This window comes from Gastrolobium bilobum, unplaced genomic scaffold, assembly GCF_033153095.1.
Source record: "Gastrolobium bilobum isolate Gb01-03AN ecotype WA unplaced genomic scaffold, APGP_CSIRO_Gbil_v1 utg5755, whole genome shotgun sequence".
In the NCBI taxonomy this organism is placed as follows: Eukaryota; Viridiplantae; Streptophyta; class Magnoliopsida; order Fabales; family Fabaceae; genus Gastrolobium; species Gastrolobium bilobum.
This window is the reverse complement of record NW_026900003.1, coordinates 73,988-129,279: the sequence shown is the minus strand read 5'-3', so window position 1 is coordinate 129,279 and position 55,292 is coordinate 73,988. Positions and strand designations below refer to the sequence as shown.

The following is a 55,292-nucleotide window of genomic DNA, read 5'->3' as shown; positions in this document are numbered from 1 at the left end:
TCTTAAAACCTTAGTATTTCATGCATGTATTAAGAAAGAAATCACCAAGGGATTGGGGTTTCTGATTAATGTTTCTATCAGGGTAGTAAGGAATTACATCTTGATGATAAGTAAAAGGTTGATTAACACCACATGGAAAGGAATTCATCATATGATCAATTCTTATATGGTTTATCATGGAGGAAAGTTGTTTTCTGACTACTTGTTGTTTTTATTAATTCTTAATCCATATTTACTTGTGTCAACTTACTCAAAATCAATTTTCTGGTGACAAATTATTCATGATTTTTACAAACTCTTATTTGATTCAAATTAGTTTTCTATGGTATATTGGTGTTTGAACACAATTCCTCGTGGGAACGATCTTTACTCATCATTTTATTACTTGTACGACTAGTGCACTTGCTAAACGTCCAACAGACAGATATTTAGCGTTGGTTGAATTTTCTTATAATAACAGCTTTCATTCCAGTCTGGGCATGGCTCCGTATGAGGCATTGTATAGGCGGAGATGTCGTACTCCTACTTGTTGGACAGAGGTAGGTGATAAAGAGAGGTTTGGGACGGATTTTGTGCAAGAAACTACAGAGCAGATTGAAATGATCAGAGAAAAACTTAAACAGGCACAGAATCGGCAGAAAAGTTATTATGATAATAGACACAGACCGTTGGAATTTGAAGAAGGTGATCATGTGTTTGTGCGGTTATCTCCAGTTATCGGTGTTGGACGTGCATTGGGAGTGAGGAAGCTGAGTCCTCGTTTTATTGGGCCGTATCAGATAATGAAAAGAGTAGGACCAGTGGCCTATCAGCTTGCCTTGCCCCCACAGTTGTCAAATCTGCACGATGTTTTCCATGTATCGCAGCTGCGGCGTTATATTCCGGATGAATCATATGTGGTGATACCGGACGATATTGAAATTAGAGAGAATCTAAAGGTTCCTATAGGTCCTAGTGAGGTCCTTGACCGCAGTGAAAAGAAGCTTAGAAGCAAAGTGATTCCAATGCTAAAAGTTCATTGGGAAGGACGTACGTCTGAGGAGGCTACTTGGGAGCGGGAGGATGAGATTCTCCGGCTATATCCTGAGTTAGCGGACATGTATGATTTAATTTTGCGGACAAAATTCTAAAAGTTGGGGTGAGTATAACACCTCACAATTTTAACTTAAGTGTTTAAACTATTAAGTGTGTAATTAAGTGGAGATTCAGTGAAAATCCTAAAGATTAGGCCAAAATACAAAGAAAGGGCAAAACGGTAATTAGCCAACACGCAACCCTAGGAAGATAAAAAATTGAGTAAAAGGTCTCAGATGTTAAAAACAACCCTAGAAATGGATTCAGAACGAAAAATTGAGTGGATAGGCAAGTTTCAGAAAAATCAGTGAATAGTGTTTTTCGCGGGTAAAAATACCGCATTACGATTGCACCGTAAAATGTGCTAGTTGAATTTTGAGCTCTAGGTTTCAAATATGAGTTATAAATGGTCTATTAAGTTAGAAAATATGATTGTTGATAAAATATGATGAAAGTAAGTCATTTTGGGGAAGCGTGCCAACGGCGCGCGCAATAGCTTAAAACAGTGTTTTCTCCGAAAGACCGGAAAACCCCAGATTAATCTGATCAAGTATAATTAAAGGTGAATGGTTAATGTTAAAAATTAGAGTTTTTAAATAGGTCTTGAATTTACGGACGTTTAGTGAAAGTTTAGACGCATTTTAAATCGCGTGAGGTGGCGTAGGACCCACCCCACCTAAAATTCACTTATCCACCTCATCACCACTATTCATCATCACTCTCTTCCTTCTCCTTCAGCTGAAACCCGCGCCCTCCCCCTCTTCTTCACCAAGTTTTCTTCAAAACTTTCTTCCTCCATTAAACACTCATCCAAGCACCAAATGCAACAAAGTTGAACTTGAAATCCATTGAAAATTGCCTCCTAAAGCCATTGGTGGCCTTGTTAAATCGTGAAAGTGAGTGGATTTTGAGATCCTTCCCTCACAAGGCCGCAGCTCACATTGGAGATAGGGTGTTCTTGGAGCTTCCAGGTGCTCCAATGGTGGAGTATGTGTAGGAGGAGTCTATTGCCTAGCATTTGGGTAAGTTTCTTCACCATTTTGATGGTTGATTCATGAGATTGATGTTATGAACCCTAAAGCTTGATTTGATGAATTGTGATGTTAGAGAGCTCAATTGGAAAATGTGTATTAGATGATAATATGTTAGAATGATGTATTAAAGCTAGAATTGCAATGAAAATTTTAAGTGAAAATTGATGATTTAAACTTAGAATAATTTGATGGTCATGACATGGAATTTTGGAAAAATGTGTTGTGATGTTAACAATGAGTTGATGTATGATAGAATGACGATATAATGCAATTGGTTGAGTTGAGGAATGGTGGAAAATGGAAAGAAATCCGTTGGGATTCCCTAAGGCATAAATTCGGCCATTGTGGGAAAAATGGGGAATTGATGTTGAAAAATAATTTGAATGACGTGTTGTGGGATTATATGGTGACTAGATGGGTTGTGTGGTGGTTGGAGAGTGTTTGAATCAATGGAAAAAAATGAGTTGTGTTTAGGGACCTAAATGAACCTAGAACGAACTATTTAGCGAAACGATGCTTAAAAGACGTAAAACGGCGAAACGACACTTGAAGTGGCCTTATGACAACCCAAGGATGGGTACTAAAATGAGAAAGAAAATTTAGAAAAATAAATCTCCAATTAGCACATGTATGGCCGAACCACCAAGGGGGTGGGGAGGAATTTTGCGGTTTTCGCATTCTGATGTAATTCGACGCGAAAATGGCGGAACGACACTTGAACTGGCCTCTTGGCAACCTATTGAGGCGTAATAAAATGAGAAAGAAAATTTAGAAAAGTAAAATTGGAATTAATCCTAGGATGGCCGAACCTACCATGTGTGGGTGAGGTGATTTCGTGATTTTGCGTTTTGATGTTATTTGACGCGTACTGTGACTTGAATCTACCATTGTATAGGTTGTCGTACGTTGACTTGAATCCCGAACCTTGAATCAGGGAGTTTCCCTTGGTCCTGGACCAAGTGGATTGAGGTAAGTAATTGGTTCAATGCATGTATAATTGTAAATTAGCATGTATTGTTTGAATTATGAGTGATTGGGAATGTCCTCTGTGTAGGCATTCTGTTGTGTACCAAGTTGACGGATAAGCTGTTGCGGAGCTTGTGAGAAAAATATTTAAGGTAACCTCTTGGTACTGGGGCTTGTTCCCCTTTTCTGTTCCATCTTGCCAGTTGATTGCAACGGTAGGAAATGTATATGAGTAGTGTAGAGCACATGAGCATGCATGCATTATTACAGTGGGTACTTATGTACCGAGTCTCTGGCCAGTAGACAGTTTTTAGCCTTCGGGCAATTTCGGACTTCCACTGGATAGGTCTCCGAGAGGGAGTTCCAGTTGACCGAGGGTCATGGTGTGTGATCCGGGTAGGAGCACACTAGGAATGTCTCAAGTGTTTTGGATGGTTGGGGCATCATGGTTGTGGTTTTTGGAACGCACCTTGGATGATACCCATAGGCTTATATATGCCCAGTGCGTGCGTGGTATTGATAGCTACCATCCCGTATCGTCGTAGTTTGTATCTTTATATTCCTCATTTCTCTAAAACCCTTGCTATATCCCGTTTTAAAAAGTGGTTGTTGTATTCTATTCATATGCATCGAAGTGAACCATTGGGCAGAGTTTTCTCCAGAACCTCTGGGTTACTGAGATATATTCGTATATCTCACCCCGTCTCGGGGCATTTATTTCAGGAGGTAGCAGTGGAGCTGAAGCAGCGGGCAAGAGGCCTGCAGAGTGATTCAGTTGAGTTTTAGCATTTTGCATTTTTGTTGGCCATGTGGCCTAGGCTAGACTTAGGGCATGAACATCTCATTTGTATTTAGTAAGAGCTTCATTAGCATCTTGTTCATGTCATTTTGTCTAAGTCTAGTGGTCTTGCCATGTAGTTTATTTTACCATTTGTATTTATGTTGTAATATTGGAAGATTGTAATTAAGTTTCATTGGGAGTTGTAAGTTGTAAAACAATATTGTAATCGTATCTTGATGCATGTCTATTTATGATGGAAGGGCCTTAGGCCTATTGTAGGTTATGATTAAATGTATGATGAAAATGTGCATGAAAATGGTGTTAGTGATTGCAACTAATTAAGAATGATAAATATGAGCTACATGCCTAATAACTATAAACTGGATTGGGTTGTAAGTGCCTCAAGGCGTTGTTGGTCTTTGTGTGTGCCACCCATTGAATTATTATTGTATTATTATGTGATTATTAGGTACATTTGAGGCTTAAATGATCTTGTACCAATTTGGGATTATTGGAAAAACAAAGGAAACTCTGGCGAATTTTCTGTAGAATTGGCAGATTTTAGGCGAACTTCGGGAGAGCATATCTCCCTCCATAGAAATCCAATAGGGACGTGCCATACGCCATTTTGAAGGTTGAGATGTTCTCTACATTGTGTCAAAATTTGGAGAAAATCTGGGTTGGTATTCGACCTGGAAAAATTGGAGGAACGCAGACTGCTCATGTGCCCACTGCACATGTGGCAGTTCTGGTCCAGTTTTGGGAAATTAATTTCTACTTCGTTTCTCAGTCAAATTAAGCGTATGATATATCAAATCGAATATTGAGGTTCCTAGTTTATGGTGTAAAAATTTGAGAGCAATTGGAATAGTGGATTAAGTGAAGTAATTCGTGGAGTGAGAGAGGTTTATAGCTGTTTTGGGGTTCGTTTGCTATTTTGCTTATTCAACTTCAAACGGCGATAACCGGAGCAAATGAGCTCCGAATTGAGCGTGTGATAGCTTGTTGAAAAGGGAATTAAGTAAGACAAAGATATAATCTGAGAGGAAGGTCTATTTGTGACCGGTGTGTTCGCAGAAAATTAATGAGTGAACCATGTGCGAAAAGGTAAAAACGTACAGTTTTGTAATTGGCTAAGTGGGTTTATGGGAACCCCCCTTAGTAACTTATAATAAGTATATTGTGATGTAAAAATAGATAAAATAAATATTCCGCAAGAGTTAACAGTTATAGTCACAGCTTTTAATTATTACGTGTTTTATTGTTTTTAATCCTCGCGTAATAATCGGAAAAAGTTTATTCGTATTTTTATAAATGAATTGCTGTGATTGTAACTGCGCTTAATATCATAATTAATGTTAACAATACCGGTACGTAACGGGCTGTTACAGTGGGTAAACACATCCTCAGGTTAAACCCCTCGAGCTCTGGCTGTCCTAAGGGTCCCAGATGTAAATGACCCACCGATCAGAGAATATATCCTTATGATTCATGCAGCAATGGTAACCTACCACCAGCTGTCCTTGTTCTAGGAGCTTCCCCAACGTTTCTTATTTGTGCATTTATATAAAACATCTCAACAATACTAGCGGTCACATCAATGCGGGATACTTCCTCGTCTCATATTACTCATACAATATAATAATAGTCTCCGGGAACGTAATCCGCACGGAGATGGCCATACACTCCGGGCACATAAGCCGCACAGACTATTAAGTCGTATAACATGCACCCAGTGCACAGAGAAATTTATATTTATAACATATCTGTATATAACAGCCAACGTGTACCCAGTACACACCAGATCACACATGGACCCAGTCCCTTTAGTGTCTGTATCATACCCGTATATAACGGGAAAAGTGTTTTGTATATCCACATGGGGCTGCCCCCATAATCATAGTAGTAGTAGTATTATAACCATATCACATAGACATATATTTCCTTAATTCTTCCTTGATCATTCTTCTCACAGACCGTTTACTCTTTTATTTTGACTAGTCATCTGATATGGTTCATATCATAATCTCTATTCCATGAATTCGGAATTTTTCTCAAGGTTCGGTACACCTCTCACATCTCTTAGTATAATGTATCATATTTCCACATATAATTCCCATCACACAGGGGTTTTATAAACCCCACTGTCCTTGCACTAACAATTGTTCATCAGCCCTTACACTGATAATTATACATCAGTTCTTGCATAGAATTTACACGTCAGCCCTTGCACTGACACTTACACGTCAGTCCTTGCACTGACTATTACCTCAGCTCATTAGCTAATCTTATCATTTTCATTTTTACATATTAGTTCTTTCGCTAACTATGTAATTCCATGCTCTATGCACCTTAGTTCATACACAAATCACATGATTTCACATTAAGTTATACATTAGCTCATTCACTAATCATACCATCTCACCTTGTTGTCGTACAACAATAACTCACAAAAACCTGTCACCGTTCTAATCCATTGCCTGCTACGGCTCACATAAACCTATACTCAATATTGTAGCGCAACCTATCAGTTTTCCTGCTCACTTCCACCCTTGGTGGTTGTAGAATATTCCTTACATTGAAAATACCTCCGCTCCGTCAGTCAATCCATATCAAATACCAAATGATTTCACAAGCACACTACTATTAGTAGTATATGTATACAGATCACTAGATCATAATTTCTTTACAATTTTCATTACCATCTTACATATGATTATACGATTCAACCATCCTATCCATTTTATCATTGCCAAGTCTTTCAATTTGAATCGACGTTCATTAACTACAATAGTGTCTTTACTGTACATTTACCTTATGCCATCCATGGCTATTCTCTTAACTTCTCTCCTATATACATAATACATAGTCAGTTCATCTCCCTATAATTAATCATTAATATATCCTTATGGATTGCAATTCCCTCTTTCAAAATCTCTCAAATTAACACTTCACTAACATAATAATTTCAAGTTTTCAATCCCTTAGGATTAGACATCAAATATTCCATTTGTTTCTCTACATTAACCATCCCAATTCATTCAAGTGTACACCACCTATCAGGGACTTATAACTTCTAATCAAACATAACATATTCTAACTCGTACCTAAGCATACATGTTCATATTCTCCAATAATTCGTCAGGTTCTAAGTCACTCACCTTAATGAAGTTAATTCACTAGGTCCACCTGTACGTCATTGTTTTACTACACTACACATATACTTAGAATTTTTACCAATCCCATCTTCATACTATAAACCCATCTCAAATTTTTTATATTTATTATCCACAGTACTACAAAATTTGCCTATGCTAATACTGTACATACCATAGGTTTGTTTATAATTTTTACTTATAATACAACTTTATAAATTTCTTCTACAAGGTCAGACAAAACATTTAAGTCTGTTTCCCTTTAGTTCTATAATATACAGATTTTACTTAACGCCATCTCTTGTCCATGGAGCAGTCAACACTGCAGCCTCAACATCAGGCTAAACACTTACATTCGGTGCTTCAGGTTTGCCACACAGGCTTCTTACGATGAACACACATGTAACACAAAGGAATGGGTTGATCAGACCCACACTAAGGAATCACATAAGCAGTAATCGATAAGAATCTACATACAACTATGCAGCACATAACACATCTATACCTTATCAGAGTTTCCTAACAAAACTGCTCTGATACCATAAAATGTAATAGCCCGTTGTACACCGGTATTGTTAACATTAATTATGATATTAAGCGCAATTACAATCACAGCAATTCATTTATTAAATATGCGAGTAAACTTTTTCCATTTATTACGCGAGCATTTAAAACCGTAAAAAGCGTAATAATTAAAAGCTGTGACCATAACTGTAAACTCTTGCAGAATACGTGTTTAAACTATTTTTTATATCTTATTTTACTTAATACAAGTCACTAAGGGGTTCCCATAAACCCACTTAGCTAATTTCTCAATTTTACGTTTTCTACCTATCCGAACACGGTTCGGTCTTTAATTTTATGCGGACAAACCACATTCTACAAGCCTCCCATCTTTTGATATGTTATTCTACACTCAATTACCTTTCTAGAAAGCTATCACACGAGTTATTTCGATCTCGTTTTCTCCGGATATCGCCGTTTAAAGTTGGACAAGCAAAGCTGCCAGCCAACCCCAAAACAGCTCCAAACATCCCTCACTCCACGAATTACTGCAGATCATCCACTCAACCAATTTCTCTCAAATTTTTATACAACAAACTAGACACCACAATCTTCAATTTTACATATCATACACTTAATTTGACTAAGAAAAGAAGCGGGAATAAATTTTCCAAAACCGGTCCAGAACTACCACAAGTGCAGTGAGCAAATGGTCAGTCTGCACTCTTTGCCTTCTCCAGGCCGACGTTCAACCCAGAATTATATCAAATTTTACCACAAGATAGATGACATCTCAAGATTCAAAATGGCAACGTCCCTATCGGACCTCTGTGGAGGGAGATATGCTCTCCCGAAGTTCGCCTAAATTCTGCCAATTCTACAAAAAATTCGCCAGAGTTTCCTTTGTTTTTCCAAAATCCCCAAATTGCAAATGTGTTCTAAGACCTCTGATGTACCTAATAATCAATGGGTGGCACACACAAGGACCAACAATGCCTTGGAGCACTTACAACCTAACTCAATTTATAGTTATTACACAATTCATATCATACTGCTCACTTGATTAATACTTAATACGTTTCAATCATCAAAGTCCATTTACATGCATTTTCTAAGCATTCACATAATCATAATCCTAAAATAGGCCTAAAGTCCTTCCATCATATTACATCAAGTATCCATGTACAATTATAACATATTACAACTTACAATTTTATAACTTTAAATTACAACTTGAAACATGAACTTTAAATGACATATACAACTAGACTTAGGCAAAATGACATGAACAAATATGACTACAAATCTCCTCCTACATACATATTGAATGTTCATGCCCAAAGTCTAGCCTAGGCCCAATGGCCATCAAAATGCAAAATATAAAAATGTCCTCCAACACTCATCCTACGGGCTTCTTGCCCGCCGCTCCTGTGCCACTGCTACCTCCTGAAATAAAGCCCCCAAGACGGGGTGAGATATACGAATATATCTCAGTAACCCAGAGGTTCTGGAGAGAACTCCGCCCAATGGCTCACTTCGATGCATATAAATAATAAACAATCACATCTTGAAAAATGGGATATAGCAAGGGATTTAGAGAAACTGGGGAATATAGGGATACAAAATACGACGAAGCTGGAATGGTAGCTACCAATACCACGCAACGTCCTGCCTAACGGCTCGGCATATAAGCCTACGGGTCTCATCCAAGGCGTGTTCCAAGAACATCCAACCAAGGTACCCCTCCCATCCGCATACACCCGAGACTTCCTAGTGTGCTACTATCAGGATCACACACCACGACCCTAGGTCAACTGGAACTCCCTCTCGGAGACCTATCCAGTGGAAGTTCGAAACGCCCGAAGGCAAAACTGTCTACTGGCCAGAGACTCGATACCTATGTACCAACATACATACTATATGCATGATCATGTTATTCTGCATTACTTACATATATTTCCTACCATCACCCTCAACGGGCATGGTGGAACACACAAGGGGATCAAGCCCCAGTACCAAGAGGTTACCTTAATAAGCCTCTTCACTTTGCTCCAAAGCAGTATATTCTCCAAGCTCGTTACTCACAGGAATGCCTACATAGAGGACATTCCCAATTACTTAAAACTCATACGAATACATGCAATTACCAATTATACATCATGATTCGAATCACTTACCTCAATCCCACTTGGTCCAGGACCAAGGGCAATCCACCGACTCACGGTTCGGGGTTCAAATCAATGTATGGCAACCTACAACAACCATGTACGAATCATCAGTACACGGCAGTTCTATCAGAACACGAAAACGGCAAAAACCTCCCCTACACCCTTGTAGGTTCGGCGTTTGAAGGCTTATTTTACAATTTATTTTTCTAAATTTTCTTTCTCATTTTATTAAGTATCCTTAGGTTACCAAAAGGCCATACCAAGTGCCGTTTTTTCTTTTACGTCTTTTAAACGTCGTTTTGCTTAATATCTCACTCTAGGACCCTTTATGACTCTCATCACCATCAGTTATTTTTCATTGATTATCTAACCTTCCAACCACCACACAACCCATCTAAATACCATTTAACACATGATACATCATCCAAGCAATACCAACAACATCAAATCCCTAAAATTCCCTAAATGGCCGAATTGTCACCTATGCAATTCCAAGGGACTTTCACTCAATTGTAACCACTCTACACCTCATACAATCCCATTATATCAACATGCAATCATACAACAACTCACCAATCCAATCCTAACACATTTTCAAAACTCAAAGTCATGACACCCTAAAAATTTCTAAGTTAAAATTTCACAATTTTCATCAATAATTTTCATGGCATTTCTAGCTCTAACACATCATTCTAAGACATTATCATCTAATACACATTTTCCATTTGAGCTCCCTAACATCAGAAATCAACAAAACAAAGTATATGGTTCATAAATATGATCTACCAAATTAACCATAGAAATGATGTAGAAATATACTCATAATCAAAGCCTAAGATTCCTCCAAGACGTATCCAAGCAATGGAAGGCCAAATGACTCCATGAACATCAATTCTCCTCAAATTTTCGTAGCAGAGGGTAGCACTTTTCTCCCAATATATTGGTTTTCAAGGCCTAATACTAGTATGGTTGGATTGGGATGCTGGTTTACATGAAATTTAGCGACAAACTTTGTGGATTTTGGTGAGGTATTCTGTGAGAAATCAAAGCTTGAAGCTTGCTCCTATTCTCCTCCATGGCCGCGGGTTTGTGCTGGAAAAAGGGAAGGGAAGTGGATGATGAATAGTGAATATTAGGTGGCTTAAGTGGGCTTAAGTGGACTTAAGTGGGCTTAAGTGGACTTAAGTGGGCTTAAGTGGACTTAAGTGGGGTGGGGCCCACCGCCTCCTCACGCATTTCAAACCCGTTTGAATTTTCCTCCGATTCCACTAAACGTCCATAAATTTAAAACCTATTTAGAAACTCTAATTTTTAACAGTAACCATTGTCCTTTAATTATACTTGATCAGATGAATCCGGAGTTTTCCGGTCGTTCGGAGAAAATGCTGTTTTAAGATGTTGTGCGCGCCGTTGGCACGCTTCCCCAAACTAACTTACTTCCATCAAATTTTATCAGAAATCGTATTTCCTAGTTCTATAGACCATTTAAACTCATATTAAAACCTAGAGCTCAAAACTCAATCGGCACGTTTTACGGTGCAATCGTACCGCGGTATTTTTACCCAGTAAAAACACTATTCACTGATTTTTCTGAAACTTGCCTAAACACTCAATTTTTCGTTCTGAATCCACTTCCAGGGTTACTTTTACCATCTGAGACCTTCTACTCAAATTTTATCTGCCTAGGGTTGCGTGTTGGCTAATTACCATTTTGCCTTTTATTTGTATTTTGGCCTATTTTTCATCATATTCACTAATCCTTCCCTTTAATTCTCATTTAATATATTAATTTATGATTTAGAAATGTGAGGTGTTATAATAGCCAACAGATGCGGTACCTGAAATATGTCCCCATAACGCGGGGTGAGAATGAATCTCAATAAACTTGGGTATGGAGCAGTCTCCACCCAAGAGTCCACTTCCTGCAAGAAAATATCAAGTACCAAAATATAGATAACATCATATAATCCATATTAACAATTTGGTATCGTCTTTCTTTTCTGATAATTCTTACATATTCCTATAACATAATTTCTTAGTAATCTTAAGTATGTTCGTGTCTTATGTACAAATAAGGCTTTAATCTTATTTTCGTAATATCACCTCATCGTATATCGGATCATATTTACTAACATACTTATAATGATCAAAAAACTAAAGTTTCCTTGGCCATACCTTATGTACATCGTGATCATATCCTTACATGTTTCCACTGTTCAGAAAAACATAACTTATACTTTCAGGGTTGTATCCCATTGAAAGTTACATCATATTAACTTATCATAACTCATCATAACATATCGTAAATAAGATCATATGCATGCACTATATGAATGCAACTATGCAAAGTATCAATATTAACAACAGTTATATCCTTACGGAAACCATATTCACCACTGATAATGGCGGAACAACAAAATACGGAGAAAACTCCTAAACCGAAAGCTTACATGAATGCTTTTCGTTTCTACAACTGGTTTTTTACGAAGTCTATGAATTTAGCCATCCACGTGTAGTCCGTCTCATAGGGTTCGAATCTCTGGGATTCACACATCTTACTTTTCACTGGTACCATAATCAACGTGCCGTTAAGGACAGTTTATTATATTATTGTAAGTAACCAATATTCTTTCGGTTACAAACGTTCATTAATTTAGTGATTCCAACAATCCTTTATTTATTACAACAATACATGCCATACATACCCTACTCTTAAAACACACGTCATAATATACCATTAAACTAGTTAATCAAATCACTAACTTCTTATAAATATTTTTACCTTACGTAAAGCTTGACAGATCCAATTATTTTTCGTAAACATAGACAACCATGTCATATGTTCATAATCTACGTAATTCTTAAACAATCGAACATATAACCAATAAATTCATCAAGAAGATAAAATATCAATTATCACACTCAAGCATACTTGTATCATATTCAATCACACTTAGCATTCGCTATTAATCACTCATTCCAATTTAAAACACATACCATATCTTTTAACCATATATGGCTGAAACTCACCTACACATATTTATCAACTTTTCTAATTTTCTTGCTTTGTTCAATAATCTTAATTCACACATATATATCCTACAAATTTATTTACTTAATTTACTTAATATGTATAGGAAATACCATACCTACTCATAAACATTAATAATACAATTCCAAGATCCATACTTATATCTTTATAAGTCGAATTATATCCTTCCTAATATCATGAGTTTCATACATTTTCTTAATAATTTCAATTCATATTAACTTATAATATATAAAGAAAAATCATAAATAATCATAACAAAATTCTAAAACATTAAGTACATATATAGTATTCTAATAATCCCTTTTTAACTTACACACATATATGTCATACTAACCATCCACAATTTACATACAATTTATAATTTCATTTAAACATATACTTAGCACCAAAACTTCCTTATACAATCAAAATTCCCATACTTTTATTTTTAGCCTTTTCATAAATAGATTCTCTCAAAATTACTAAAATTAGCCTACACATTATCAAACTCTCAATTTCAGCATAAGCATAAAGAGACCTATACAACAACAAAACTTAGATTATAACTTGAAATTTAGCAACCAAGTTAAAGTTCATAACTTTATCTAATCTTTACAACACTAATTTAATTCTTAAAACATAAGTACCATTTACTCCTCTGTACAACCACTTGATCGAATTAAAAGAATAGTGTTGTCTTCAATATAAACACTTCTTGAAAATTTATAAAACTAAGAATGTGATCACAAAATTAAACTATCTTCCAATATATTTTAATCACACATTCACATAAAACAAAATCAAACATGTATTATTTCACTTAGCCTACAAAGGATTTCACAACTACCTTCATAAAGTTTTCACTTACTTCAATTAAAGCAATTATCAAATACTCACTTAAAATTCAAGGTTTCTTTTTGACAATTTAACAAACACATAGGTTGCATCACTTAATCATACAAAATCTGAAATTTCCTTTGTATATATATATTTTCTATATTTTTGTTTCCAACCACACAAACATACATAGACTTCCAACAACTAAATATCAACAATTATTCATAAATTCTTCAACATTTTCATAAATAATCTCATCAAAACAGACCCCTCAAACCATGTAATTTTATTTATAATTTCTAATCCAACACATCAAGTGAATATCAATTACTAAAGCTAACTTACTCATTCACAAAGAACAACTCTTAAAAACTTCAAACCATGAAACATTACATTTTTTTTCTTTTTTCTAGGCAGGGGCGCTGCTGTAGAAAGAGGGAAAGAATGATTTTTAAGCTTCTTTACAAGAAAATAATGATAGAAAGGAGTTAATTACATAAAAATCTACAAGTTTCATGAAGAGCATGAGTTAAAATTATAACTAGAACCTAACCTTTGAGTTTGCCTTTTATCTCTTGAGTTCTTCGAATACTTGGAAGAAGTAGAGTGCAGCGTTTTTTTGTTAAGAGTAAATATTCTTTTTGATCCTCAGCAAATTTCACGATATCCGTTTTAGTCCCTAGCAAATAAAAAGGTCCATTGTGGTCCCTAAAAAATTCAAAATGGACCCATTTAGTTGAAATCGTGGTTCCTCACAAATTCAAAAAAGACCCATATTAGTCCCTAAAAGGACTGAAATGGGTCAATTTTGAATTTTTTAGGGACCACGATAGGCCTTTTTATTTGCTAGGGACTAAAACGAGAATCGTAAAATTTACTGAGGACCAAAAAGGATATTTACTCTTTTCTTAAAAAGAGAGGAAGTGCATCGTGTATTTAAAAGGCACAAACCAAGCTTATTCACTTTTTCAACTTTAACTAATTTTAACTTACTATTTTTCCTATTGGTTCTTGTAAAGTAGCTTGCCTTTATTTATAACTGTTGACCAATTTATCTTCCTTCCTTTTGCTTCTTGCAGCGTACAAACTAAAGTAGGGATGATTCATTCAAAGCTTTAAATTTACTGTACCTTACTTTCTACTCTATTCTCTAGTAAAAGGCGAAAGAATAGTTCGCTCTGTACTCACCACACAGCTCCGTACCTTACTTTCTATTCTATCCCCACCAAAAACATACAAAAGAATGATTCACTAAAAGTTTGAAATATACAATAAGAAAAATCATTTTCTCATGTAATAGGAGATAGTTTTCTCATGTTATGAGACATTAAAAATCATGTTGTCCTTTTTATTTTATTTTCTTTTTTAACAAGTAGTGGGCTCCACCACTTATTGTGTCTATGACATGAGATATGATATTTCATGTGACATGAGAAAAAGAGAAACCCATACAATAATTCTCCTTTACTCCCGTTGGTCCCTTTATCACTTGGACTAAGTCAAAGCTTTTCTTGATGCATTATATTTTTGAGTCTTATTAAACATATTTGACATAAACTATAACATGTTATTAATTATAATCTTAATCTAATAATTTATCTCTCATAATTTAATTAAATAAGTATTTAATCTAATTAAACACCTAGTTAATTTCTTTTTCATATTTTACTAATGAGGGTTGTTATAATCACAGCTTAGAATACCAGTTAGCAATACTTTTATGTGAAAACGATAATCTGGGACTTAAATAATCCTTTTTATTACTTGACGTGTGCACTTGCTCTAAATGGTCTTCACTCTAGGGAATGAATACGTTTCCCCTAACTGATTGTAAAAAGGACCAAACGTCATAATCTTGGGAACAAATGTGTTTTCCTTGATAGGCTGCAAGAGACCCGACAAGTTTTTGGCGTCGTTGCCAGGGATAGCTTTTGTTAAATCCATATTTTAAGTTGTGTTCTTTTATTTATTTAACTTTGTAGTTATTTCATTTATTTCATACCTGTTGATTCGTTTATTCTTTACTCTACTGAACTATTTTTATTATATCATGGTTTATGAATGAATCTCTTAGTTCATCTGTATATTCCTCTGACTCTGAAATACTTTTCTTTAACTTTGATTTCTTTGATCTTGAACCTGAACGTACACTTCACCAAAGAAGAAGAATCCTAAGGCAAGTTGAAACCAAAAGAGAGATGGCTGACCATAACGAGAACAGTGGAAATGGGAATGAAACGGAAGGAACACCACCACCACCCTTTGTGCCTACATTTAGAGCTTTGACTGCTCTATCTCGAAATAGGCAAGAAAAAAGAGGTTTTTTTCCTCCTATTACAGTCACAAACTTCGAGCTTAAACCTATTATGTTTAACATGATTAGGGAAGCTGGAGTTTTTAATGGACTTCCAAATGAAGATCCATATGCTCACCTCAACAATTCCTTATACATTTGTGATAACTTTAGAGCATATGGTGTTACTAAAGATAGCATGAGAATGAGGTTATTCCTTCATTCTCTTGGGTCAAAAGCTTAAACTTGGCTAAAATCCCTTTCACCAGGTTCTATTCATTCGTGAGAGGAACTCTCTAACAGATTCATAGAGAGATTCGTTCCCATGTATCGCTTGGCAGAAGTAAGGGCAGAGTTGTCCAACTTCAGAATGTACTATGGAGAAAATCTCTACGAGACATGAGAACGATACAAGAACATAATGAAGAAATGTCCTAACCATGGATTGGAAAGTTGGGGAGTTCTCCAAACTTTCTACAACGGTATCAACCACACATCTCAATCTCATCTAGACTTTGCCACGGGAGGAAATTTCTTTGAAAGGACGATTGAGTCCCGTTACGAGATCATTGAAAATGTTACAAAAAGATGCCTTCAATGGCCAATCAAGAGGGTTATTCCCCTCAAAAAGCCAGTAATATTGGAGCTGGACAAGCAACTGGCAACTCTGATGAACGAAGTGAAAAACTTGAAGGCTGACCAAAATCAACCCAGATCCAATGTTTCTCAGCTCCCAACCCCTGAGAGTGAACCTTGCCCAACCTGTTGCGATGATCACGACTCATCAGATTGTCCCCAGACAGCACCAATATGCTATGCGAAAAACTATAGTGGCAGGAATTCTAACTACTCCAGGGATAACAACAACAACTTTGCGGGACGAAACAACAATCAATGTTACGGTAATTCAGGGCAGAAAGATCAAAATTATAACCAACCTTGGAGACCACCCAATAACCAGAGATTCAGCAACAATCAACAGCAGTAGCTCAACACCATCGGGAAAAACAGAGCTGATGATAAAATCAGACAAAGACAGTTTAACACTCTGTTTCCTAGGGATGAACAACGCATCAACTTCTTAGAGAATATTATAAAAGAATCTATGACAAGGAATAATGTTGTTGTTAGAAACATTGAAATCCAACTTGGACAAATTACTTCATCTGTGAGCACAAGCCCACCAGAAACACTGCCTGGAGATGCTGAAGTTCCCTGTAAAACCCCAGTTTACCTAGCCAGAATGCCACGCAAAACGGTATAGATGCACACTTAATTTAATAAGAATAGCAGAAGACTTCCTCTAAGTATCAGCATAGTTCTCTTGAAACTACGTGATTAATTAAAACTTTTCATTTGTATCATTTATGTTCACAACATTATAATAAACTGCACAGCCCCATAACTGCATAGAGTTAATACTTAACACCAAATTGTAATAGTTACCAATTCTGTAAAAATGGGCAGCATAACCTTTGTTTATCGGACTATCCAAATTCTTAAACCTCATATCCAGACATAACTTATACATACATATTCATGTAGCATCTTCAGAATCTATCCATATATTCCCACTTACTCACAGCAAACTTGAAACATACAGACATACTTTATTGTATGCAATATATCCAAACCTTTAACGACATGACCTTCTATAACTTATATACAGCGGTACCAATAATATTTTCAACTCAAATACATAATTTATTTGAAACACAACCATACATGAATAATCCCAAACGTTAGTCAATCGCGCTGCTCTTGACGTCTGCTAACCACCTTTTTCACGTTCCTAGTTCTTTGAAAACACGTCGTCCGAGAAAGAACCTGAAATGTGTCCCCAAACGCAGGGTGAGATTTGAAATCCCATTAAACTCTAAGTTTATAGAATAGTCTCCCATTCTTAAGTTCATTTCCTGCATAATTGGTCAGCACACGTAGAATAGCATAAACATATAGATTACACATACAATATTCAGACAAAACATACAGCACATAACATACAAAATTTCATATTATTAAATCTAGTTCATTTGCATCCTATGGTTAATTTTCATGCAATCATTATAGTTTGACAAGCAATTTAACATATTTAAATTAAACAGTTAGCTTATATATAATTTGTAAACATACAATGGTAAATAATAAACATGTAAACGCACAAGCACTTTCAAACAACTTTATTTACATTAGTAAATCATTCACAATTTACCATTAATCTTATAGAATTTATCATGTAATCCAATGCTACAGTTCTTACAAAAGTTTTCATCTTTCTTTCGTTAACCTAATACTCTCGAAGTAATATCTCCCAGTATCATAGCATTCACAGACATACTCACTTTCATTATCATATTCTTCTTTCAAAAACCACTACTAATAATTTCTTTAATTTTTAGAATATCAACAAAACTTACAAATACAATAAAAATCAACAGACAACAAATTAATTAAACAAACAGTAGAGAATAAGAAAAATCAGTAAATATATTTAATTAACAGACAGACACACCAAATAAGTTATTAGACAAAACACATCATAATACAAAGTAATTCATCAATTAAACAAATACATTACATTACAACACACACACACACATTCAATCTACACATTACAATGCATTACAGAAATACAAGATAAACCTGTATTACAATCGCAGATATATTTATCTTCACATCACAAATAGCCGGAACCATCCGAGGACCGGATACGTTCACGGTAATAACTTATCATATTCCATCAAAGTCATCCATTTATCAAATGATCTCAACTTGTACGACCAGTTATTCATTGGCCTCGTACTGGAATTCACTCATATTTCATGTATATTTATATATAATTTACTTTATAGAATTATGTACTTTTAACTCAACACATTTAAAAAGCATCCATTTTTCTAAGGATTACATGTACAAACATCACAGACATTTAGTATTCATTACTTTTCTCTTTACGAGATACAACTGATTCACCGTCAAATTTATCAAAACATTAAAGTATCTGAACATCACTCAAAGTACATTTCCAGACTTATCAGATATACCAGTCATTTCACAAATCATCAGACACATCAATCATTTAACATATCAACAGACACATCAATCATTTCGCATATTAACAGACATAATAATCATTTCACATATTAACAAATACGTCAATTCTTTCTGCATATTCACATACAAGTTATTCATTCTACATATCAACAAATATGTAAATCATTTCACATGTTAACAAATACGTCAATCGTTTCACATATTAACAGATATGTCAACGTTGAACTCATTATTTAACTTAGATATCAACATACCTCATGCATTACATTTTTATTTACCATATACATAATACTATTCCAATGTCCAACCATATTATTAATACAGACAATAACCATTATCCCACCGGATTCTGGTAGAACAATAAGACAGAAGAAAACTCCTTAAACAGAAAGCTTACATGCAAAGCTTTACTTATAGACAACTTGATTCCCCAATAAATTGCTTCTGAATACACACTAGTATCACAAACAAGACACTATCAATTACTGATTAAGTGTCCTTGCAATTCAAACAATTAACATTTATATGTTAATTCACCAATTTACTTAGATTATTTTATCCAACTCTTAAAACTATTGTACTTGAATTGTTCTTATTAAATTCTGAAACTTCACCATCTTAATCTAGGCCATAAGCTTTACAACGGTGTATTATAAGCTTCGTTTCGATAAGCATAACTCAAGATATGTCCGCTGTAAGCAAATTGCTTAAACCCGTCGTCAAAAAATAGGGCAGCAGAAACTTCTGTATTTTTCTGGAAATGCTAACCAACCCATTTTATTCAGAAATTTTTATGACAAATACTAGACATCTGGGGATTTAATTTGACATAAGATTCGTCCTGTTTCGTTAAGAAGCGAAGGAGTTATGAATCTTGAAAAATCCATGTAACATGTTGCCAACACAGGGAAAATTCGAACACTGTCCACACTTTCTTAATCTGGGCATGATCCAGACCTCATAAAAATACACTCTTTTTGACAAGAAACTAGACATCTTAATCTTAAATTTGATGTATCACACACTTCATTTCATTAAGAAATGAGTGGGACATGCCCTTTTTAATTTGGGCTAGAGGAAAACAATATTTCATTACAGCCTGAACAACCTTCACTCTTTCAATAACGAAATCTTCAATTCTGGTTGTATTATTCTGAATCTTTCATATGTTATACTAGACTTACATATGTTTAATTTGGAGCAAACCACACTCCATTTGGAGTTCTTAAACTTCAATTATAAATTTTTCAAAACAGAGGCTAGATTACCTCTATTAGGGTTTGTCACTTTTTCTTTAGACTAGTTTGCGTAGTTTTCTTTTAATTCAGCAAATCAAACTTTAATCCCATCAAAACTTCATCAAATATTCAAGATTTTAAATATTTATCCTTAACATAGGAAGAACAAAGATGAATTCTCCATATTAAACCACTAGAAATCAAGTAGGTTACCTTGTTCCAAAACAACTCTAGGTTAATCTCCACACTTTAAACTCTTGAAACCATCAGCTTTTCACACAAGTTCAGCCACAACTCCATGACTTTGGAGAGTATAAAATCCATTCATCACAACCCCTCTTGAAAAATTAATTACATGGTTGTATTCACAAGCTCCTAAACTACAAGTTTCATGTAGAAACTTTCACCTGAAAGTGTTTAGTTTAAGAGATATGACTTAGCTCCTTTTTAATAAACCATGTTCAGCCATGCAAAACACAAGGAAGAGGAGGAGAAGAGGAAGGCTTCGTGGGACTTGAGAAAGAAAAGGAAACCTATTTGGTCTTCCTGAAATATCTAAGTTATTTTAACTTAGTTTAAGTAACTTGTTAACTTTTCATTTCTCAACTTAACAACCAATTCCAATGATCCACCTCACTCTTCTAGGCTCTTCTATAAGACCACATCTTCGACTGACCCCTTTGGAATAAAAAAGGAATTGCTTTTTGTTGTTAAAATATCACAAATTTACTTAGTTTTTAACTTTAACCACTAGCCTGCTATTTTTTACTTTCAACACCATTTATCTTTAATCCTATTGGCTACTTTTTCTATACTCATTCAGCCTTCAAAACTGAACACACAAGGAAGAATGCAAATATCTAAAATACTATTATGATGCATCACAATATTAATTTCGAGACATATGCACGATTGATGACAATTAAATCAGGATATACGGCTTTCTGAGAGGGATTATCTGAATACATACTGGGTGTATCAGTACAGAAAGAGTCTACAACATGCAATTGTAGGTCTCGATTAAACGCTTCAATTTTATCTTACATGGTATTAGACATTCTAATATAAAAATTTATAAATGCAATCGACAGATACTAATTCTGAGGAAATCTAAATAATTTATATCTATTTTCCGTATGTATATATATAATTAGAGTTCCCCCTTCTTGATTAATTAAATCTCTTAATGTACTTTTAGTTAAAGAATAACACATGTTGTTCTTAACATTTTTTCTCTTATTTTTTTTTTTTGTGGCATTAAAATCATCTTAAATTAATTATGAATATTTGTATATAATTTTAAATATCACTTTTATAGTTTAAAATATTTTTAAATTTAAATTTACCTAAATTTAAAAAAATATCATAAAATGAACGAAATATATTCTAGTGTAATATATATATAGAAATACTCTATCATGGTGAATCTTGAAGATAGGATCTGATGTCATTTTCACTTTGAGGTGGTAGTGATAGCATATGTCCATTAATGTAATTTAAATTAATAATATATAAAAAAGGAAAATATCACTTTTACCTGTGGAAAATAATATATCACTGGTTAAGATTATTTTGCATTAGTGTAAATTACACTTATTTTTTGTTATTGATTTTATTCATATCTAAGGGCCTTAATTTATTAAATATGTGAATTGTTAAATATAAGTAAATCAATTATCAAAATTGGATATAAGACTTAATATTCTTATATTGCTTAGCCAACAATTATAAAATTTGAATGTAAAAAATGCCTTTATTTTGCCGTAAACATTTTTTTCATCTAGTTCACTTCCTCTTCCACCTCTACTACCTTTTGTTCCACCACCAATAACAAACTACTCCACCACTCATCCTAGGATAAAATTAGGGACAAATAGTGGAGGACTCAGATTTCCTTCTATTATAACTGGCCTTCTCTTTCGAGCAACATATGTTGGACAACTTGATAACCCACATGTAAAAAGACATAAATGCAATCAATGTGCTAAAATGAGGGGAAATACTAAGGGTTTTATATTTCTCATTCAACATGAGAATTGAATGAGACCCACGTATGTAAGAAAAAATTATGTGTAGAACCCACGTTGGCACGGAAATCGAAAGGTGTGTAGGAAAATTCAAATTCTCATGTTAAATGAGAATTATAAAACCCAAATACTAAAGATTCGAAACTAAAGGAAAAATAAGTTAGATATTAAGACATCGATTTTCCAAAACAGAATACATGAATGTAATTAATCATGTGTCCCATGGTGTAATTAAAATATGTAATATAAACAACATTAATTAATGTGGGGGCAAAAGAATGAAAGCCGAAGACTAAAGGGTAAGCATAAATACAATAACAAATTCAAAATGCAGGAGAAAAGACCCAAAACTAATGAGAAGGATCATTCCCACCTCATCTGACATTTAGGTCTTTTTAACAGCTACAGTAAGCGCATCCTCTATAGCTTGAGCAAAAGTTGCAATCTTGTATGTGAAAAAACCCACTAGCATTGGTATCAATTGTAACTGCATAAATCCAAATTCGGGAACGAGAATCCTGCAACCAAAAAGGCCTTGTTAAGTGCAGAAAACTAGGATAGGTTCATGAACAAATACAAATGCCCTATGGATTAAATCAAGAAAAAAAAGTTCAAGAAATTTTGTTAGCAAATTAAATTGACTTCATTAAACAAAATAATAGTTGTTCCAATTGCATATGAAAATAGGACTTACCCATTCCAACGGTTAAAAACCATGACTAATATAACAGGAACTAGCAATCTTGGCTGCCCAATTGCTCCCCTGCAAGTAACATACAATAAGAAACCAAGTGATAGAAATTCAATTCCCTCCTATTTAGCATACCATGTGGAACTGTGGAAGATAGCACTATCCTTAAACGATATTGTTAAGGATATAATAGCCTAGGTTAAATTTTTCTACCTTTCTTTTACCGTGATATTATATATGGTTGCTGTAAACTTCAACATGGACAAAATAATTTTGGAATCATACCAATGAAAAATTGAAAACTTCACTAATCAAATAGTCATGGTGGTAACAAGAAGACTCGTGTTTATCTACTCAAGACATTAAATTCTGCATAGTAAATCTATCATCTATAGATTACTTGACAAGGCCCTTTGCACCATTCGTTTTTAGCGCGTCCACGCTACTTCCCAGCATCCGAATATATGCCAAAGAACCAAGAAAGCCAGCACCAAAGCTGAAGACATGAAAGACAAGTATACATTAAAAAAAATATGGATAAACCTTAAAACTTTCTTTTGAAAGATACTATTACTAATACCTTATCTTTTATTAGTAATTTCAACTTTTATGAATAATAATTGATAACCAGCACAACAGTATGGATTTGTCCAATATGTCTCTCAATAACAACTTGAAGTTAGTAATTTCCTGTTAGTTTTTATTTTTAACCATCTCAAAGTTCATTTTTTTTTTTTTTTTTAATAAAACAAAGGGGCTAGAGCCCAAAAGAAATTACATCAAAGTGGATTCCGCATCCAGGTTCTGACTCAGCTCACAGGGAGCGTCATCCAAAAGAATCAAATTCTCATTCGCAGAAGAAGCTAGCTTAGCAAGAGTATCTGCACAAACATTGTTGTCCCTAGTGACATGCAAGAAAATAACATTCCAATCCTTGTTACTCCAGCTTCTAATGCTGTCCACAATCTGTGAGGTTCCATTAATGGCTGTGTTACCATTTATAGCTTGGATAGCTAATAGACAGTCACTTTCAACTAACAGTTGAGACACTCTTTTAGTCCAGGCTACCCTGATACCCATTAAGATTGCCCAAAGTTCAGCAATTAAAGGGGAGCAAATACCCACCTTATAGAGGAAACCAGATCTCCAGTTGCCTACCTCATCTCTGAATAGGCCCCCACATGCAGCCAACTCGGAGATAGGCTGCACAGTAGCATCAACATTGAGTTTAATCCAACCCGGAGGAGGAGCTAACCAGCACTCTCTGCGGTGAGCACGCGAGTGGCTCTGAGCATTTCTTCTATTCAAACCACCAGATACTATATCCCTGATAAACTTGGATAAGAAAATTAAAGGCTGGTCTGGTCTAGTGAGCTGAGTATCATGCATATCACAATTTCGCCACTTCCACAGGTGCCAGATGGTGGCAGCAAAAATGTCAAGCCAGTTTAAGAGTTGCTGGTTGGGCCACTTCTGGTTGATATTCATTTGGAACCACTCCTTGAGAGGCAAACTGAAAAAATTCCTAGGAGGGGAGCCAAGGAACCAGGCCTCCCAAATTGGGGCTGCCTTACTGCAGTCCCTAAGGACATGAGCTATGCTTTCTACCTCAGTGGAGCACAAATGGCAGAAAGGGGAGTCACCCCACTTAGCTGAGTATTCTTGAGTGAGAAGCCTGCCATGGTACACCATCCACATAAAGGCACAAATTCTTTGGGGGCCTCTCCACTTCCAGATAGCTTTCCAGATGGGATCAGTAGGCATAGCCTCAAAATCCATGAGATTATTTTAAGCTAAACGGACAACGTTTTTGCTATTAGGAGAGTTCTTCCACATGAGGCTATCATCCCTACCAGTACTGACCGGGGGGATAATGGGGCGAAGGACTTGCACCACCTCCAAGGGAAGGCTCCTCCTTATAGTCTCCAGATTCCACTGCCCAGTGTCATAGTCAACCAGATCTGCCACCCTGCAATTAACATGACAATGTTCTACATCCGAAGTGGTATAATCAATTAGAGGCAAGTCTAGTTGGGTCCACTTATCCAGCCAGAAAGCAACATCTTTCCCATTCCCAACATTCCACTGCATAGATGACAGGAAGTCTTCCCAGATTCTGCCCAGGCTTTTCCAAAGACTAGAGTCAGATTGGGAGGTCTTGATAGATCTTCTAAGATCTTGCAATCTGCCATATTTACCAGTAAGGACTTGCACCCAAAGAGACTCACTGTTGCTGGTTATCCTCCAAGCTAGTTTGTGAAGAAAAGCTTCGTTGTGAATCGAAAGCTTATGAATGCCCAGGCCTCCCGAACACTTGGGTTTGCACACATTGTCCCAAGCAACAAGATGAACTTTCTTCTTATCAGGCAAATCTCCCCAAATAAAGGACCTTTGGATTTGTTCTATCTCATTGCAGATTGACAGTGGAAGAGAGCTGTGTTGCATATGGTAAACAGGGATAGTGCTAATAACTGAGTTGGCCAAGGTAACTCTACCCGCGAAGGAGAGGAGGTGCCTTTTCCAGTTAGCTAGGTGAGACTTGACTCTATTGAGCACACCAGAGTAGTTCTTTCTTCTCCCTCGCCCATGCCAAAGCATGGCCCCCAAGTACTTGCCAAGAGAATTGGCCATTTTGAAACCACTAGCCTGCGCAATGGTAACCTTATCAACCAGGCAAGTATTCTTAGAGAAGTAAATTATAGTCTTGTCAATACTTATCAACTGCCCAGACATATCACAAAAATCTTTCAGACAGCTCATCATAACATTTAGCTGATCCAGACTAGCTTCTCCAAATAATACCAGGTCATCTGCAAACATGAGGTGAGAGATAGCTGGCCCTCTTCTACCTGCCTTCATTGGCTTCCACAGCTTTTTACTGACAGCCTCAGCAATTAAATGAGACAGTTTGTCCATACACATAACAAATAAATACGGGGAGATGGGATCACCTTGCCGGATGCCCCTGGAGGGAGAGAATTTCTCAGAGGGGCTTCCATTCCACAGGACCTGGAATCTGGCCGACTGAACACAACCTTCAATTAAATCAGCTAAAGAGTGAGGGATACCTGCTTCTATAAGGATGTTTCTGATGAAAACCCAATTCAGACGGTCATAAGCTTTAGCAAGATCAATCTTAATAGACATGAAAGCTTTCTTACCTGTGAGCCTATTCATGGAGTGAGTCATTTCTTGAGCAATGATGACATTATCATGAATATTTCTGCCAGGGACAAAACTGGTCTGGAATGGAGAAATAAGCTTATCCAAGACGGGCTTGAGACGGTTAACAATGATCTTGGATATCGCTTTATAGATAACATTACACAAAGCTATGGGCCTCAATTGGTCCACTCTTTCCGGCTTATCCACTTTAGGACATAGGACCAGTAGGGTATCATTGATTTCTTGAATTTTCTCCGGGCTGTCAATGAACTCCTTAACATCTTTACAAAGCTTATCAGCAAGGAAATCCCAATTTTTCTGAAAAAAGGCAGCTGGGAACCCATCTGGGCCAGGAGCCTTGTGGGGTCCCATTTGGAAGAAGGCTCTCTTAATTTCCTCAGAGTTAACCGGTCTGGAGAGGGCCATCAAATCAATAGGATCCAGTTCAGGCCACTTATTGGCCGTTTGCTTCCAAATTCTAGCATGATTATCTTCAGAATAAAGCTTGAGGTAGAAGCTAGACACCATGCTCTTGAGCTCATTATCCCTTCTAATCCACCTACCTGCTTCATTTTGCAGAGCATAAATTTTATTTCTACCCCTTCTGGCAATAGTTGTAGTATGGTAAAACTTTGTGTTTCTGTCCCCATGCCGAATCCACAAGGCTCTAGACTTTTGGTACCATAATTGTTCCTCCAGGTCCAAGGTAAGTTCCAACTCTCTTCTAAGCTCCAAATCCAATTTCACCAGAAACGAATTATGTCTAGTTTCCAAGCTCCTCTGGATACCATCAAGCCTTCGAATAATGGATATTTTTTTCCTATGGATAAACCTGAATGTGTGTTTGTTCCAATCTCGAAGAACTGGAACTAGCTTGATCAGGTTTGAGGCAGAACCATCATTCGACTTCCAGTTGTCAGCTAGGACCTGCTTAAAAGTAGGATGCTCCAGCCACGGAGGAAAAAACCTAAAAGGCCTCTCTTCCCAAGGGGAAGAAGCTTTCAATAAAGAGATGAGCAAGGGATTGTGGTCCGATTGAATTTTAGGAATAACCTGGACTACTGCATCTTCAAACAGCAATCTCCATTGGATGTTAGCTACAGCTCTATCCAATCTCTTGAAGACTCTATCAAGGTTCGAAAATTTTGGACCTTTCCAGGTAAATTTAGGACCCACACTACCCATATCCAGCAGCTGACAGTCATTGAGAATAGCAGCAAAATTAGAGCAATTACCTAGATCCGCAGGGGCTCCTCCTCGTTTTTCATGCGCCACTGCAATCTCGTTGAAGTCTCCAGCAGCCATCCACGGTTCCAGGTACTGCACTGAGATCCTTTTCAGGTCATCCCAAAGCTCCTTCCTATTTTCTCTTCTGGGAGTAGCATACACAGCCGTAAAGAGAAAGGGAGGGTTGTCAGGAACCTGCACTCTAACAAGAATATACTGAGAACTTTTCTCAATTAACGAAACAGAGAACTTATCTTGATTCCAGAGAATCCAAATACCACCAGCGAAGCCAACAGCTTCCTCTACGATCGAATTAGAGAACCCAAGAGACCGAATCACCTTGGCGGCTCTGACACCACTAATTCTAGGCTCAAGCAACACTACCATATCACACTTGTATTTCTTCGAGAACGTCCCTATGATTCCTTTGAAGCGCTTCTTCGCAGCTCCACGGCAGTTCCATATGAAAACATTCATTGAGAAGGGGTTGGATTGTTAGTGGTAGATCGGGCACCACTTCTCCCACTATCCTTTCTCTCCGCCAACGGCTGGGTATTTCGGCCTCCCAAAGAGGGTTTCGATGGACTATTGCTCCGAGATCTATGGTAGCCATGCTCCTTGCCATCTCTAGGGTTAACATTCTCTTTCCTCTCCAAGGACTGACCGGCCAGCTTGATATTACCTCCTTGGCTAATCTGCATGTAGTCGATTGCTTGGTTGAGGGCATCTTCACTAACCTCTCTTGGCATTCGACTCATGAACTGGAGGATGTCCAGTTCCTTCCGTTTGCTTTCCTCGAGCTGCATCGCGTTGCTAACTTGGGACACCTGTAGCAAGTCGGATTTTGCAGGGGCAAGGATGGGAGCAAGATTTTTGGGCAGGGGCTTTGGCTGGCCCAGATGCTCTACGGTTTCGTTAAAAGCAATTTTCTGGTGCCCTTGGGCCTTAACACTAGGGACCAACTTACTCGGGCCCTTAATCGAACCAGAGGGTTGCTTAGTGGTACTACGAGATCCATTACCATTTGGGTTGTACCCTTTACCTGGAGCCGTTGACTTTGGGGCTTGATAGAGAAGATTTGGTGGGGTACCACTTCCTGAAACCTTGCTGCTACCTGTCAAAGCTGACACCTTTTTAGTAGGAATTTGGCTTCGAGTGGCTTCACTCTGTATACCTGCCACATCCTGCTCCTCTGCTGTGGCCAGTGCCTCATACCTAGTGTTAAGGCTGCTATCTTTTGTCCCATTACCTGTAGCAGATCTATTCGGATCTCCTACACCGGAGTGGCGTTGCTGAGGCTTTTTCTTCTCCTCCGGCTGACCTCTGGAGGAGGTATTAGGTTTACGAATCCTGTTACGCTTCTGGACCAGCATCCATTCGCCAAACGCGTCATCCTTGTTATCCCTAGATGGGATTTTTTCCATGGGACTCTTCTCCTTCCTCTGGATACTAGTGCCTACCGGGGATAGGTTCGTTGGAATAGGGGAATTCCCAATACATGACTCTTGCCTGTGGCCATAACAGCCACACTTGAAGCAAACTAATTGAAGACCTTCATACGCCACTTGGAATGTTCTGCCCAGAACCTCAAACGTTGGAATAAAAGATTTCCTTAAGTCTACTTCTATGCAAATGCGGGCAAACTTGCCTTTTTCCGTGTGCTCTGCATACTCACCTGTTCCTCCATCATACTTCCTCAACGAATTCTTATCCACCTTAAGCGTCTTTCCAAGAAGATTACCTATTCTCCATAGGTGTTGAGCAGTGTATACCTCAAGCGGAAGCCCAGGGATGCGCACCCAAACTGCTAGCCGTTTAACTTGTTCATCATATGGGTCAAACATTGGTCTCCATCTCTGCACAACAACATAGTGACCCACCACCACCCATGGGCCTTCTTGTAATACATGGAGATAATCCTTCTCTTCCTGAAAATTTATTAGGATGTAGCCGTTGTCCAGGTCAATGACTTCTGTACCACCTCTTAGAGCCCACATTTTGTTCAGTCTTGTCATTAGGTAGCGGTTGCTAATCCGTCTCCCTAAAAGTTTAACGATGAGAGCTTTTTCCCATCTTTTACAATCTTCTTTGTGTTGTTTCTTGGATATATGATAAACAGGGCAGAGGGGGTTAGCTTGAACTACAGTGACTTCTTCCTCCATCATACCATCTTCTTCCTCTTCTCTCCTTTGAGTGTCCCTCCAATCTTCCTCGTCACTATGAATGTCATCATCTCCTCCATTGAGTTGGAGCACCATGTCTTTGTAAGACACTACCCTCTTGCCTTCTCCATCAAGAATACTCCTGGGTTGCGGTGGTTTCCCTTCAGAGGTCAATCCAGCGCTTGGCTCTTGAACCCTTATTGCAAGGTTAGCCCCTTCCATGGTAGCGTCTTCAAAGCCAACATCCTTAGGCTTTTTAACGCTTCGTTCCAACAAGTCTTCTTCTTCTCGCACAGGTTCAGAGCCTTCGCCCACTCGACAAGTCTCCATAGCTAAGCTCAAACTTTAGTTGTCTAAGCTCAGATGTCCCATCTCAAAGTTCATTGTGTCTAAGTTAACTTCTAGTAAGGAAGAAGAATGGAGAGGACCTATTTACTCAATTCCCCTCCTTGAGAGAAAAACCCATTTCTTTCTGAATTGGTCTAAAGCAAGGAAAGGAATTATTGTTTCTACAAAACTAATTTCTTTTCTTTTCTTTTCTTTCCAGTCTCTTTAATGATTAGTTTAATCCAATGTAAACACAAGAAAGATATGCTGCATTTAAATTCCTCATTTTGTATTCAAATGCAGGGAATGTAAATATTTTACCATCCCTTTCTTTTCCCTCCATATTTTTGAAAAAATCTTTGTTGCTCTAACCAACCTAAATCCCTACACTCATGAGTAAAGACTTTTTGAACAGTATTGACCATTTGTATTTCAAAGAGGGAGATGCATTATAATGAATATGAAGTGAGTGAACTGTTAAAATTTAAAACCCCTTTAGTTATAAACTAATCTAGAACAATGTCATACCCCATGTGTCAAGAAGTTTTCAGTTCATATATCTTTTTTGAGTATGATTACTGGATGGTGGTTGTACATTAAACTGAACTTTAGCCCTCGGTTTAACCATATTTGATAGCATTGATGAAAGATAGGAAAGATATAGGATGATCACCAATTCAGAATAACTAAGTCAATAAGTGAGTGAAGAAATTTAAGTACCTAGCTGCAATCTCAGGAGTATAAGAAACATATGCGGAAACCAGACCAACACCACCTATACCCAATGTAAGGATTTGCATTTTCTTCTTTAACTGAAAACCCAAAATAAGCTTAGAGACAAAATTTGATATTTAATCAATGTCACAAGGGAAGAGGATAAGATTTACCAGGTTGCTAACAAAGAAAAAAGAGTAAACCCTCTGCTCGGTCCTCCAAAGATTAGAGTGTCACAAAATTACTCCTCCAAAGATTTTTTTGTCACCAAATTAGCCCCTCAAAGACTGTTACCACTATAGTCCCCAAAGAATTTTGTCAGAGAATTAATCCCTCAAAGATATAAAATAGTCATCAAATTCGTCTTTTTGTGCCACCACTTTAGTCCTTTATAAGGGACAAATATGGTGATGTTTAAGATCTTTGAGAGACCAATGTGGTGACAAAATTTTTGGAGGACTAATGTGGTAACACAGCTAATTTTTTCAAGAATGAAGTTGGTAACAACAATCTTTGTAGGACTAATGTGGTGACACCCTGATCTGTAGACGACCAAGAAAAGGGTTTAATTAAGAAAAAATAAATAGACAATGTTGTTGAGTACCTTGGCATACTGCTCCTCAGATTGAACAGCCAATACTTCTGGATCTTCACGAGATCGCCTTAATTCCCGAAACATCACATCCTACACGAAGTCTAAATCAGATATTTGAAGAGTAGAAAGTAACTTCTAAGTGTTCCTAAAGTTACATAGGTTGTCAAGTTTCTGTTTTGGGTTCAAAAAGTCAACTGATTGAGCTCTGTCTTACAGAAGCAAATATTATTAAGTTATCCTAGGTTACATAAGCTGGAAAATATACCCAGTTAATAAGTACAAAATTAGATCTTAATGGCAAGGAGTTAATGTTATATAGAAAAACATCACTTACACTTCCTCCAGTTGCAGCCTTGGTAGCTCTATCCCATTTTTCTTGCTCACGGCGTGTTGGTACCAGTTTCCATCTTACCCTCTTGCTTACATTCACCTGATCACCATTTCATTTGAAAAAAGAGAATTGAATCACATGGAAAAACAATACAAGGTATTATGTATTTTTTCTTTTTTCTTTTTTTTCCAAATAGAACTCAATAGAAAAAAAATAAGTACAATTAAATATTGAGATATATCATAACTAAGACTAATTTTATCCAAAAGTTATAATAATCAAGTGAAGAGACAAATCTCTTACATCAGCTGCTGCCTCGATTTGCTGGTCTAGATTATGATTTGCAGGAGCTGAGAGTTCTTTGCTCAAATCAACTTCCAAACTACAGTTCATAATTCAAATAATTTTATGCAATAAGAAAGAACAAAAGACAAGGGAATGACGCAACCACATATGAAGACATGAATTCAAATATTGTAGAAAAAGACCTGTCAAGGCTCATGACTCTGTTTAAGCTTAGAAACCCAGAAGGCTCTTCCTGTTCAAGGAACTTTATTTATGTCAGAGCCAACTCACATAATCAAACAAATCCAAAATCATTCACCAAGATTGCTTAAGTCATCAACAACAAAAACCAAGGCCTTTTTTTCTCATTAGGTGGGGTTGGATACATGGATTGAATAACACCACTGTGTTCTATCGAAATCCAAGTCTCTATTAAAATATCTTGAATCACCGTTGATGAAAACGAAAGCATCTTAGAAGCCAAATATTGTGTAATATCATTTTGAATCCTATGCAAAAAATTGGAGTGAAGCAACTGCAAAAGAAGACGGCGCTGAAAAATGTTATTGTTCCCCATACTTTTCTACCACACTCATTATTGTGTTTAATATAAATTATAAGCCCTTGATGGGCATTTCTGTTGGAAGTAAATCTACACATTCGACAATATAATGAAGTGCCACTGATAGAGCCTAATTACGAAAGGCCCAAGTCAGTAAGGTGTACGTGAGGGACAAAGGAAGGAAGCAATGGCATGGGCCCACACATTCTACTTCCACTCAATCCGTTATTGCTGAGTCGGAGAATTTGTTAGAAGAGGAGGAAGTTCTACGCGTTGCAAGTTAGTTACTAAGGGAATATAATTAGGGGAGAGGGAGGACAGAAGAGGGCACCAAGGGGTCATTACTGTGTGAGGTTTTTGGAGGTTGCAAGGGCACCTCTGATTTATTACTTGTTTTCTTTCAAACACTGATCCATAGCAGCACTATGGAGAACCATATGAATTGATTTCGTGTTTTTACTGTTTAATTTCTGAGAAATACAAATACTGAGTTGTTATCCAGAAATTATTGTGTTCTTGCTGTGTTTCAATTCTTAAATCGTATCAGCCACACAATAATTTCATTACCATTTCTACCAAAATATGAATTATGCAATTTATATATTTTCCTTCCCTTGCTCAGAGTCACATTATGTAAAATAGTGAAAATACACAAGTGCAGGTCACTCAACATAATGATTGTGTAAACTAAAGTAAAACTTGGTTCAGTCAATTTCATTGCTTTAGGTTAGGTGGGGCACCAATGATGGGTTGACCATATCCATAGCCACTACATCTGCTCTGGAAAACTTAGGGCCTGTTTGGCCAAGTAAGTGGGTCTCTTAACAGTGTTGAGTGGGAGTGGGATTGGGATTGACTGTATAAGATAGTCACAGAAACTCAAAATTCAATATTTGGAAACTGAGATAGGTATAATTAATTTCTCTTGCTCATTAACACAATAATCAAGTAAAACCCACAAACACAAAGCAATAAGCATAATTAGCCAGTATACATATTTTCCAATCAATCAAAAATTCCAATAAAAACAGACACCAATACAACAGTAGAAGATAAAAGAGACACCCAGATAGGTAATGACTGAGAGAGAGAGAGAGAGAGAGAGAGAAACTGAATGAAAGTTGAGACCTTTGGAGTAGGGGGTTGAAGAGAAGGTTGAGGATCCTCAATCAACCTTTTAAAGCGACCCACAAAGTCTTTGTTCCACATAAAGTCATCAGAGGCCAAAGGGTCTTGATCCTCGCCTCCCCAGTACTTGCGGAGCTTGGTGGTGGCCGGAGGACCACCGTATTCACCAGGAGCCACCCCAGTGGACCATTTCATAGGCTTTTTCTTTGGAAGAATAACCTTGGTTTGCCTTGGATCCTGCGAGGGTTGAGAAGAAGGAGTTGAAGAATCTGGTGAGATGGGTGTGGCTGCAAATGCCACGCAATTGAAGTTCAGAATTGCCATTTTTTTTCTGTTCTGTTCTGAATAGCAGCGAAAGCTCAGAATCAGCTATGGAGAGATATTATTGTATTCTGTGTCTATTAAATTTCGACATTTCAAAACAAAACAAAAAAGTTAAATTAAATTAAATTACCAAAAAATATTATTTAAAAAAAAAAAAAAAAACTTCTCATTTTTTTTACTTTTTGTAAAAAATTTAATTTTAAATGGTGAAGTTATATACACACGAACACGATGGCCGCATATGCAAAATGTGATTTTACTTGCGTTTTACAAGTCATCATCGTCGTTTATTCAAAATAAAAAAAAAAAAAATACACTGATCGATATAGACTAGCGCCTTTAACATGCCGAACCACATGAGGCACGTGTTAATCGTGCCTACCTCCCCTATCTTATTCTCCTCATTTGTTCTCCTCAGTCCTCACAATTTTTCTCACTCAGAATATTCTCAATTTCTGTCATTTTTTTCTCTCCTCACTCTCTCCCATTTATCTATCTTTATTTTCAGTTTAATAATTAAATATTTTTATTTATAATTTTTATTTTATATTTATTGTTAATTATTTATATTAATTTTGTCATTTATTATTATTTATTGTTTTAAAAATTATGTAATTTAATATTTTTATTATTTATTATTTATGCCATTTATTATTTATGTTTGGCAATAAACCAAGAATCGAAAAATAATTTATTAGTTCTCAGTATAAATATTTGAAATACACCGATTATAATCTACAATTAATATAAATATAATAACTCATCACAGGGGTCAAACTGGGCCTGATCGGCCTACAGCTCGGCCTACGTCAGATCAGATCTGACCTAATATATTTTTGTAAAATAGGTCAGGCTTGGGTCTTAAAAAAACCTATTTAATAAATAGGTCGTAGGCTCACTTTCACAAGGTCTGGCTTATAAGTCTACGAGCCGACCTATATTGTACTATGTATTTTGAATAAAATAAAATAGAATAAGTATGCCTTGAAAAAAAATAAAAGATATAAATTTAATTAATTGCAATTATTTATAACTCAATTATATTTAATTATATTTTAATAGAAATCTGACTTTATTTCTTATGTAGAAGGAACTAACATCTCACATGTTAGATTGTGTATATGAATATATTAAAAGGTTTTTGGGAGAGGTTATACTTACTATAAGCATCATGATGTGTTTGTTGGGTTCATGTAGTTATTTTAATTTACATAGTATGGATTCATTTGTTGAATATGATGAAATATATGTTATTTAGTTTGAGCATTTTGCTTTTGAAAGTAACTTAAATGCAAATTGTGATGAGTTTTGTTGTGATTCATGATTCTATTTAGACGTTGAAAATGTGATTTTTGGTTTAGCAACATAATTTGAGTATTTTGTGAAGTTGATTCATGGTTCTGCTTGAAAGTTAAAAATTAACAGGCTAACAGGCTAGGCCAGACCATTTGTTTTTTTATAAACGGTCAAACCAGGCTAACGGTTAGACTCGTATTAGGCTTAGGCCAGACTAAATTAAATTTTTTGATATAGGCTTGAGCTTTTCGGAGCAAAGTTTGGCTCAGCCCAACCCACTTTCATCCCTACTCATCACAAGATTACATCTTGCAAAATATATATGAGTAAATACCATTTTCGGTCCTCAGCATATTTCACGATGCCCACTTTCATCCCTTCTTATTGCTAGGGACTAAAAAAAGTATCGTGAAATTTGCTGAGGACCAAAAAAAAGATATTTACTTCATATATATTTTACACAATTTATTTATTTTATTTTTTTGGTGAAATATTTTACACAATTTTTTTTTTTTTTGTAAATAATATTTTACACAATTTAACATAATACAGTTGAAACCAGTTTCGATCGCTATCCAATGTCCAGCTGAAAACGGTGACGGCAATCAAATTTTTTAAATAGAGACAGTATAATAATACGGTAATATCCTTTGACCCAAGAGAGAAAACAAGTAACTTCGTATTTTTTTCAAGAAAAAAAAGGTGTCAACTAATTGCAAATGAGCAATCTGGTATTATCAAAGAAACCTAGTTCCCACGCCACCTTCCCCTGTACCTCATTGGTGCTCAAGCAGCGCCTTTAACATGTCCGTGTTCAATAGGATAACCCATCTATGTATTGCCACATAATGTCAAAAAAAACTGTGACGTGCAAACAAATCATACAACAACCTTTCTCTTAGATGTTTTCAAGAAACCTCACCCTAGCCCCTGGTTTTTACTAAAACTACCAGTAAAACCAAAAAATAAAAATAAAAACCGTAGAAACACAATTAAAGAAAAAAAAAAAAAAAAAACCCCACAAAACAACCAAAGAAAACAGAGAGAATCATTGTTCTTGAATTGAAAGGAATTTGTACAGAACATTGGCGATACATGTAACAAGGGCCACCCAAAATTAATCACAGATCCATAAGCCCATGTGAAAATTCCAACCTATATAGTATATATTCAGATGAACAAGAAGCAAGAATAAAAGAAAAAAGAAAACCCATTACAGCATTGATCACGAAGGAACAAGAACACAAAAAGGCATAGAAGTTAATTGGACAAAATCCAATTCCCATTAACCCATTCTTGATGAACCCTGATCTGAGAAGAAGGGTACGCTATCTCTTCGTTTGTGGTAGAAAAATAGACGTAGTAGTGAGAACCAGTTCTTCCGGTGATCGAACCAACCCACCAACCATCGTTGTCGAAAGCATCGACTTTCTGATAGAGTGCAAACTGAGAAGCGTGGACACGAGGCGGCGCGGGACGAAGCTCCTTGGGATAAAGGGTTTCGGTGAGAGGCAGAGACTCGTTGTCCTCGAGAAGGTTCTTGTAGCGAACAACGTAGAGGCCATTGTCAAGGTGGGAAACAATGGTGGCTTCGTAATAGGAACCAAGAAACCCTTCTTCTTTGCTGCAAACCTCAACCTTGTCTCCTCTGCAGAAATCGACCCTCTTCAATGGTGGACGCATCGCTGATGTTGTGGTGTTACGAAGAGGAGAAGTGGAGCCCCAACGTGGGTAAAGAATTTTGTGGTGAATATTCAATAGGAACAGAAGGATAGCAGCATTGGTATAAGTAATACAATTGTATATAAGCGGTTGTATAGGAGTAAAAACGTAAAATAGACTGATGTTGTAAACTACTGATATGGCAATCGTAAACAATGACGTGGCATTGGTTTAGGACATTAGTAGTTGTTGTCACTGTAACAAAAGGACAACTGTAATTGTTAGGAAATTCATTGCAGAAAATTGAAATAAAAAAAAAAAATTGTTCTTGTTCCTTTATCGTGTTCTTTCCTCGGGTTCAACCCCTTATCATTGCTAAAAAAATTTCCACCGTATTTCCTGTAATTTTTTTTTTTTTTTTTGTAAAAAAATCTATCTCTTTTACCAAATGCTCTCGTGGTGAAAAAGCGAAAACACAATATTTTGTATAATATTCTACGACCTTTTATTTTAAAATTTTGGCTAAATTTTGGATTCTCAGCGATATGTTTGTCTATATCCCAACTTCAATACCGAAAAGTAATAATTATGTTATCAAAAAAAAAAAAAGTAATAATTATATAAAAGATCATTTTTTTTTTTTTTGTATACAAGTTGTTTTGCTTTTGAACATTTGTGTAAGTTGATTGTTTGTACACAAATTTGTATAAGAAATAAATGTAACTTAGTTTACATTTGAAATAAATAAATGGTGAGTTCACCCAATGGGTGCAGCTCAGTTGGTAACTTGGCGCTGAGTTAGTGGGGTTGGATATGTGTTCGATTCCCGCTGAATGCATTCTTGGGGAGGGGGCTGAACCTTTAGCCATCATTGTTCCCCCGCACTCCGGATTAGTCCCATAGCCGGCTCAAAGAGTCGAAGCTCATGGGGATACCGGAGGGAGCCAACTCGTCTCAAAGAGATAATTAGGGTTGGGTAACTCCAAAAAAAAAAAAATGGTGAGTTCTTACAATAAAATGAAGAGTTATACTACACTCATGCAATAGGAGATATATTATCTCATGTTGTAGATACAATTATGTGGTGGATCTCATTATTTATTAAAAAGGAAAAAAAGAAAGGCATAAAAATCGATGGATCTGTAAGAAGTTATATTATCTCATGCAACCTGAGAATAATATAAACCTAAAATGAAATATTATGCAAGTACTAATAGATGCTTTGACAAAAGTTTGTTTCAAGTTGAACAAACCTTAAAAGGACATCCGTAATCTATGGTATGTTTGAGAGAAAAGAGATGGAAAGAGAAGAATAGCAATATATATATATATATATATAGGTCAAGATCATTTTATACCAGTGTACGTTACACTCTCAATCTTGACCATTGATCCCACTTATATCTAAGGGCTCTAATTTTTTAGTAATGTGAGCCATTGGATACAAGTGGATCAATGATCAAGATTGAGTGCAAGACTTCTAACTCTTACACTGGTATAAGAATATCCTACCCCTATATATATATATATATATATATATATATATATATATATATATATATATATATATATATATATATATATATATGAGTAGGATCATTTGACATTGGTGTCAAATTTCATGTTTGACACTTTATCTGAAAGTCATTAGATCAAGCTTGAAATTTGACACCTCATCTGATAGCCGTTAGATCAAAAAAGATCAACGACTCTGATTTGTACGCATGTGACACCAGCCGTTAGATCAAAAAAGATCAACGACTCTGATTTGTAAGCATGTGACACCATTGATCTTTTTTGATCCAACGACTATCAAATTTCAAATTTGACACCCGTGTCAAATGATCCTACCTCATATATATATATATATATATATATATATATATATATATATATATATATATATATATATATATATCTTAAAATTTAACTCTCGTGTTTTAGTGGGGAAGAAAGAGAATTCAACTCTCATCCCTCTATTGAGTTCAATATAAATTTTCCCCCCTCTCTAACTCTCAATTTGATAGAACAAAATTTTAGAACTTTTGAAAAAAGGAGGAGAAATAGTTCTCTTACTTCCCCTTTTTAAGGAGTATGTGTAAGTGTAACTCTTTTTCTTCTCATCTATCTCCTTACTTCTCATCCAAACATATAAACTTTAGAGAACTTCGTAAGAAAAAAAAACTCAATCAGATCCAGTATCCAAAATCTCATTACATCTTGTAGTGAGCTCTAATTATTACAGTAACCAAATGCATTATATGATTGAACGCTGACGAGTTTATGTGTCCAATAATTGAGCACCGTTCATCATCATTCAGAAATCAAGTCAGCAAAAATATCATTACAAATTTGGTTGAAAAATTTAACCATGAGTATGGAAAGAGAGAACAATTGCAAATATTCCAAGACCAAATTTCTAACACGGAAAACCAAAGGCAGATAGCTTAACCACAATAACAATACCTTCTTTATTTCATTTCTAAATTCTTCATTCACTAAACAAAATAAAATAAAATGAAATGAAAGGACATGAATAAGGAGACAGTGATTTAAGAATCCATGCATAATGTCAAGATTCATGACTCACTTCCATGCCTTCAATTTTCACTTTCTCCACCACAAGGAGACCACAAAAGTTTAGAAGGTATCTTAGGGAATATCTACCCTAGTTTTTACCAGGCTTTTTGATAACAGTGATGCCCCAAGGAATATCCCCACGTTTGTTGTGGCCCAGTGAAGGGCCAGAAGGTGGAGTTGGAATCCATTTTGGAAGGGAAGCCGAATAGCTTGAAAGAGCAAATCTTCCAATAGGAGTTCCAACTCTGGCTTCTTCATGGCTGTTGTGACCCTTACTGTACAGAATCTTGATTTCTTGAGTTTCGAAAAATGCAGCATTTGCTATTGTCATGTTAGAGATAAGCAACAGGAGCAGCATAAGAAAAGGGTTTGAGTGAGAGAAGGGTTTAGAAGCCATGACAGGAAACACAAGCTTGATGCTATAACTATCTAATCTCCTCTTTAGGGAGAGAGATTGGTTCCAGTTTGGTTTTATAGATCAATAGGCAAAGAGTGTAACGTATGTCACTTGAGAAAATGAGAGCTAAATTGAATTTGATTGTTGAGAGGGAACCAAAAGACAAATTAATGGTGTTAATCCAAGCAGAAAACAGGTTCATCACTTTGAAACAGACTTGATGGCATTATTGGGAATAATTGAATTCAAATGGGTATTTTCATTCATGAAGTTTGCTACTTTTGGACTCACTCACTCTCTCTCTTCTCATGGCTGACCTGTCACCCATTGCATGTTGGTGAATGAAAGCATGAAACTCAGACAACTTGTGTCCTAAGTAACACAATTTAAGGGAATCATCAGGGTAATACAGGGTACCTTATTGGCCCATCATCTTCAAAATTTTAAAATACACTAATCCCTATGAGAATCATATTAGAAACGTTAAACATCAAACTGCAGAAGGGAATACAGATAAAATCCTTGCTGGCAAAAGCCATAACCCCGATTTATTGCATGATAATAATAGATAAGAGTCGTTGTTATTTGATAATGATGGTCCACATCTGCGGTACACAACATAGGTTACAAACACAGTGAAAACAAAACAGTCATGAGAGCTTTAACCAGTGTTTTGCATGCCAGCAGCTATACCCTTCATTGTCAAAATAAGGGTATCCTCTAAACCAGGAGCATACTCACTTGTTGGGTTAAGTTTTACAAGCTCTGCTGCTGGCTTGCTTGATTCCATGCAGTCCTTTGACAAATGTGGCCTCAGCTTCACATGGTAGTCAGGATCACGGATTTGCTTCAGTGTGTAAGCTTGCAAGACATTGAGGGTTGTGATGTACGAATCGCGAAGACAAAGCCTTTGCTTTAAGTAAGGGTCTCCTTCAAGGAGATCTCTATGTCCTGCAACCTACAAACAAGATTTACAGGAACGAATATGGTCATTAACATACCAAAATAAAATAAAATTCATGTTCAACTTTCACTCTTTTGCCAGGACTAAGCCAGAGAATAACAAGAAATATATGGTACAAATAGAGAAAAGGAGACAGTGAGTCTTTATTCATCTTCATGTTATCAAGTAAACAAATTAAAGCTACTGAGAAATAAAGGTAAAAGAATCCTAACAAGCAAATTATTAAGCAGCAATAGTAGATTACCTGGAGGAGAAGGCTCTTGGTTTCTACATATTTAGACCGCAAACGCTCACCAAATGTTAACAGTTCTTCTGATACTAGAAGTTTGTCATAAAGTGTTGCTATCCCTGGGTCTCCCTTGGCAAACACCATCTCAATCAAGTCAATAGTAACCCTGAAGAAGGGCCATTGATTATACATATCTTGAAGCATTTGAAGATTCTTTGGATCCTTCTCAATTACATGCTTAAATGCTGCCCCAAAGCCAAGCCATACTGGTAAGTGAAACCTTGTCTGATTCCAAGCAAAGATCCAAGGGATAGCACGGAGTGATTCAATTCCTCCACTTGGCTTTCGTTTCGATGGACGACTGCCAATATTCATTCGTCCATACTCCAACTCGGGAGTTGCCTGCAAATCCAAATATTCATAAGTGAAGTAAGGAAAGAAAATAATGTATGCCGTGAAGATAAAAAAAAAAAAAGTAAAGAATGAAAATAAGGAAAGAAATTGCATGGTCATTAGTTTTGTGACTCCAAAAGGAAATGGAATTTTTTACTTAAATCATCATATAATTATATTCCAGTTAAATCAGAAATTTTGTAAGCAATATTAATATATTCACAGGATTGGAGGAAGAAAAGAATGGCAATCAGCCTTCATAGTTATTAATTAAATTTTGAATACCAAGAGCGTTATGGAAGTATTTCTCTTAATTAGCAACACTATTAATGCAATTTTGAATACTCATCATAATTATAAATTTTGTAAACATACCACTTCAACTCTAGATTTTCAAGGGCGTCTTTCTATACTGATGGTAATAATAATGAAGATTGACTGCAAATTACTTACACATCGGAAGTATTCAACAAAACGGGGCTCCTGGAAGACAATGGAGCGATACTCCATTGTTGCAATGACAGCCATCTCATCCATAAGGGCACGCCATTCTGGTTTTGGTGATACAGGAGGGTGCATGCCATGCTCAAGTGTAGCAGCAGTGAAACGCTGAAGTGTTCTGAAGCACAAGTGCTCCTCTCCAAATGACTGTTCAATAACTTCACCTTGAACTGTTACCCGAAGTGAGCCGTGAATAGTATCAGGTGGCTGAGATAATATAGCAAGATGAGTGGGACCACCTCCTCTTCCCACAGTCCCTCCTCTACCATGGAACATTGTAAGCTTAATACCAAACTCCTTCGCAACCTTTATGAGCTCTTCTTGAGCCTTGTACAATGCCCAAGCTGCAGAGAGCCGGCCAGCATCTTTTCCTGAGTCTGAGTATCCTATCATAACTTCTTGTTTTCCATTGATACGGTTTCTGTACCAGTCTATAGAGAATAGACGGGCTACCGCAGCAGGAGCAGCCTCAAGATCAGCGAGCTTTTCAAACAATGGGACAACCCTTAATGGCTGCTTGACATGACATTCACGTTGTAACAGTTCTACAGCAAGCACATCAGATGGGGCGGTTGCCATTGAGATGATATATGCACCAAAGTTGTCTGAAGGAAGTTCTGCAATGACATGGAAAGTTTCCAAAACATCAGCAATTTCTTCTGTTTTAGGAAGATCAGGGCCAAAGAGAGGGCGTTTTCCACTGAGCTCAGACAACAGCCATTCCTGCCTGCGTTCCTCAGACCATTCTCGATAAGATCCAATCTCCAAGTGGTTTGTAATAGCATCCATAACATCAGTGTGCCTATCTGATTCTTGACGAATATCAAGTCTTACAAGTGAAAATCCAAATGTGGAAACTTGCCGCAAGAAATCAAGAAGGCTTCCATCAGCTATTGGTTGATCACCACTCGCACACAGGGACCTATAACATAGTTCAAGAGGCTCCAGGAACTACATGAAAAAATTGGAGGTTATAGAGTTTTAACATATAATATATTAAATCACTATGTCAAGATTATTCTGAACGATTATAATCTCAAGCCATGCATTAGGTATTGTCTTTTCATAGTTGAGGGCTTAATGCTCTCTGATTAAAATTGGTAAGAGATTAATTACACAGTTGAGAGAATTGTTGCCAACTTGAACAAAAATTTACTAAAATTATTAGCAATACACTATTCTCCAAGCAGTTTGAAAATTATCCCTCCTCATATTTTCAAAAGGATCAGCTAATGAGATCTAGAAAAACTAAAAAACAACCAAACCTAATACTATATGCCAATTGTAAGAACCCGCACCGTTAATCAAGGTATTTAATTAATTAATTATGCAAAAATAGGAAATGATTCCATAATTGACCCTAATAATTATTTATGAGGCTTAATAATCATAATAAGTGATTAAGAATACTGAAAGTCGCTTTTCGGAAGAAAAGTGCAGATACCGGTTCTGCTAGTCGGTATAAATGCGTGCCGAAAAAGTATCCCGGAAAATTAAAATAAGTGCATGATAATTACTAGAATAATATGTAGGACTTGTAAAACGAGTTTCAAGTCCAAATAATGAGAACTGGTGCTAGAAACCGGTACTGGCTTTGAAAAGCGCATACCGAAAAGGTGCTCAAAAAAATATAAGAAAAATATGATAAATCTTAGAAAATTATGTAGTTTCATAATCCAAAGTTTGGGATTAAAATGCTAAGCGTAGCAATTAAAGTTAATATTGTGTGTTTAAGTGTGTTTGGGCTATAAATACTCCCATTATGGGCACAAAACCCTAGGATCAGAATTCTATACGTGACTTGGTGGCTGAGTGCACCTTGGCACTATTCCATTGCTGTGTTCTTCTTCCTTGAGAGTCTTGGAGCCATTTCTTCCTTGTTCTTTGTGGTTTCTTCTTCTTAAACACTTGTGTGAGGGAGGGTCACCTTTGGGAAGGGGTTTGTGGTGTTGTTTCTGAGTTGTGAAGTCTGTGTGAGGGAGGTTTGGTTGCTGACTTGTTGGTTTTGGGTTGAAAGAAGCTTGGTTTTGGTTTTTGGAGGTCCAAGTGGTGACCTATGTGTTAAAGAACCAACCTTTGTGAAGCCATTTTCGTGCATCTTCCTTGAGTCAGACTTGAGGGGTTGTGTTGAGCTCCAAGAGCATCTTCATTCTGAGTTTTGAGCCTTGGTATGTTGTATCAACCTTTAACTTGAGTTTTAAGGCTTAAAAATGGTACCTTGATGCATCTAATGACTAAAAGATGATAACTTGTTGTTGGGTAATGTTGAACACGCCTAGAAATGCATGATTAAGTGTTTAAAATCGGTAAAAAAGGAACCTTTAAGGGATATCTTCACGAAAATGCAGAAACTGCATTCTGTCGTGAAATATCCGGATATTTGTCGAACAGATATCCGGATATTGGATATCCGGATATGTGGTTTTGGGATATCCGGATATGTGAATCTGTATATCCGGATATTGCATATCCGGATATTCTGGGTTTTCGCAGAACAGTAGATGTGCTGTGTGTACAGTAGGCTATTGGGGGTTTGTGGACCCTAGTTTGATGAAGTTGAACTTCTGTATGTATTGGTCTAAGCCAGAATCATGGGATTAAGGGCTTGTGGCTTTGTTAGAAGCTTTAAGACTTGAAAACATAATGAAAAGACGTTGTCTTTAATTTGTATGCATGTGGTACATGTTATTGATTTATATTTGGTCCATATCAGATTGTGATCTGCTGTGATTGGACTTTGAGCTTGTGGCATTGGATAGCTAGCTTAGAGGTAAGCTTTCGTGTCCTCGGTTTAGCCATGTTGTGGTTCCACCATGTCCCATGGGGATATGATATATGCATGTTGTGTTACATGCTTTTGATGTTTTGGAAATGCTATTGAGCTATTATATGTTAGTGCCTTGTTGATATGCATGGAGGTGTTCCACCTATACGGTAAGCCTGAGTATGTAAAACATACAAGAGGGTGAGGCTGTGGGTGAGGTGCAAGCGGTGTTCCTTGTACTACATGTAGGGAATAGACGTATTCCTACATTTCTCTGGCCAGTAGATAGTGATCACACACATGTCATAGATATCTGTTGCACTACATAGTTTTGGAACTGATAATGATATAAATGCTTTTTGAACTTATATTGCACATGTAAGTGAGCTTGGGGTGGAAGATCCTTGAGGACCCCTTGTCTTACTGAGATTTCTAGTTTAGAGATCTCACCCCACGTTTGGGGAATGCTTATTTCAGGGTCAGGTAATGTTGAGACCTCAGGCGGCAGGAAGCCGAAGTTGAGTTAGATTGCTGTTATATTATGCTACCATGATTGGATGCTGGATTTGCATGCTGCTTTTATGCTTATAGCTTTAGTTTATGTTTTGGAGTTTTATGTTGAGACTTGTTGTTTACTATGTTTATTTGGTGAGCATGGGGATTGTCCATGACCCATAGTATTGTTATGTCTTGTTTTTGTCTTGAGTCTTTTGGAGCTGTAATAATGTATCAGGATATTGTCCGGATTACTTGATGTAATGCCGTGATTTAGATACACACTTTATCTATATATTGAGGTATTTCAGTAGATGTCTTATTGCTATTTACATATAGGCGATATTTTATGAAATTGATTAAGTAATCAAGTTGGTAATTGATAATGACGTCATAATTGAAAAGAAAAAGAATATTCCGCATTTTTAATTAAGCACCGCTTAATACGATGTAATGTTAATATTCCGAGTATACACGGGGTGTTACACCAATATTCCCACAATCAAGAAGTGAAACAATCTTTAAGGATGGGAAATCTACCACTGCTAGTGATATTAACATCAAGGAATCAAGTCTACATATTGTGGCTCGAGAAAATGGCTTTGGTGTTAAGAGTGCTCAAATATAGAACATAACCTAAAGAAAAAGAGGGAAGCAATCCAACGAATCACTTCAAGGCACTTGCCTTTTAGGTGAAAAGGTTCAATTATCTGTAACCTATGACAGCTTATCAGGCTGTTTTGAGGATAATACCTGTTCAACATTTGTGAAGGTAGTCTCTTCAGGGATTTCAGAGCTCCCATTGGCTAATAACTGCCGAGCATATTCACGTGTATTATATAGTTTGTCCCTCACATCACCAAGAATAACACGATATGGCTCACTTGGAGGAATCTGTTTCCAAAACTCTGCAGCAATGAAGAATTTATTACAATAACATTCAATAAAATTACTTATCAACAGGTTTAACTCTAAATGAATCAACAAGATTAGACACCACCTCAACTATACTTCAGAAGTTTAGAGTGTTCAGTATTGAAAACGAAATTATGTGTGTTCAATAGATCCCAATAAAGAAGTTAAAAGTTTAGAGTTTAATTCAGAACAAAATATCATCATTGTTTCATAGAAAATACCAATATAATGTTTCGCTTCTCTCTTTGAGGAGCTATGGAGTTCATCGGCACGAACACGTAGCTCATCATTGCAGCGCCACATAGACAACTGCCAGAAGCAGAGAAGAAGCAAGATGGTAAAAACAGTGCCCTTAATGCTAAAATAAAATAAATGATTAATTGTGACCAGCATATTTGATACCTCAAACATGAGATCCTCGATCTGAGAGAAGTATAAATTAGCAGCCATCATTCTAGCCAGCAAACACACATCCCTGGTAACTTCAGGAGTTACCCTGGGGTTACCTGCAACACAGGTTAGACAAATTGTAAGAAAGGTTATCAGTGTATTACAAGCCACGCCTCTAAGGCAGTGTCCAGCAGTGAAGATTATGGAGCCCAACCTAGAAAGTGAACTGAATAGAGAAAATGAGGCAACAAAAATCTAGGGCATAGATATTTTGAATCTATACCACATCACATAAATACTTTGGCCTAAAAAGTCAGGAAGTTTAACAAAGATAAAATTGCTTTTTAAGGAACATGTCCATTCAATAATTGCTCAGGAAAAAGAAACATACCATCACGATCTCCTCCCATCCAAGAAGAGAATTGAATAACAGGGGCATTATATGGGACACGTTCATTTATTCCAATGTTCTTCAGCGCTGTATCAACACGGCGCAAAAACTTTGGTACACCTTTCCAGATTGTCTCATGAAAGTAGCTCATTCCTCCCCTCATCTCATCTTGTGGCGTAGGAGGAGTCCTTCGAATTTCATCAGTACGAAATGCGGCTTGAATCTGCATGAGAGAAAGATCATTAGGGCTTTGCCCTACCCCGAAGATTGCCATATAGTCATTTACAATTTTAACCCCCAATTCATAGCCATAATAAAACCAATTTTCTTATTAAAGAAGTGTCAATAGAATTCAAATCTAATTGGAAATTAAGTAGGATAGGAAATTCAAATGGAACAGCCAAATCCATTTACAGCTATCCAACAACATAGATAGAATCAAAGGATAAAATATAATGCAAAATATTCAAAATAAGTAAGTTTGATCAAGCATAATAAGATTAGGAGTTTTATACTCTGATACTGTACAACTTGAAAGCGGATTACATCAAAAATAACTCTGACCTTAAACAATTTTTTTCTGCCTACTCTAAACCCAAACACCATATGCCAAATGCTCGTGAAAAAGTCAAAGAGCTTTTGATTTTGGATATTGAACATATATGAATTCCACCCATTATAACGTCATGGCTCATGCAATAAGAGCATGGCATCATTGCGTTTCCTTAATGCTATATATAAAAATAGGCATACAACACAGATAACTCAGATTTTTCTAACCAACCAAAGAAAATAATGTTATCACTTAATAAATCATTAGGCCATCATGTCTAAACACCATGAAACTACTGTTAATGTTTACAGGAAAATATCAACCTCAATTATGATGTTTATATATAACTATATAGGCAAAGTAGCATACAACTTAGAGAATCATGGGGCTGTCATTAATGGCATAATATAAGCATATACAATCCAGAACAATCAGCAATTTCGCACCTCTCTTTGTAAAGCCTCATCAAGTTCCTGCTTATCATCTGGTGTTATGTCTTTAGCATACAACTGTGTCAAACAATTCCTTATCCTGAAAAAAAAAAGGGCACTTATTATCAACAGAAAGATTAAGTCTTAGTATAGAAATTACCAAAATGCCAGAATTAATTGATTTCTGAGCATGTCATTAGAAGTCAATGATTTTCCTCGCAGCTAATTGATAAATTCTCAAAAAATGGACTACCATAATTCCTTCTCTGCGTTATAGTACAAAAATCAAAATCAAGGTAAGTAACAGACAAACCTGCCATGTTTTTGCAGCAAAGATCTACGAACAGACTGAGTAGGATGAGCAGTTAGGACCAAATCTACAGTTTGGTTCTTCAAAGCATCAAAGACTTCATGGGGGGTCTTCTTCAGTTGATTCACAAGCTTCTTGAAGGTCTCTTCAATGTCTGACTCAGTGATGGCAGAGTTCTCATCAGCAAAATCACCCTTCTTCAATAACTTAATCCTTCTTCGGTAGGCTATTTGAACTTCTTCAGCCAAGTTGGCCAAATTAAGCATGTGAGAAAATGACTTGGCAATGACAATAGAATCCCCAGCATCAAGACCAGTTAGCATGTTCCCAAGCTCCTCCAACTTCTGAGGGTTATGCTCCCCTTCGTACTCAGCAGACAGCTCATAACAGTCTTGAACCTAGTCAACATCAAATTACTGAAACAAATAAGCCACCAAGTCCATGTATGCAGTAAAGAAGAAAAATAAACAAAGCATATTATGTGCAAATAAGCTAATATGCAAGTAAAATTGAGAAGATAGAACTTTTAGCTCAAAACATGAAGGATCAAAATGAGAAGAGACACAGAAAATTCACTTCAGACCCCTAAACCCACCACCATACATAACTTAAAATACCCATTCCAGCGAGCATACATACCCCAGACAGTTTTATACTCTTAATTTTTTATTTTTTTTTAATTGCCAAATGACATTGTTCCACGACCAAAAACGTTTACCATTTCAGAAGTGGGGTTTCAGAAACCTCTCAATGTTATGCTAAAACTATCATCCAAAATTTGAAGTGGGGTATCAGAATTCAGTGAACACTGAACTAAAACTAGCATCTTTGCATGACCCACAAAACAAAAAACACAAAAATAAAAATAATAATTAAAGAGAGTGGTGTGATAGGATGTGGCATCACAAATTACCGTTTCTCTGATATCAGCACCATGCAAATCCTGAAGAATGTCAAGGAAGCGGTCCAGCAACAAAGCATCATATTCAACTAGCTTGTCATCATCAGAGACCTTACTTGGTGCCAGCAACCTCAACTGAGCATCAATTGAAGCCATCTTCTCAACGTTCCTAGTCGCCATTCTCTCTCTATATCACACACACACTCAAGCTTTGTTTCTCTCACTCTGTGACTGTGAACCAGTCAATTCATTCAAAGATGACTTAGAACAGTAGATAACACTAGTAAAAGCAATAATCAACAACTGAAAAAAGGTACAGTTATGGGTTTGCAAATGGGGTGGCCTCAAAAGCAGAAGAATTTTTAGCCAAGAAAAAAGGGAGATAGCTGGGGACACAGAGAGTATAATCCCGTGATTCCCAGATGAAGAAGAACTCGTAGGTAAAGAGCTTCAACTAATCCCCAGAGAGAGAGAGAGAGAGAGAGAGGTGCATGATTTGAAGTGGTGGTGGGTACTGTTAATTTATAGAGAGAGATTTGCTAGGTGTGTTTTTTCGAAAATAAAAAATAAATTTACCAAAAAAATAATAATAAACAGTAAAAAAATAAATAAATAAAAATCAATCAAATTCAAATATGGAAACGAGGGAGATAAATAAGAATGCCTAGATTTTTGTTGATAATGGTTTTCAGTTTTTCACTTATTTTAAGGAGACTATCTATCTTTTGTTTTTTCCTTTACTAGATGACTATCTATCTTTTGTTTTTTCCTTTACTAGATGAATATCTATCTTTTTTGGTAATTGCATAATGATTAAAGAAATTATTAAAAAGATTTAGTGTTGTGTAATTGTATTTAATTAGATTCTTTTATCAAAATATTTAAATACATTATTATAGAAAACATAAAGATAAAGTATAGAAAATAATTAATATTTTTTAATTACTGGAGATACTAAAACATAAAGATAAAGTTATAGAAAATAATTAATATATTTTTAAGAAAAAGTATTTTTATTGTAGGAAATAAATTATCTTTATTCCTGACCCACTTCACATTTCGAATTAGTCTTATAGTCGATTCAAAGATTCAAACTCAGTGAATACACTAGGGAGAGCCAACTCACCTCACCTCAAAGAGATAATTAGAGTTAGGTTCACTCCAAAAAAAAAGATTATGGCCTCCAATTCTAAAATGATATTATTTTTAGTTTTGGAAAGAAAATATAATACCATTTTGGGCCGTTAGAAATAATTTATCTCTCGTATAGAAGAAATACTAATTTTTTTTTTTAAATAACAAACAGATCAAATCTTCTTAAATGAAGATATTTCAAAAGAACTAGACTAATAAATTTGGATATCATCAATAATTAATGAAAAAGTATTAATCATTTTAAAGTATATAATTTTGTGTCATTTTTAATAAAATTATGTTATTTTGGTGTGTACTTGATGATTTTTAACACTCTCTCTTTCATAAATCAGTTCAAGATTAAAAATGCAAGTGTTATTTACCAAAAAAACAAGTGTTAATAAATCATAATCATATTAATATTTTTTTCAAGTACAAATGAATTTTAAAACATAAAATATAGTATAATTAACTAAAATAAAAATTATTTACTAATAAAATATAAAAATAAGAATAATAAGTAATAAATTTAATGGAGCATAATTCCTTTTTTATAAGTAAATGTCAATTGATATATTTGTTTTCAGTTAAAAATAAATAATAGTATGTGTAATTTTTTTAGTAAATAGCAGAAGTATCTCCTCTTAACCACCTCTAGCAACTTTACCTTCAATGCTCATTTGGTGGACAAGATAGGATATGAATGAATGGAATAAGATGACTATATAAGAGTAGGATAAGATATGAGCTTGATAAGCCCATATCTTATCTTATGTTTGATATGCACAAGATAAGCAGTCTGATAGGATAATGTTATCTTATCCGGTGTTTGGACAAACCATATAGTGTCATGATATGATATAAATAGACAAAAATACCCTTTTAATAGAATTCTATATGATTTTTTAAAATTTCTTATTTTATACTTATTTACACATTATTTCCTATTTTAAATTATTAAAAAAATTAAAAAATCATAATTTTAAATGAAATAAATTAAAATACAAAAATAACTTTCAAAATAATTTAAAATATTAAAAATTATATCCTCACCAATTAAATTTTTAATAATTAAATTTTATATTGATTGTTAATATTGATGGCCGGTGGCTAGTGACAATGATGGGTGGTGACTGCGAAAGCTAGTGCGATGGGTGACCGATTGAATTGGCAGTGATATTTGTAAGAACCTGCACCGCTAAATAAAGAAATAAATAAATTTAATAACGACATAATATGAATTTAGTAAAAATATTCCATAATTAACTTAGGATAATTATAGAAAAATATTTTTGGAAAATAAAACCACTTTTCGGAAGAAAAGTGTTGTTACTGCGAATTTCGCAATATAAATGTGTACCGGCAAAGTGACTCGATAAGTAGAAATAAAATTATGATAATTATTAGAAAATATATTAAGTCCATAATATTAAGTTTGAAAGAAAAATAATTAAGGGAAACATTATAACTAATATCGGGTGTCTTAAGTGAGTATGTCTTAAATAGCTAAGACACACTTAAATGCTCTCATTTCATGAAGCCTACGTAGACAACATTTTAAACCCCAAAGCACTCTCTTATTCTTATTCGGATATGATATCCGGGTATGGACATCCGGATATGGGGTTGGTGATATCTGGATATGGATATCCAGATAGGGTATCCGGATATGGATATCCGGATATGTCCCCATAAAATATTCAGATATTCTGAGAAATTCGTGTTATTAGTTGTTCTGTCCAAACAGAAGCGTAGAATGGGTTTCTAGACCCTTAATTGGTTAATATGAATCTCTGTAATAAGTTAACTAAGTCGAACCACTTAGATTGAAGGCTTATGGCTTTGAGAGAAGCCTATGGTCATTGAACGAAAAAGGGAAACATTGTCTTAATGTAATGAGCTTCTAGATTATGAATATTAATAATGTTTCTCGTATAAATAGACTGTGATTGTGTTATTTGGTGACCGTGGATTTGTGCGGACTCTTAGTTGGGACTATTAGTTTGACAGGTAAACTTTTGTGTCCTCGGTTTTGCCCATTGTTTATTCCACCATACTTCATGGAGGGATGATTTATATGCATGATGTGTTTTTCTGAAATTAAGTGAAGAATATTTGATATGATGTTGAGCTGTTTATAAGTGCTAATGTCATATGCTATGTACGTGGGGTGTTCCACTTAGACGGTAATCCCTGAGTATGTGGCAACATACAAGATGGTAACTCCGTGGGTGAGGTACAAGCGAGGAGCTTTGTACTGTAGGTTGTAGACGTATGTAATCCCTACCCTTTATTCTCTGGCCAGTATGATGCATACACACATGACATAGACATATGATGCATTGCATGGATATTTGATATTACACCATCATTACGCTTTTGGAACTTATATTGCACATGTAAGTGAGCTTGGGGTGGAGAGATCCTTAAGGACCCCTTGTCTTACTGAGATTTCTTTTTAAAGATCTCACCCCGTGCGGGGCACATTTTCAGGTACAGGTACCTTTGAGATTGAGACCTCTTGCGGCAGGAGGCCATAGTTGAGATGATTTATGCATGCTGCTTATTGGTATATTTGGATTATGTTATGTCTTATTATTTGATGGTTATTGTATTGGAGACATGCTATGATTATGTTGTTTTATTTGGTGAGCATGGGAGTTGTCCATGTCATATTGGTATAAGCTGTATTCGTTCAGACTTGAGTTGTATTAGGTATCAGGATGTTGTCCAGTCTATATGTTGTAGTTCCGAGACTTGATACTTATTTATGATATGAGGATATTCAGTGTAGTTATTAATTGTAATTTACATATGTTGGGTGGTTTGCTGATGGTGGAAAATATAAGTTCTGATAGGGGACGTTCCTCTGTTCTTGCAGAACACAGATTCGTCCCTTAGTTCCAACCCAAGTGCGCAAGTGCACGCATCAAGTAATAAAGAGAGTATTAATGCTCAAATTATCGTTCCCATGAGGATAGAATGCTAATTATTGTTTTATCACTGTTTATAAAGAGTGAAAATGAGAAGAAAAGTTAGTAACAGAACTGTCGGGTCAAACATTCCCTACTGTCTTGACAACGTTCCTCAGGAATAGTAGGTTCAATCTGATGGCAAACAGTTGCTCGCTGCGTTATGTAAGTGATCCTTCTTGTTTAGAAGAAGGTGAGATAACAATCATTGGAGTTTTATAAGTGCTAAATGAAATAAAATAAAACTACTAAAACATAAATAACTATAATCAAGAGACAACAGGGTGGTGGTTAAAACAGTTTAACAGAAGGAACGGATTCACTGCTTCACTCTTAAAGGGGTTGTTTTCTCTGCTCAAGACTTAGCACCTTTTGGCTTTGTCCCAGTTTCTTTGCCTGCCAACTCTGATTCCTCAGCTTATGGTCTAGATGGCTCACAAGTTTCCATATTCCTATGGCTCCCTTGACTCCAACAGGTACTTAGTTTAGAACCTTAAAATGGACGAGTTGGCCCCTTATTCCTAAAGTGACCAGTAGCGTTTTTGCAATGACATCTACCTTCCCCCAATGGCTAAGCTGTCTGAAACCCTTCCTTATGGAAGTTTCTTTCTCAGTGTGTACCCAATTTCCATTGGCGCACAATGAATATAGCTTACTTAGCCAAAGAAATACAAAAAGCTTCGGTCAAGAGTTTTGAAAATAGTTCTTTAAGAGTTTCACAGTTTACCCGTTCCACGGATAGTTCAGCTCATGGATGATAGTTTAAACATAATTATTCTCAACTGAGATCACATAGACCCGAGATTCAGTCAAGAGATAATGATTGGAACGAAGAGAAAAACACTTATATTAAATTAAAAGACAGTTTACAAAAAGAAAAAGAAAATGGAGAAAGATGGGTATTTGCTCGTGAGGAGTCTTGATGGTTGTTTACAGAGAAGAGAAAAGGGATTGTCACTTAACTACAGTTACAACTTAAAATTAACTAAGTTACTGACTACTACGACTACTAGGTGATCTTCTTCCTTCTGGACTTTAATCCCTCCAGAATCCGATGATGTTTTTGTATGAGGGTGGTCCTATTTATAGATGGAAGGAGAGTGGCAAGCTTGTAAATCCTTTGGAGCAAGTTGCTTAAATGAGGGGACGGGACGGTGGCAGCAGAGTATGGAAGCTGTGCAAATTGCTGGATGGAACAAGGTTTGGTGATGATTAGCCGTAGTTTGCAGGCATTCCCATGTTTTGCTTCTCTTTTTAGCCAATGAGAACTCTTGATTCTCTGCTCTTCGCGTTTCCAGCTGCTCAGTTGGTGCACCGCCTTGCTTTTTAGAAGTCTTTAACTCTACGTTACCTGCAAAGTGTACAAAAGCATTAAATGAATGGAGCAGGTGCATTAAATGCGTCTCAGTCCGTTCCCCTTTTAATATATTTTAATACGTTACCATCCGTTCCCCCACTGTGTTTTTGTCATAAATGTGTAAAACAAGTGATTTTCATGCTGAAGTTGCTCATCAGAGGAAGGAACGTATGGTATTTTGCCATCAAAATGGGCTTAGATGGGAACGAATTTACGTCCCATCAAACACCGCAAAACTAAACTGTTGGTTGTCCTCAAACAACTCAGAAATATTGTATTGGTCTGCCCAATTTAAAAAAATAGCATAACAGAAAGGAACTTTAGCCAGTGAGTAACCATGAACTTTTCAGAAAATGTACTACTCTCCATAGTAAACAGTAAGAGTATTCTGTCCCCAGATAAGAGAAGGTTGCTGATCTCTTGTCTCACTGTCACTCATGGGTTGGTGTTTGCTCTGTCCATTCCTGGATGTGATTCTTCAGAACTTGCATGCTGCGTTCCTATGAAGTACAGTTGTCTTCCGTTCCAAGGATTTCTTTGATGGGTAAGTGTATGGAACTGTGGAAGAAGTTGTGGCCTGATTTGTGGGATCAACGAACGTTTAGCTTTTGTGCCTTTGAGCTTGGACTTTTTCTATTTTGAGGGAACACCTTTTCTTGAACCTTTTTCCCCCTTTGGAGGAAGGTTTTCTGGTTTTTCTTGAATTCTTTTGAATGGTTGTTCCCCTTTTTCTTTGTTTCTCTTATGTCCCCTTTTTGTTCATTGTTGGGTACGTTCCTTGTTCTTTCTGATTGACCAGATGGTGTATGATGGAGGTGAGGTGAGGTGAGTGTGTGATTTGATGTGCCTCTGGCAAGTGTGGTTTTTCAGTATTAAAATTGATAAGAATTGGGTCATAAGAGAGCAATTTAAATACATATTTGCTATTTATATTGATTCTTTTTATGTCAATAATATTCACCTTTTGGTTGTGTTTTTACAGGA

The 55,292-nt window shown here is 36.1% G+C and overlaps 3 protein-coding genes across 7 annotated transcripts; all 3 read right to left on the bottom strand.

The window, feature by feature from the left end:
• Nucleotides 1-17,331: 17,331 nt before the first annotated feature.
• LOC133294818 (protein CONSERVED ONLY IN THE GREEN LINEAGE 160, chloroplastic) lies at nt 17,332-33,736 on the bottom strand. Of its 3 annotated transcripts, XM_061493573.1 has the most exons (10): nt 33,350-33,736; nt 31,863-31,924; nt 31,678-31,756; nt 31,378-31,473; nt 31,053-31,133; nt 30,455-30,546; nt 23,254-23,349; nt 22,857-22,925; nt 22,536-22,680; nt 17,332-17,670 (listed from the first exon to the last, which is right to left on the bottom strand). In XM_061493573.1, the coding sequence occupies exons 1-9, from the start codon at nt 33,671-33,673 to the stop codon at nt 22,548-22,550; spliced, it is 1,032 nt and encodes a 343-aa protein (XP_061349557.1). In that variant the 5' UTR covers nt 33,674-33,736; the 3' UTR covers nt 17,332-17,670; nt 22,536-22,547. The 3 variants fall into 3 exon arrangements, with proteins under 3 accessions (XP_061349557.1, XP_061349556.1, XP_061349558.1); XM_061493572.1 differs by lacking the exon at nt 17,332-17,670 and having other exon boundaries at nt 22,334-22,680; XM_061493574.1 differs by lacking the exon at nt 17,332-17,670 and having other exon boundaries at nt 22,334-22,680; nt 31,863-31,912; nt 33,350-33,735.
• A 2,276-nt stretch (nt 33,737-36,012) lies between these two features.
• On the bottom strand, nt 36,013-36,735 carry LOC133294821 (protein AGENET DOMAIN (AGD)-CONTAINING P1-like). Its single transcript, XM_061493577.1, has one exon. The coding sequence runs from the start codon at nt 36,650-36,652 to the stop codon at nt 36,230-36,232; it is 423 nt and encodes a 140-aa protein (XP_061349561.1). The 5' UTR covers nt 36,653-36,735; the 3' UTR covers nt 36,013-36,229.
• A 3,370-nt stretch (nt 36,736-40,105) lies between these two features.
• On the bottom strand, nt 40,106-49,297 carry LOC133294817 (phosphoenolpyruvate carboxylase-like). Of its 3 annotated transcripts, none has more exons than XM_061493569.1 (10): nt 48,858-49,297; nt 47,948-48,342; nt 47,650-47,734; nt 46,651-46,873; nt 46,272-46,375; nt 46,091-46,178; nt 45,708-45,862; nt 41,648-42,646; nt 40,817-41,203; nt 40,106-40,566 (listed from the first exon to the last, which is right to left on the bottom strand). In XM_061493569.1, the coding sequence occupies exons 1-10, from the start codon at nt 49,023-49,025 to the stop codon at nt 40,270-40,272; spliced, it is 2,901 nt and encodes a 966-aa protein (XP_061349553.1). In that variant the 5' UTR covers nt 49,026-49,297; the 3' UTR covers nt 40,106-40,269. The 3 variants fall into 3 exon arrangements, with proteins under 3 accessions (XP_061349553.1, XP_061349554.1, XP_061349555.1); XM_061493570.1 differs by having other exon boundaries at nt 40,108-40,566; nt 47,948-48,335; nt 48,858-48,944; XM_061493571.1 differs by lacking the exons at nt 40,106-40,566; nt 40,817-41,203; nt 41,648-42,646; ... (3 more) ...; nt 46,651-46,873; nt 47,650-47,734 and having other exon boundaries at nt 48,140-48,335.
• Nucleotides 49,298-55,292: the final 5,995 nt, after the last annotated feature.

Excerpts from the sequence above, each read along its gene's own strand:
- LOC133294818 (XM_061493573.1), bottom strand. The coding sequence starts at position 33,673 with ATGGCAATTCTGAACTTCAATTGCGTGGCATTTGCAGCCACACCCATC. Across the intron at positions 31,925-33,349 it reads TTCAACCCCCTACTCCAAAG|TTCCTTGAACAGGAAGAGCC; the intron begins GTCTCAACTTTC and ends ACATAAATAAAG. Across the intron at positions 22,681-22,856 it reads GTTTTTAACCGTTGGAATGG|GATTCTCGTTCCCGAATTTG; the intron begins GTAAGTCCTATT and ends TTTTGGTTGCAG.
- LOC133294821 (XM_061493577.1), bottom strand. The coding sequence starts at position 36,652 with ATGCGTCCACCATTGAAGAGGGTCGATTTCTGCAGAGGAGACAAGGTT.
- LOC133294817 (XM_061493569.1), bottom strand. The coding sequence starts at position 49,025 with ATGGCGACTAGGAACGTTGAGAAGATGGCTTCAATTGATGCTCAGTTG. Across the intron at positions 46,179-46,271 it reads TCGAGGATCTCATGTTTGAG|TTGTCTATGTGGCGCTGCAA; the intron begins GTATCAAATATG and ends TGCTTCTGGCAG. Across the intron at positions 41,204-41,647 it reads TTGTTGAATACTTCCGATGT|GCAACTCCCGAGTTGGAGTA; the intron begins GTAAGTAATTTG and ends TTGGATTTGCAG.